The sequence below is a fragment of the Pezoporus flaviventris genome, unplaced genomic scaffold (assembly GCF_033815535.1).
Source record: "Pezoporus flaviventris isolate CSIRO_AGI_PZ_B2104156 unplaced genomic scaffold, CSIRO_AGI_Pfla_v1 ptg000025l, whole genome shotgun sequence".
NCBI lineage: Eukaryota > Metazoa > Chordata > Aves > Psittaciformes > Psittacidae > Pezoporus > Pezoporus flaviventris.
Window position 1 is genome coordinate 4,738,628 of NW_026892573.1, and position 72,089 is coordinate 4,810,716.

The window sequence follows — 72,089 nt, forward strand, 5'->3', positions numbered from 1 at the left end:
GTACACATTTATTTATATTAATCCAGTGATTAATATATATAGCATGTAGAGAAGGGAAAAGGTATGGTTAAGTTAATTTCATGACAGTTTTGGAGGTTGAAGAATTTCATTTCCTCCTAACGTGCATGGAGTTTCACTACAGGATTCTCTTTACATCCCCTGAACAGTCTGTTCTGTCCTTTGAAAACTTACTGTCCAAAACATGCTCAAAACTGATACATCTCAACTAAACATCTGTGCCAGGTCCAATCCAAACTTTTGTTCATGAAATAATTTTGCCAACAATATTCCAGCCAATAGTAATAGCAAAGAAGCTAGTTACAAACACTTCTCCACAGAATAAAATCTTGCTAGTGTAAGAATATAACACCAAAGCTTGTTAAAAAAAAACCCAAAGTGACGCAGTTGGTTGAATGCTCTTACTGCTTTACTGAAATGGAGTATTTCAGCTGCATAATCTCCTTTGAGTTAGCAAATGCTGCCTCATTTGAAGTGAAGGTTGGGTGAAGAACTTTTAGTGATTCTCCCTATTGTGAAGGAGAACAAACTAAAGTAAAACAAAAGGACTTTTTTTCTCATGTTTTACTTTGACCTGCAGGCTTGCTGCTCTTTGACATTTTCAGATTTTCAAGACTTTCAACTTTGCAATGAGAACCTACTTTCAACACAGTCTTTTATGCAAACACTATGTTTCCTGTTTTGCTTCAAAGCAAAATGATGAAAAAATCCTAGCAGTTACACAGTCTTATCACAACAGGTAGTACATTCATGGTCATCTCCTGCAACAAAAGGATTTTGCAGACAATAGCAAAGAGCTGTATTGTGCTCAGGGGCCAAAAATGCATTATAGAGCCAAGGCTTTGTTCGTAGGAACTGTTAGATAGGTCATTAGTCCTCACATAATCCAAAGGAAGCCATATGTTTTAGGAAGAGAATATCTTTCATTAGGCCAACAGTTGGGTAATGCAGGTATTAGATAAAGCAGATGTATTTTCAGATAGATAAACTATTCTTTGGGTCCAAAACATAGGGAGAATATGAAAGCAATCATAGTTAATGTCCTGGGTTCAGCAGTAGCAGTCATTTAGTCTGAATGGCACTTAACTGTTTAATCAGTCAGACATTTGAGAGACAAGTGTTTGCTATTTTGGGAGCAGAGGGTGATCCTGACCCTGCTGAGAGTGTAAGAGGTGATGGAAGCTAAATGATCAGAGGAAACAGTAATTCCCACCAAAGAGCAGCACAATTTGAGATATGGGGAAACGCTGAGGCCTGTCTCAAATCCTGTTGTTATGGTGTCTAGTATCTGATAGAGTTACACATTTTAGTTCCCTGGCCCATCTATGGTTTTGCAGTGTCAGGACTGCAAGGTCAGAGATGGAGTAGCTGTTTTGGGAATATAGTTTTCCCAATGGTAACCGGATGTCACTGTTCTTTCCTAACTTAGTAGCATATGGTGGTTCGTTGGTTTCACCCCCAGAGTTCCCTAAGAGCAGGGAATGCATCGTGTGATGCCTACAACACTCCAGGATACATGTGTGAAGGATCTGTGGATTCTGGTGCTTCTGGTGTTGCAGGTGTTTATCATGAGGGTTGTGGCAAGATTTTGATCTCATTTCTTGAGCTATGCTGGTCTGACAGAAACTTGTTTTCAGTGACAGAGCTAATGATGTTTTTTGAAGGGAAGAAGGGGTGTTTCTGGGAAAAATCATTTCAAGGTATGATTTTCTTCCAACATAAGTCGTAACTTGTTAATATTTTCCAGCATACATTTCCTGCATACTGTGATATGTGATACCCAGTAGGGGATTTTCTCTCTGTGTTGTAGTAAGTTTGTACAATGTTCAGGCGGCTTCTTCAAATATGCGATCCTAGAGGAGTGTCATCATCTGTAGCTTTGTGAGGGTGTGTCATGCATGCTCTCCTCAGAGCAAATGAGGTGATGTCTGTGGGCTGGTTCCATATCAGTTTTTCTAGTGTGTTTTGGGTAGCTGATGGTTTGTGGAAGGAGGTGCGTTGGTCTGTGGATTTTCTGCATATGGTAGTTTGAAGGTTGCTATTTTTTATGTTGACCTTGGTGTCTAGAAAGTTGATGATGATGTAAGTTTTCCAGAGATAGTCTGATGGACAATTCTGGTTGCTGAATTTGTGGTAGAAATCAATGACGGAATGCAAGTTTTCAGTACAGATGTTATCTATGTATCCTAGTGTATCCTATATTCTACTGCATCCCAGGATCCCATGCTAGTTTGGTGAGAAGGTTAAAGTCTTTTTCTTGAGGTGAATCCTCAAGAGCCTGATATCCACATGCAGATCAGGTGTAATCCTTCCCTGTTGTGCCATAGTGATGCTAGTAAGAAAGATGGTGACAGTGAGAAGATAGTTTACAGAGCAGTGACCCTGGGGGAAGCACATTTTATGCAAGAAAGTTGCTTTCTTGCATAAAAAAATATTTCAAGATGGTGTCTGCAGAGCCTCATAACTCTTCAGTGGAAGTCTCCTTGTGTTTTCTTCTGCAAGAATGTAGAAAAGAACATTGAAGAGTTTACACAATTTTTCTACATTAGGAAGAGATTTGAGCTCCAAGATGAGAAGTTTTTTCTTGAGTTCTCATACAAAAGCATCAAAAATCATCTCCTAGCATTGCTGATGTTATCCTAACTTCTCCTTTATCAACTGTTTCATAACTAATTGGTGACTGAATTTTAAAAACTATGTAGACCCTAAAAAAAAACAACAGTTGTACCACTGCAAAAAATTATTTCACTGTTATTCCTCTCCTGAAAAAGTTGTTATTGGAGGCCAATCCAAAACTCATTTGAGGAGCCCAGCTCAGTATAATATGAGATTATTTTCATGGTTATTTTGCAGGGCATAGTGGCTAGTTTAGCTTCATTTTGTTTTCAGAAAAGTTGAGGCACACTTAGAGAAACAATTCCTGCAATTCATTACGGATCACAATGCTACCAATAGTTTTTGAGTATAAAAGTAAGCAGTTGGAAAGAAGAGGTAGAGGTAGCCATTCAAGTCTGGGTTATTGCTTCATGACTTCCTGGTGGGTTATGTTGGAAAACAGGTGCTCTCACCATCATTTCTCAGATGTGTCTCATTGTTGGTGAAGTAATTGTTATTGCCCCATTTGGGTCCGGTGTTAAATGGTATCAGCTTATTTTGATAGTAACTTCTTGTGTGGTGGTTTGATGCATTTCAGACATTTTCCTTTAATTTGTTGGAGCATGTAATCATGTCTGGTTTGGTCAGCCTCTTTGGGAGGTAAGGTTTCTCAGTTTCTTAGCTTAGGCAGACCTAAATGGGATATTCTGTTGCATTTCAAGAGTCAAAAACTAGATTGATCTTCTACAGACAAATGACTGCCCAAAAATGGACCTGTGTTATTATCCCATACCTTTCAAAGCCTCGGCCAGACTTCAAATCACTTGCCTTTATGTCTGCACCATTACCCCACTGAATTTTACAGGCTTGCAGACCTGCGCTGCCTTCGTAACAAGCACTTTTGCGGGATTTAAGAGAAAGTTTTCTGCAAAGTGGGCTAGTCAGGCACACAAAATGGATCTTCCAAGGAGATAGTCACATCTCCAAAAGTGTAGATAAACTGATGAGCGAAAGTCCAGAGGGAGGGAACACTTCCTGGAGGCAGGAAAGATGCTAAATAAACTAAATGAGCAAGTATATGAAGGAGGTGCCTACAAACCATAGTAGGGTTTTACGAAGAAGAGGTTTCAGTACAGAATGCAAGCTGAGATGTGCAGGAAGGTATTCCTGAGTGTTTGGAAACGGCTCTGTAGCGGAGCAGCTGTGTGAGGGCAGATGCGGAAGTTTCAATCTGGTCACTGTGACAGCCGGGAGTCTGCACAACTTTCTGACATTTCCTCACCCCAGGCTCTGAACTGCATTGCCTGTTTCGGGCAGTTCAAGTCAACACCGTTTGTGCTCATTTTAGTCTGGCCTGAGTGAAGAGTGAGTTAAATCATGGAGGGGTTGACAGTCCTCTGAGGAAACCACCAAAGGGGCGAGGGGGTGACCGAGAGGATCCACCCAGCGTGCCGCTGCTTTCAGGGATCTGGGGAAAAGGACCCTCCAGACGTAACCCCACGCTCGAAGCTGCCTTGGCTGCCACGGGAGGCCCGGGTGGGTTGCACACCTGTGCGGGAACCAGGTGACGAGGGGCCGAGGGGCCCGAGCAGGGCAGCAGCCGGTCGAGGCGGGGCAGCTGTACTTCGCCATCTCACGGTAGACGGGAGGTGAAGAGTTTCGCTCCGCGAGGGGGAGCAGCGCCGACCGCGATCGCCGGGCGACCTGCGGGACGGTGGAGGCCGGGGCCCCGGGTGCAGGGGCGGGCCCGACCAGACCCGATCAGATCAGACCCGACCCGACCCGACCCTCCCGCCGCGGGCCGGTCTCTGCCTGGGGAGGGGAGGGCAGGCGAGGAAGGGCGGTGGTGATGTGTGGCGGCGGGGAGGGCAGGCAGAGGCACGCCGCGCGGGGCTGATTGGCTGCCCAGTTTATAAAAGGTGCCCGGCAGGGACGGCGGGGTGGTTTGCCGAGGTCGGGGAGCTCCGTCGAGACGCTGGCCGCCTGTGGAGCCGACCGAGCGGAGCGGTGCGGAGCTGCCCGTGGCGCGATGCGGCGCGCCAGCCGAGACTATACCAAGTACTTGCGCGGCTCCGAGGAGCTGGGCAGCGGCGCTGCACACGAGTGCGCCCCGCCGCCGCCGCCAGCGCCGCTGCCGCCGGCACACCCGCACCCGCCGCCCGCCTCCCGCTCCCTCCTCGCCGCCCTCGTCCTCCTGGGGCTGGGGCAGGTGGTCTGCAGCGTCGCCCTCTTCCTCTACTTCCGAGCGCAGGTAAGCGGCGCCTCTGCTGGCGGCGGGGTGAGGGTCGGAGGGTCGGCTTCACACCTTAGAGAACGGGGAAGGTCCTCGCGTTGATGGAACTGAGGCACTTAGTACAAAAGAAAGTCAGATAGCACCTTTAAATGGCTAGAAAGTTGGCCCAGCTTTGGGAGGAGATCGGGCTGGAGGGCTCCCAGTACCCAGCCCACCATGTGCTCTTATCCCCTGGTCACTGGAACTACTCAGCTTGCGTTCATTCTAGGTAGTGCTCCTGCCTGGGGGTGTGCATTGGTGTACTGGGTCTATTGGCGGAGTCGGTCACTAGGAGTCACAAACTTGGGAAGCAGCTTCATGCTCTTGCACGGCTGTGTTTTTTAATGATCAACTTTCAATCATTTACCTGACAGGGGATTGACATGGCTGAGGTCTTTGACTGCCGTAGGTGTTTCACCATTGGGAAAATGCCTTTAAGGAAAGAAAAGCCACCACACAACATTACTTGAAATTGTTTGTCCTTCAGACTGTGCAGGGGCACAGTGGAGCAGGGTCCCTGTGTGAGCGGGCATTGGCTGGGGGCTCATTCCTGAGGGAGAGCTGCCCCCTTGCCAGGCCCCAGGCTTGCCAAGGGATGCTTCAGAAGAGGCAGCCGTGCCTGTGGAAAGGAGCGCAGAGGCATCTCTGTGGGGGTAGATGAGGTGACGAGTGGTTAGGCTTTCGAAGAGAAGAGGAGCCTGCTTCTTGGAAATGGCTCGGCTGGCTGGCTGGATTCACTCACTGCTGCATCTCCTATCCCACATGGCTGAGCCCTCTCAGAGGAAGTGGGGGGCTGCTGACTGGCTTGCTTCTCAGGGTTAGTTGTTAGCTTTCTGCTCGGCTTTTTCGTTGCGTGCTAAGTATGTCTGTTAAGACAGGTCTCACTGCCTTCATGGAAATGGTACTTCTGCTGTGTGTACTTTTCATTTGAAGTCAGTGAGGAGTGGAAACCTATTTCTTTCGGTTTACTTTCTAGGTAGATGCACTTGATCTTGATGTACCAGACTGGATTTCTTAACAAAATACACTCTGAAAACAGACTATACCTGCACAAAAGTATACCCACTTAAAACAGATGAATGACTATCAATATACAGTAACGCTGCAGATTGTTTGTTATGTAGACCAATTCGTATTTTCTTACCAACAATGTCTTTGTGTTTGCCATTTTTAGAAAAATAAAATGGAACAGCAATACAGTGCTTAGTTAATTGTATCCTGTATGCTTCAGAAAAGTGACATTTAATTTCTGGGACTCATTGTAAAGTAGCTTAAAGCTACTTGTTTGCTTGACAGTGAAGTAAATTAATGCCTGCTTCAGCTTGTGGCAGAGAAATGTTTTTTGCTTCAGGTCTGCATGAACTTGAAGACATCTTTGTCAAAATATAGCTCATGGAAATGCACAGCTATACATTAATTAGTGGGTTAGAGAGCCATTGCAATCAAAACAATGAATCAAAGTATACTTTTTGAAAACCCTATTTTTCCATCCTCTTTACCTTTCTCTTCCCTTTTTAAGGACTCTTTCTGATAGGTTCGTGTCAGTGTTTCACACATGCCTAACATAAGCTAAAAAAGCTTTCTTACCATCATACATATTCTTCTTCTGCTTCCTTGATTTAAAAAATTACATAGCCTTGATGTAATTCTGCATTTGGCAGCTTAATACTCTTGCAAGTTTCTTGTTCATGTAGATTTGGAGTAATGCTGTTGGATGGAGTCCTTTGTAAACTTGAGCTTTCAAAAATCAAAAAGAGATGATGTAGCTAGATGTAGACTTGCCTGAAGTCATTGCCTGGAAAATTTCTAATATAGAAAATATCTTCTTTGCCATCCCTGAAAAATATAACAATAAATATACTTTTGAAGTAAGGACATAATTCACAATAAAAACATATGGTAATCTGTATTTATTCACCAATATCTTATTGTGAAATAAGATGGAAAAATACAGTAGGTCCTGCAGAAATTAGATCTTATTCAACTGTCTTGAAGATTGTTTTATTTATATGGGACATGATCCAACCTTTTGGAAAGATTGCTGTCAGATTTAGTTATGTTAAGCTATCTCAATTTGTACTTTTCAGTACAAATTTCAGGTACTTAAATTTGTCCTTTAATAACAGAATTTAGTATTGTGATGTATTTTGTTCAAATAATGTGAAGTCAGTAGTAGAAGCTGTGCATCAGAAGATTTCAATTGCTTGGCTGGTGAATTAACCAAATGTGTATTAGCAAGATTTGACTATATAGGCTAATATTAAGAAATTATACATTTTATAAGCTCTTTAAACTAAGAGGCTAAGTAAACTCTGACTCACTTTTACCATACACATTTTATGTGTATTTGCATAAAATCGTTTGAGCTGGATCATGACACAATATGAGCTGAGACAATGGTTGAGGCTTTGGTTTTTCCTTAGTTCTGTTTATTTTGTGGCTTGAGCATTTGAAATTTCACAAGACACGTAACTAAGACTGACACTAGATTTTCACGGGTAAACACATGTTTGTGGCCAAGAAATAATGCAGTGCAATGCAGATGAGACAATGAGCTGGTATTAACTAAAAAAGAAAGAAAAAAGCTAAGAACTGGATTTTACCAATATTCTCATAATAGTGTGCTGAAATGTAAAAACATTAAAATGCTCTCTCTAGCTTTTCTTTTTGGACCATCTTGTGCAGTGTACTGAATCCAGGAAATTGAACAATTCCAAAATGTAACGGTCTTAAGTGTTTATTTTGCTTGTACTTCATGAGGAATATTTGCTCATGACCAGTGAAAATGCCATGAAAATTTAGATAGATGGTCGCAGTAGCTGGAGATCATTATGTAACAGAGGCTCATGCACAGCATAAGGTGAGAGAGCAAAGTATTTTGTTTAACTGTCAATGGTAAATGCTAAAGCATAGTCTCCAGAAGCTTTGCTTTTAAACTTTTCCTTCTGGCCCATTTCTTTAATGTACTTAGATTATAAAGGAGTGGGAATTTGATTGAACACGGACTGAACTGGATGGCAGTGGTACAAGCTGCAAGTGCTCAAATCCAAATGGGGGGGGCTGTATCTCTAACTCCCATAACAAATCTTAAATATTCTGCCATACTGAAGAAGTCACACTTGGATAGGTGGGGACATGAAAGTCAGATTTTTATTGTCTTTTCATGCATCTGTGGAACTCTGACTTTCATTAGAGCTTGTTTTTAAACAACCACCTTTAAGACTCCATCTGAAGTTTTGTGAGCATTGTAGAGCACTGTCTAGCAGAAAACTGCTTGCTGGGGACCAGTAGCACTTTTGAAGGACTCCTTGGTGGTTAAGAAGGATTATGGAGTGCAAAGTTATATTTGATAACATGGAAATTGGTTTCAATTGGAAAATAAGTGGAAGTCTAAAAGTTAAACATTTATTTTAAAGAGTAAGTACAGAATGTGATACTGTAACACTGCGTAACTGCGGTAACCTTTAGGTAAAGGTGGCTGGAATGTATTGTGGCTTTTAAAACCAAACTGAATCTTTTTAACATTGGAAGGCAGGTTCCTCTGTAAATTCATTTTGTCTCACCCACAATGCTGGAGTTCATTGGCTGTTCATGGCTGGCTGAGTTAGGTAAAAAGAGTCCAGAGATGCAGTGAGAGTGATGAGAGATACTGAATATCAAGGGGCACAGAAAGATTTGATCTGATTCCAAGGTGAGACACAACGGGTGCATGCACAGTAGTAACATAGGAAAAATAAGCTAGGCAGTCCTCTCTTTAAATAGGTTAGTTCCTCTAGGGTATTTTGTTTACTTAATGCATTAGAAAGCTTTCTTCAGTACTTTTGATTGCATTTTGATGTTTCTTCAGGTATTAAATCTTTAGGACTTCCTGCTGAAGGTGTGCCTTGCAAGGTAGCAAGCTGCTGCTCGTAGACCATTCTGGTATTTCATGTGGCTCTTTGGGAGTTCTTCTCAAAACATGCCTTTGAAATTTTTTTTCTGTGCCTTACTTCTTGCCCACACTTTTGGTCTCTGTGTTTGGTGGTGTCTGTTTGCAGCCATGGCAGTTCAGTGCATGTTCTTTGTAAAGATAAAAGATGCAGGATTTCTGAGAATCCCTTTTCAGACAAGTGAGCTAATTTCCATGGTTAAATGTGGTGAAGAGCAGGTATTCTCTGAAAATGGTAAGAGCAATCTGGTAGGTTAGCTAGTCCGAAGATCAGAGCTTCACCTTATCAAACACTGGATCTCTAGAGACTTGCAGTTTGTCATGGCGGGCTGCACAGCTTCAAGTTGCTGAAGCTATCTATCAGTTACAGTGTTTCCATGAAGCCTTCAGTCTTTTAACTGTAGGTGCAGAGATGCTAGTGTTCTGTCTTCAGCAGATAAGAGTAAGTGCTTCTGCACAGTCTGCTGTTACTGTTCTGGCACAATGTTGTATGACACATTTGACCGATTGCTGACGGGTGATAGCTGTAAGTGTATGCTATACATGATTTGTTATGCTGGGTACTCAGGCCTTTACAAATTTCATGATCTTTGTATTGTAAAACCTACTTTTCTGGGATCTACTTCTCTGGGATTATAGTCTCTCTCTCGTAGAATTACTGATAAAAAATTAGTTTCTACTGGCAGTTATTTGCTGTGGTCTGTTGTCTCTAACAATATCACCAACATAAGAGGCTACATCTGAAATAATGGATCTTGAGTTCCTCAGGATAAGAGGAATACCAACAAACTAGAGAGAGCACAGCAGAAGACGGTGATACATAGGGCCCGTAGTGTATTGCAAATGGAGAACTGGATTTTTTGAACCTAACAAAGAACAGACTAAGGTCAGGGAAGCTAATCACTGGTTTTGGCTACCTGAGGATGAAGCCAGGCTCTTCAGAAGAGTGCTGCAAACCTGAGAGGCACAATCATAAATTGCAGTAAGGAGAACTCTTGCTGGATATCAAACCCAGTGTTTTTACACTGTAGAAGTGGTTAAATTGTAGGGCAGTTTGCAAAGAGGTTGAAAGTCTCCATCAATTAAGATTTCACAAAGCTTGTCTAGATGAGGACTTGACCAACATGATCTAAGTAACAAGTTGGCCCTGCTTCAGGCATGGGGCTGGACTAGAGACCTCCAGAGATACCTTCTGACCCAGGGCATTCTACATTAACTGCCTTTTAGCAGCTGTTGGTAAACATTTTGTGCTTCATTTTTTTCTTTCATTTTACAGTAATTTTAAATTCTGGGTGCTAGTGGAACATAGTGAGTGAGATGCTTTTAGGGTGCAGTCTTACAGTTGTTAAAGTTAGTGCTGTCATCTTGCTCATTCATTCATTCATTCATTCATTCATTCATTCATTCATTCATTCATTCATTCCTATGCTTGTTCCTGTACTGGCTGTGATGCTTCTCTTATACCTGCAGTTGTTTTCATGGTATAAAACTGTCAGGAAATTAGATCAGCAAAAATTTCTCCCAGATTATTTATTTAGAAGGGAAGATTGAGAATCAGGCATGAAGTTTTGTGGTGAAGAAGGTGAAAGCACAGAGGTGCTGATTTAGGTAATTTTAAACAGGTAATGGGGCTGTATTGCACTAGCTGACTTCAGAAATCATTAGTGTAGTTTTTAGTATTTAATTCACAGAGCTGTATTAGCTATATACAGATTTCCTTTTGTATTCAGCTGTGTCATCCCAGAATGCCTCTGAGCCATTCTGTAACTCATCTCAACTCATCCACTCAAAGCTGTGAGATCTTCAGGTGAACCATTTCTGACCCATTTCATTCCAAATCTGCAAATTAACTGAGACAGCTAAATCAGGTCATGGAGGCTGGCGTTGATCTGAATGAATTAGGCAAACGCTTCTCATCTGGAGAGTTCAGAAGGATGGTGATGGAGGAGGCAGCATTTGGTGTTGCCATCTGTGCAATAAATGTTTCTCTGCAGCGTGTGCAGGTTGGATGGTTGCCTGGCTGTTGTAGGTTTAAATTTGCCTCTGTAATCCCAACCTTATGCTTTCAAGTTCAGTTCTTTTTTGGGTTAGGGAGTTGAATTGGTGTTCATATGAACAAATGATGTAACATGTTTGATTCGCTCTGGCTCTTCTATATTCTGCAGAACTTCCTTTTGATGTTCTGTTTTGTACAGTGCTGTGTTAAAGGAAACTGGACACTGGAGAGGCACTATCCATAATGTCTTGGCATTCCTTCATTGGGATTATAAATAATGTATTACATTTTGTAATTCAGATAAAATTGTTCGTTCCACCTTATGCAGAAAGATAGAAGTAAATGCTCTTGATTAGACCAGCTGATAGAGAATTCAGACAAGGTTTTGAGTGCACAAGCCCTTCTCCAATCCTGAAGTAAAAGTGGAATAAATACAAGTTGAGAACAATTGCTGAGAGTCTTAGGCCATCTCTGAAAGGCAGTGGTTAATTTTGAGTGTGGGACGAGAGAGTGAAATGGTTTGAACGATATTTATGCAATTAAACTCTGCCAAAGCACAATCCTAATCTTTGGAATACCCTTCCAGTTTATCAAACTGATAGAGTTCAGGAGTATTCTAGACTTACAGTTTAAAAGTATACTTGATTCAATTGCAAAGACTGATAGCTAAAAATATCTCACAGATATTCTATATTTACCAGTCTTTGTCCCACGAAACAGGTGTTTTGTGGTACAGCTTTACCATCTTTCAGTCTTTCTGAATTTGTGCTGTCTTATTTGGTGACTGTTTCACACAGCAATCTCTCTTGCCCACTGGCATGGTTTAACCCCAGCCAGCAAGTAAGCACTTCTCAGCTGCTTGCTCACTAAGCACCACCTCCCAGTGGGACAGGGGAGAGAATTGGAAGAGTAAAAGTGAGAAAAATTGTGGGTTGAGACAAAGACAGTTTAACAGGTAAAGCAGAAGTCATGCACACAAGCAAAGCAAAACAAGGAAGTCATTCACCACTTCCCATGGTGAGGCAGGTGTTCAGCCATCCCCAGGAAAGCAGGGCTCCCTCATGCATAGCAGTTACTTGGGAAGACAAACACCATCACTCTTGACATCCCTACTTTCCTTCTTCCCCCAGCTTTACATGCTGAGTGTGGTGCCATATGGTATGTGATATCCCTCTGGTCAGCTGGGGTCCATTGTCCTGGCTGTGTCCTCTCCAACTCCTTGTGCACCCCCAGCCAAGTCGCTAGTGAAATGTTGTGAGGAGCAGAAAAGGCTTTGGCTCTGTGTAAGCACTGCTCAGCAATAACAAAAACACCCCTGTGTTATCAACACTGTTTTCAGCACATATCCAAAATGCAGCCCCATACCAGCTACTGTGAGGAAAATTAACTCTACAGCAGCCAAAACCAGCACGCCCACAAAATAGTTTCAGTGATAACTGACTTCCATTCTTCTGTTTCTCCTCTTGAAGATGATGTGCTAGATGTTGTACGTACTTTCCCCAAGTTGGTCTACTTGGCATTTGTGTGTCATCTTGCAAACTACAGTTTTGACAGATAGGATGGTTGTGCATGTTGCCTGCTAAAATGTGATATGGCCCTGAGTGGCTGAAAAATGGAATTCCGGCTTATTGATTTTACTGTAAGGCTGGGATTTATCTTTGACTTTTGAAAGGCACATATCTAGTAGTCTAAGGTAACGAACTAGGCAGCTCCAGAAGATAATTCATTCTTCTATCTCACATGCTTTTTGGATGAAATGAACCTTCATGTGGGGAACTTTTTCTCTCTTCAGTGTTCACAATGAAAATTTAGATAATAAACTTAAATAGGTTTCAAACTTTTAGATAGTTGAAAGTTCTCCCTGACTTAAATGCCCTTGATGTCTCTTGGACAGACACTTAAAACTGTGGTTGTACTTATATTTTTGTTTCAGATGGACCCTACTAGAATTTCCAAAGAACACGCACACTGTGTTAGAACACTTTTTGGTCATCTAGAAAATACAGATTTGCATGATACATCCTTTGAAAATCAAGAAGCAAAGTTAATACCAGAATCATGTAGAAGCATGGAACAAGCTCTCCAAAGAGTTGTGCAGAAGGTAAGTGGCAGACAGACTGTGTGTTCCTTTATTTCCTGCTCTTGCTGAACTTAAAACAGTTTTTCCAGCAACTCTATTTGGAGGTAAATTCTGTAAAGCATTTTCTGGTATTTGAATTATACTTGAAGCCACATGCAAGATTTTGCCTTTTTTTTTTCTTTTTTGTTTGGTTTTGTTGGGTTGTTTGTTTACTTGTTTGTTTTTTGTTTTAAGAAAGGAGGACTTGGAAGCTGCGCTGAGAAAACTGTGGTTGCAGTTAGTTGATTGGCCATTCTGACATTCGAATGAGCCTAAATGGTAGTCATTTATCCTAATATTTCTATGTATTTGTCAATACTTTACATGTTCATAAAAAAGGGCAGCTCCACACTTTTTTTAAAGCTGTCTTCCTGACCGTTTCTGACAAGATTCTCCCAAGTCAAGATCATTGACAAGCAAAATATTGCCTGAAAAACAGAGGATGTAACATTTGCTGTCATTTTCTCTTGTTACTTTTTCTGCAGCTCAAAATGAGTATCTCCTTTTTCTTTTTTTTTTCTCAGTTTGCCAGTTCTCTGTTCTGTGCAGGTCATTCCGACGCTGGCAGAAGAGCTACTTTGCAAAGAACAGTAACTGGGCTGTCTTTGCCCAGCAGTTGAAAATAACAGCTTGTTCCCAAACAAATAACAAAAGCAGACAGCTAAAGAAGTCACACATAATGATGAAGCCTTCCTAGGCAAGCTGTATGTATGTCACAATCGACTCTTACTGCAGTTGTTGCCTTTGATCTCTTTGCATGTTCCTAATAGGGTTTGGTGCTAATTATGGGCTATTTAGCAGCTAAATGTCTGCTATGGTATTTTGTCTTCCTGGCTTACCAGGCCCATTACAACTTCTTCACATCTGCATTCAGTGACACATCTGCATACAACTGTCAGATTTTTGTAGAGGATGATAGAATCATAGAATCAACCTAAGATCTTGAAATCCAACCATTAGCGCAAGACTGTCAAGTCCACCACTGACCCATGTCACTAAGGGCCTCATCTACATGGCTTTTTAACACTTCCAGGGATGGTGACTCCACCACTTCCCTTGGCAGCCTATTCCAATGCCTTATCACCCTCTCAGTGAAGAAATTTTTCCTAATACCCAATCTAAACCTCCCCTGGACCAACTTGAGGCCATTACCTTGAGCTGAACTCACAGCACTTTGCAGAGTGAATTGTACACGAGTTAATTATATAGTACTTCAATTGTGTTAATGCAGTGTTTGCTTTTACCAGATTACCTGGGGTGACAAACTTTTTGTGAATAAAAAGAAACCTAGGAGTCTATGTCTTATCCCTTTTGCTAGCCACCCCCTTTAAAAACTTAAGGGTGGGGATGGGGGGGGGAAGGGTTAACTCTGTAGGATTAGTTCTTTCCCCCAGCATTTTATGGAGACTCTCACAGTATACCTAATTCTGCTCTTCATGCTGTTTGCTCTTGAGGCTCCCATGATAGAGTAAGGAGCTCGTTACAGTGAGTAGATGGGAAGCCCTGTATTCTGACTGTTTGTTGCTGGTTACTCAACAAAAGCATTTGCTTTAGCTGAGGCTGCATATCCTGCCGTTCTGGATGGAGGTTAAATGCTGCAGTGTCCGTGGCCAAGATAAGTAGTGAGTAGGGATAACTTTTTGGCTGATGACCATTATTTTGAGAACAATAAAATTTCCCTTGCCAAAGTAATCAGACTCCAAATTTCCTTTGAATGCAGTAGAATGTATTAAGCAGTTGCATCAGTGTTCTGGGTGCTTTGTCATCAGATATTGATGACACAGAAGAAAATTAAGATAGGAAGATGCTTGCCTGGGCTACATTTGCATCTTTTTGGTACATAAAGGAACTGAAAGAAACAGTGTGAAAGCAAAATGCAAAGCTCTACTTTATAACGTTCTGTTAGCTCTCCTACAATGAAGGGCAGAGAAGCAGCCAAATCTTCCAGTTGCGGTAGTCCTTTATGTGTGGGAATGTGGCTAATGTGACTTGAAAGAGGTTCCCTATCTTCTGTGCTTTCTTCACATTCCTGAAGGCAAATCTAACCTGGGTGTGTTTTAAGAACCAGTATACTTATTTGAATTGGCAGCTTGTGAAGTGACTGAAATAGAACATTTGATGTGTTACGTTTTGTGATTTTTCAGTATTTTGTCTTTTGCAATTCAGGCTGTTCAGGAAATGAAAACAGACAACTTGCTTTTGCTCAGGTTTATGGTCTGGTTACAGCTTTAAGCTTACTACAGTGGTTCTCATCTCTTTTCTTTCCACACCTGTAGACCTAGTGCTTAAATCTAAAGCAGGGATTGTTGTTGAAAATGAAAGTGCTCTTATGAAAACCAGTGTAGTATGGCTGCAAGGCCCTGTCTAGAAATGTTTGTCTCATGAAAAATAATAAAGATTTTTTTCTTTCAGTAAACATCTAATGGTGAACTCCTTAACATATTCCAGGATAAAAATATTGCTTACGGAGCAGCTGACTCAGTAGAAAGCACATTTTCAATATTGCATATAAACTTTTAAACAGACGAATAATAAACTGCCCTAGTCTGTCTGTTTGCTTAATTTGTTTTGCATGTAACCCTAAAAACCTTTTAGCAGTCCAGATGCACTAACCACAGTTCTTACAAAGCCTGTTATGAGCCTGAATTAGAAAGGACTACAAACATATCTTGGGTCAATTCATAAGTAACTTTCCTTGGCAGTGCTCCCAGCTTCTAGCAGCTTGGGGAGTTCAAGCGTAAATTAGTCTCCCACATAGCAGCAGACTACTTTGCTAGACCTCCAGGGCAGCACTTCTAAAGAGATCTATATATTTAGCAGACGTTTAAAGTGCTTGTAGTTATGGACAAAGTCAGTTTCATGTGTGATTGCTCTAAGTTGTTAAAATTTCACAGTTTCCATCCTACAACCTTACATGCCTTTTTTTTTTTTTCATTTTTTCTCAGCAGGAAATAGACTACGCATTTGAATAGAGGTTGTAGTGCTGATCTCTAAACTATCTTCTCATGAATACTGGTTCATGTCCTTTCTATTTCACTTCCTTCCTGATTAGCATTCTTCATATTGCTGAATTTCTGGCAAGTTAATCAGATACTTCTCCCTGGTATTAGCTCAACTTAAAGCAGTCAGGTAGTAGAAGAAAGAATTGCATGAAGGAGCTTTGAGATCGCAGCTGAAGTAGGACATGAATTTCCAGAGGGGTTCTCTTCTGATTGGTCTCAAAAGGCTACTGTAGCCGCTCAAAGTAGATACTGAGATATTGTAAAAGCAAAAGAGAGGAAAAAACATTCACAAATGTCACGTTCAAATGTAGCCTTGTCTCTGCATCTTCCACATTGGACATAACTTAAAGAGCAAGAGATGTTTTTGGTTTGAAGATGCTGTGAGATGCTAAGGGTTAAAACCCGCACCCCATTGTGGATGAAGAAACAGCAGTTCCCAACGTTCCAGGCACTTAATGTATGATTCTAGTTTTTAAAATGTGAAAGTTTTGCAGCTTCCCAATGGCTTCTTAAAATTTTTGATTGAAGGATTTTCATTTCTGTGACTGGCTGCTTGTCTGGTGTTTAAACAGTGACTGTATGAAGGAGGTTGGAATGTGGGAAGCAGCCCAGCAGAGTTGACTTGGTGGACAGTAAGTAAGTGACGCAAAGGTGTGCAAGTGCAGCTTATCATAAGACTAACAAAGTGGTGTGATTTTTTTTTTTGTGTACAGTTTGCTAAAAATAACTCAACAGCTTCATAGCAAATATGCTTCTGTGGGTGGCAGTCTTAAGAGAAGTCACTGGCTGTTTTGTCAGCAGTTCTCATTCCATTATAGCAGTGTCTTAATGACAGGTTCTATTGAGCTGTTTCTGCTTTCTTAATGGTAGTGTGCATTGTGATTAAGTGTTCTTCAGGGTCAAAATCAAGTACATGCTGAAATGCTTTTCTAAGGTAGGTTGTATGTAAGCTATTTGGAACTGTAGGACCATTAAATAAAATATCAAGAGAAGTGCTGAACTACTGACTCCTCAGGAGGAAACCCGCAGCTCCATTTCTGTTATCTAGGGAATAGTTCATGTATTTCATCTTCCTTCTGGAAGCCTGGGCAACAGAACAGAAATGAATATGAAAATTCTGCGGGGCTGGTGAGAATAAAGTAAAGAACTTCACAATAGTACAGTGTTTGGAGAACTGATGGAGGATTTCTGTTTTCTGGTCACAGGCTGGCCGCTTCTAATCCAATGGCAAGCATACACAAGAGTCTATGAACATAAGCCAGCCTCCAGCTCTTCTCAACGTGTTAGTGTTGGGTTTATGCTTATAATCTGTCTTTTGTTGTAATGATGCTTCTTGCATTCCTAATTGCACAGTAGCATAACTACTACAGGAGAGTGTTCCTGGCAGAGGGAAATGCTCTCAGGGGATGGGAAAGTAGGCTCAAGACCATCAGGACAAAGGAGAGTTGTGGACTCAAATTTTTCCTGGTAGCTGTTCTGCTTACCAATGATGTTGCAGATGAACAACACCACCAGCAGTGAGAAAAAAAGCAGCTCAGGCTGCATTTCATGAGGACCACAGCCTTTCCATGTGAAAGATAAGCTGAGTCACACTGCTAGATCTCAGGTGAGGTACAAAGCTGCTTAAGCTAAAGCATCTTTGGAAATGTGCAGAAGCAGAACTCTATACTCCTAATAAAAATGTAGTGTCCTGGGTTCAGCAGTAGCAGTCATTTTTCTCCTTCTTGGTAGCTGGTGCAGTGCAGTGTTTTGACTTTCGGCCTGGGAACAGAACTGATAGCGATGTTTTGGTTTGGCCAAGGACTTTGTGAGCCTCATGCTCTGCCAGGGAGGAGGGGAAGCCGGGAGGAAGCAGAGACAGGACACCTGACCCAAACTGACCAAAGAGGTATTCCATACCACAGCACGTCATGCCCAGGATGTAACTGGGAGTGAGCCAGAAGGGCTGGGAGACTGCAGGGTTGGAGGAGGTATCGGTCGGTGCTTGGTCAGGCTGAGGGGGGCAAGTTATTGGTCGGCTGGTGCTGAGGTGTTGTACTCTCTTCCCTTGTTATTTCCTTTATCATTACTATCATTGGTGGTAGCAGTAGTGATCTGTGTTATACCTTAGTTACTAAACTGTTCTTATCTCAACCCGTGGGAGTTGCATTCTTTTCGATTCTCCTCTCCGTCCCTCCGGGAGTAGGAGGAGGGAAAGAAGGGGGGGGGAGTGAGTGAACGAGTTACCTGACTGGGTTTAAACCACGACATGTAGGTTAGGAGGAAGACAGTCATTGGCCAGTTCAGGAACTTCAAGGGCTGTGCAGTTACCAACCAGGAGATTTTTTTTTTTTTTTAGTACCAGTTTAGGTAGAAGAGATTAAAATGTACATAGCTCTTTTTGCATCTGCCCAGTAGGCTCTCCAGGCAAGGACATTATCACATCCCCCAGAAGTAAAGGATACAAAAGCAGACTCCACATCTTGAGATGTTTCCATTAAGTGAGAAAACAAAGGAGTCTTCCCTTTCTAGGGAAGGGATTGGGAATAGGCGTGGTGCAGTAATCTCTGAGAGTGTGGTTCATCTCCCCATCTCTTTTACTTTTTCCTATTCTTGTCAAAGGCTTTTGCCACTTTTTGCAGTACGTACATTTGCAATTTTTTGTCGTCTTCCTACATCTGATGAAGTGAAAGAGCTCTAGTGTGGCTAGAGGCTGATGCTGGTATGCAGCTCCGAGAACTGAGCTTCATTTTCATCCTCCTAGAACTGACATTGCAGTAGGAAGATCAGAGAGGGAAAGTGAATGTAAATGGGGTAGGTGGATGTGAGTTTTGCTTCTTTTGAAGTTGAGTTTCTTCTGCTTTTCTTCTCATCTCTACAGCAGAAAGCGTATTAATGATTCTTATCTATAAAATCAGCCCTCTCTGCTGAAATATTATGCTTTGATAGTCATAGTACAACTTCCATACTGCTGTGGCTTTTCATTTTGGTTTAACATTTAAACACCTACTGAAAGGGGAAAGTGAGAGTAATAAATGCACCGGTGAAGGCATTACAGGTTTCACTGTGGCTGCAAAATTACATAAAAGCAAGACTTTAGGTGTTTTCAGAGCAGGATTTCAAACTCTAAAACACAGCAGTGTTTGAGAGCGCAGTGGAACATTGCTGATCTGTCCAAATCTGAGGCATATTGCATACATATGGTATTGAATCAGACAAACAGCAATACGTTTGACATAAAGACAAAAACAAAGGACCATTTTTAGGTTTCAATAATATGATTTGCTATCTTCAGCAAAATGTTTCCTTTTACCGAACATCTTCTTGATGGCTCCATGGTATGAGGTATTCTGCATAGTAAGTATAATATTAGCACTGTTATTTAGAAAACAGAGATGAAGAGAATCATGAAGAAACAGGACAACTGAGGATTGAACTTAATATTACCAAGATTCAGTCTGTGCTTGTAACAACAGCATGCTTAGATTTTTGGGAAGTGCTGTTTGTTTTCTCAAGAGGAAACAGTTTTGGATTACTAAAAGCAAGGCTTTTTGTGGTGCCTGTTGTCTGTTACTTGTGCTGTTCTTGGTTTTGGGTAGCATGGGTTTCATTCATATTAAAACTCATCTGCAGTTTTGAAAAATGTACTCTGGCACCCTGTCTCTTTGTCCCATTAACAGATACAGACGATGCTTAATCCTTTGGTTCCTGCATACCTTTTTAGAAGTGCCATGACTATAAAGCCTTGTAGTCTTTGAACCATCCTTGCTAGTGGTCAAGTGTGAGGGTTGGAGGTTTTCATTTATCTCATCACAAATAAAATTCAGAGCTTAGCTTTCCGTAGTTGTGTGATTACACACCAGTCCCTATGCAGAAATGCCTCTTTCATGACATTTTTGATCCCAAGCATTTAAGTCAGTTCGTAAAGTCCGTTGTTTTATGTGTTGCATTCTTACCAGTCAGAGAAGTATCCTAAGTGCAATAAGTAAGAAAGGTTGTCAATGTCCTGTCAGTACTACTTCAATAAATACTGCAGTGATTATACACACCATCATTCCTATCCAGCTTTATCAGAAGTATGGAACAGAACAAGTAATTTGATTGTGGCAGCTAATCCGTGTGCTTATATTATACATCATGTAAAGATGAGAATGTGTATCCCTGGCATCTGAATACTGTTAGTAGAACATGCACAGAGAGTGTTGCAGTTGTGCAAGCTATCTGCAATATGCAGTATTACAAAACCAAGACAGTATCAAAGCTATGGTTCTTTCTCATTTTAGGAAGTCCTGCGTGTCAGGGGAAGAGCACCACTAAGACCAGAGAAAGGTATGTGCTGGTTTATGAATAAGAAATATTTTACTTCTACTTAACTTGTCTTTCTGAAGTAATGAAATTCTTTTATCTCTAGCTGCAATGGAGGCATTAGGAATGGATCTGTACAAGAGAAACAAACCTGAGAAGCAGCCATTTGCCCATCTCATTATTGATGATAAGAATATTCCCTCTGGTGAGTTCAGTTTTAAGTGAATATGCTTCAATGCTACCATATGCTTTAATGAAAAGCATGAATATGCTTTAAGTGAATATGCTTCCAATGCTACCATAAATGTATTGAACAGTGAAGTAATATGAAAACAATTCAGCAATACCTGCAACAAACTGGAATTTCACAAATTATTTTTGATAATGAGAATAAATTGATGTGCTAGACTTTTGGAGGTAGCAGGGGTAATGCTAACAGTAGGATAGCTCCCATTTGCCTTGGGTCTCTTGTATCAGTCTCTTGTGTGCTGAATGGCCTCTATTTCAAATGACCAGTTTTCATGATCAAGCTCTGAGGGCTTGGCCTGCCTCTTTGTGCTGTCTTCAGGTGAGGAATAAAAGTATGCACTGAATATTTTTCTCTGATATTTCTTATTTTCTTTGGTTAGTAGGGACCATCTGGAGTTCTTCACTCACACTGGACATCAGCTATAGGTATATATACACATGTATGTATGCATACATACACAGCACAAAGATCGGCCAGAATCCAGGTCTTGCAGCTTGGAAGGTGTTTCCCTTCCATTGAGTCCAAGATTTTTTTGGTCCTGTTGTCAGATAAAGAAACTTGTTGCCTTCTGTTGTGAAATTCCAGAATGTCTTATGTCCACCTATTCAGTCCTTCATAGCAACCCTCCTTTTGTGTGCTGAAGTGTAATCAGGTCTGTACTGAGTGATGCAACATTCGTCTTTAGGGTAGACCTGGAGGTTCAGAATCTTGTCTGAATGTACAACACATAGGCATGTCAGCTGCCTGTCACTGGAAAAACTTGCCATAAGGGAAGCACATCTCTTATTTTGAGGTGTTAAAAAGCCTAGAACTGCAGTCCCAATGTCATTATAGTAACTTGCCTGCAAGTTCCCTGCCCTCTGTGGGTACATTGGACTCACAGCATATGGCTGAATTTACAGCAAGTGTTAATGGCATATTGAAAAGGTTTGTTATATTCCATTCATTGTCACAGGGCTGCTATAGACTTTTTCCCATAAAGACTCCAAGGGCCTTCCTGATGTTCAGACATGCCAAAGCTTCACAAGGGTCTGTCTGCATCTGCCTAGTCTAGTAGCAAGAAGATCAAAGGTCCTAACCTTGTACTCTGAGCAACAGGGTTTCTTGTCAGTGTGTGGACTTGGATGCAGTATGTTTCTGAGCTATTGAGTAGGTGGAAATATGTTCCTGTGGCTTTTATCTGCCCCTATAGTAAGAGAATGGCATTCTTTTATCTTGCCAGAGCTTGTATTCTCTACCCATAGGTATCTTTGGATGGCTTTGGGAATATTTTTGCTAGTACAATATGAGGGAATGGGACATGAGTTTGCCTTAGAACACTCTCCAGAGGAAAAGATTCAATCCTACAATTTTAAGATATTTTAGTACAGTTTCCTCTTTTGCCCTGGGGCACTGTCAGTAGAGATTTTTCTCTCTGTATCTCAACACAACAGTCATCACTGGTGTGGTAGAAGTAAGCCAGGATATTTTTCTGAAGCTATCAGACAGAGGGCCTCAAGATATGAGGGGACATTGATCACCACTGTCTTCCTCTGAAGCTGTGTACATTCTGCAGAACTCCTTGCTAATTAAGCTCTGTGCTTTGCTTTTCTGTTTTATGTAACCAAAGTGAAGGGGAATGCTGTGTTGAGGCTTGAAATCTGAGATTTCAGCAGTGTGCACAGTAATACCTTGCTCTTGCGCTATTTAAAGACAAACCACTTCTTCACAGTTTCTTGCCTATAGGGGTAGGATTCTTTCTCTCTTTGAGTGTATTGCAATTGCCAAGATTGACAGGTTTATAAGCAGAGAGCTTGAGCAGCTTGTAAGATGGCAGTCACAACTTCTACAAGCTTTCTTATCAGCCCAAATGCTTGCTGACCAGCTTCTGTTTCGGTCAGATTTTGGTTTTTGGCATAAGTCAATAGTAGAAGATGCAGTATCAGTGAACTTATCTTAGCATTTTTGTCTTTGGAAGGATTCAATTAATTTGCTAATCATAGAGACAGATCACTTACATTTACAGATGTGGACTGTATCAGTGTCACACTTCATGAAATTCCTGTGGGGAATTTATTTGCTGTCTACCTGGATGTTGCTGTAAATTGTATTTTTATCAGGGATAGCAGCTGATAATTTTTACTGTTGTGCATCATTGCATTAACCTTCAAGGAAGTGATGTAGCACATCTGAGGGTAATCACAAGAGAGACATTGCTTTTTCTTTCTTCATTTACTGTTTTTTGATAGCACAGAAATACAGTGCCTATGACAACAAGGTGCTTTGTTTCTCCTTGGAGCAGTTCAGCTCCTTACCAATGTGATGAGTTGGACATACTTCCCATTGATCTGGCACATAATGGCTTCTGCCTCTTTTGGAAGAGCCCAGGATGTTACATGAGCACATCTTCTGCGGTCCTTGTGGGCATTGCAGCAGTGAGGGGCTGGATTCTTATGGATAGCTGGGCCCCTGAACCTACTGGTCATGAGACACATTAGTGTCATGCTCACTAGTATGAGGCACTACCCACTTGGGTGTGTGGCATAGGGGATAATGACAGGCATAAAGGATGAAGAATTTGCCTGAGGGTCACTGGGATTTTTTCTCTTTCATCCTGTTTCCTCTGACTGTACTTTGTGTTCTTCCCCTGATTCCTAAACCTACATGTCTGAAATCTTTCTAAAATATTTTAGGCCATCCATGAGTCTGGAAAGATCTGTTCTTAGTATTTTAAGGTTCTTTACTAAGCAATGTAAGGACAAAAAAAGTAATCAGTCTTTATCACTGTCAAACAGGTTTTTATTTTAAGACTTTGCCACTGAATGCCCTTCTTGAGAGGGCACTGAGCAGTGTCTGTGAGAGAACATGTTCCTTTTACCTGGTTCACAATATCATCAAGCCCCAAATAGACTATTGCAGCTGGGGGGGGGAGGGGGGGGTGGGGGGGTGGGTGCAAGAGAGGGGGAAAATAACCCTTCCCAGATCTTGATGTCCCCACCCATCATTTGGATGCAGAAGCCATAGTGGTTTGGCTCGCTTTGTGTATTTTTTTGGTTTGCTGTCTTAGGTTAAAGCTGTATGCTTGCTGGTTGGATTTTACCAGAGCTCACTATAAATGATACCTAGGTTTTAAATGAAAACGGTGAATTTTGGTTTATAAATTGATTACAGAAATTAGTCACAGTTTAAAGGAGAAAATCACAAACAGAAGTAAATGTTAAATATATCTTTGGGATGTGAATTGATACCTTTAGATGTCTAAAGAAACACTGTAGTATTCTGAGCTATTTACACCTTCAGGTTCAGCTTAACTGCCCTTTGCCTCCAAAGCAGTTTTTCAGAGCAAATAGTGCTTTGGTCCTTCCCTCAGGTTTTATTTATACCTGAAAGCTGCTGGGATGTACAGGGCTACTTTCTCCTCTGTTTCCCTACTATAATTTTCCTTCTTACTAATGAATTTTATAGATGCTCATTTGTATTACTCTTAGTTCATGCTCACAAACATACAAGACATCGTTTTGATTTGTCTTCAGTTACCAGAAAGCCTGTGTATTATCTCATCTTTTTTATAATGCTTTTTACCATACTTGGAAGGTTATTTTACTCATTATCTGCCTGACCTCTTCCTTCTCTGTTAATGTGACTTACCTTATGCTTTTTTTTTCATGGCTCCGTAGTAAATTTTATCACAGAAGATACTGTACTGCAGCATTTCTGACTGTCCCATGGCTTGGATTGTGTTTCAGAGTTTCTGATACATGGACAACTGACTTGGCACTTGTATGCTCTGCTTTTCTCCTCTGCCTGTGTTCTGGGGTACTAATTGTTTTGGTGCCTCTAAATTTAGGTGTATTAACCACCAGAACTGTTGAGAGCCTGCTCGCTCCTTCCATTGAAAGTTGCATGGCATAACTCCCACCAGTACATCTTTGTGCTGTGCTACTGGCTGTGGCATGCCTCTTCTGAAGCTGTGAATTGTGGCAAAATGCCCATCTGCCTCAGTTAATACAAACATAGCACTGTAATTTATGTTGGGACTTCCAGAAGTTACCTAGGCTGAAACCAAATAGGGTCAGAACAGTCAGCATCACATTCCATCATCTCTTGGCCTGTCCCTAGCACCTAACCATGGCTGAATGATGCATATTCCCCTTAACACCAAAGAAATGTGAACAAACTTCCCCCAGAGTCCCTCTCAGAATCTCAATTACAAGTGACTGTGTTACCTATTTTCTCTTTTCCCCCTTCTTCAACAGAAAATTGTGCATTCCCACTAAGGATTTCTTCAAAATTGCTACTTGATTAATACTGGCAACTTAAAAGTTTAAATAAAATCTGCCTAGCAGCTACTAGGTGTGCTACCAGTCAGTCATAACATACCAGTATTCCTTTCTGTTCCATCGTATATATATACATCCCTGTCCCATTTCTCTGATGTGCCCTTCATCTGATCCAGGTAGTGGTTTCTTGCCTGTCCTCCTCACCTTGAAGGTAGCACAACCTCCCTGGGGCAGTATTTCTGGCAGACTTAACACTGCACAAGAAGTTCTGTAAGTTCCTCAGGTGTTCCCAGTGCTTCAGAGGTGTACTCTTGCAGCCCTAGCTCAGCATCTCTTGCAAGTGAATAATTCTGGGCTAAGAGTTTTAAGTTCTTAGTGTCACTTCCAATTAATTGATGGTTTTCAGAGGCTTTTTTGAGGCACTGCATGGAAGAAGGCTTGTATTATTTCTACCTGGCTGCACTGGAGCCATGGGAGAGTAACTATTTATCATTTGCTTTTGACAGCTTGTGCTTTGCTCAAGTCTTTGTGTAAGAATGCCAGCAGCTTTTTGTTCTGGACTATTGAAGTATTCCTCTCACATGCAAAACTTGCTTCCCCTTGGTGGTGAGGGAGGACTCATAGCTCTGAAATTCTCCTGTCTCTAATTCCCCTCACTTATTTCTGCACAGATAAATCCAAGAGGCATCTTTTTAACTAATCAAACATATCTGGGGCATTTCCCCAGCATGCTTGTGAGCACTTGTGGTTCTGGAGTATGCCTTGATACATACCTGAAGGAGAGAGCACTGCTCCCTGACATGTGCCATGGAAGGTTTGGAAGGAATAGATAATTTTGGTTTAATATTGTGAGAATACAGTATTGAATATTCCAAACAAGCTTTTAGAGGCACTGAGAGTCAAAGGTGCAAGGTCCTCCTGTGCCTGTGTGTACACATTTTTGTGGGAAGGAGCAAATGGAGTTAGTCTTCTGTACTGAAAATTGCTATTTTATAGGAGGACAAGTTCGCCAACTCTCATCTGTTGTGTTACACCCAGTGTGTTACACCAAATAAATAGTAGTGTCAGTGCCTTGTGCGTACCAGGAAGGGTTAGGGCCTGCTTGGCTTTCTCATGACGGTGGTGTTTCCTCTGTATGAGCTTGCCCTTGGGCCTTGCCTGGATCTTCTTATCCCACTGTTGCTTATTCTCCTGGGGAGGTGGAAGGGACTGTGGAATTTGTGCTGTAGGGCATGCTCCTCAACAGAAAACATTGTGATGAACTTCTGCATAATGCATGTGCTGTACTAGTAATGGTATCTGGGCCGGTGTTGCAGGCTATTGCATAACTCTGTGCCACCAAAACCAATCTGAAGTGTCAAATGTGACCATGTTTGGGAGGAAGACTCATGCTCTCTTCCAGTACCTATCTAACTTGCTGCCAGACAGTTTTTTAGCACAGCCTCAATAGTAGAATCATAGAAAAGTTAGGGTTGGAAAGGACCTTAAGATCATCTAGTTCCAACCCCCCTGCTGTGGGTAGGGACACCTCACACTAAACCATATCACCCAAGGCTTTGTCCAACCTGGCCTTGAACACTGCCAGGGATGAAGCATTCACAGCTTCCCTGGACAACCCATTCCAGTGCCTCACCACCCTTACAGTAAAGAACGTCCTCCTTATATCCAATCTAAACTTTCCCTGTTTAAGTTTGAACCCATTACCCCTTGCCCTCCTACTACATGATGAGTCCCTCTCCATTACCCCCTCATCCCCTGATCATCCTTGTGGCCCTCCTCTGGACTTGTTCCAGCAGTCCCATATCCTTTTTATGTTGAGGACACCAGAACTGCACAGGATCTCTTTGAAATGACATCTGAGATTTGACCAGCTTCAAATCTCCAAGTGATGATACAAATGTGACTATTTGATGACAGTATCCAGGAAGTGCCTTTTAGGCCAGAGTTGTGGTGGACATTTGTACCTGTATGTGTGAAGTTAGCTTTCAGATACAGTGATAAGCTTCCAAACTAATCAAAACATCTCCTGTCTCTCAGCTCCTTTTTGTTGTCTTCACAAAGCATTCAATCAACAGATAAGGAACAGCTTCCTGTTTACCAGGCCACCGTCATGCAGGCAGAGCTAAAAAGGCTTAAGTGTACCTGTGTCCTGGTTTAAGCCCAGACGGCAACCCAGAACCACACAGCTGCTTGCTCACTCCCCCCCCTTTCCTCTCCTGCTCCCGGAGTGATGGGGAGGAGCATCGAAATAATGTAACTCCCACAGGTTGAGATAAGAACAGTCCAGTAACTAAGGTATAACACAAATCACTGCTGCTACCACCAATAATAATAATAAGGGAAATAACAAGGGAAGAGAATACAACAGCTCACCACCCGCCAATCGATACCTAGCCTGACCTGAGCAGTGATCTAACCCTTCCAGGTAACTGCCCCCAGTTTATATACTGAGCATGACGTGCTGTGGTATGGAATACCTCTTTGGCTAGTTTGGGTCAGGTGTCCTGTCTTTGCTTCCTCACGGCTTCCTCTCCTCCCTGGCAGAGCATGAGACTGAGAAAGGCCTTGGTCAGAGTAAACATTACTGAGCAACAACTAAAAACATCGGTGTTATCAGCGCTGTTCCCAGGCTGAAAGTCAAAAACACAGCACTGCACCAGCTACTAAGGAGGAAAATGGCTGCTACTGCTGAACCCAGGACAACTTGTTAGAAAGAATTCAATAATGCTTGTTTGAGTATATTAATTCTATTAATCTGCCTTTTTTGGTAGTTGGATTTGGTGACACTTGCGCATGTATTTTGATTCCCGCATGCATGATGCTCTATGGTGAGACAAAGAACATCATCATTTTCTTTCCTAATCTGTGGATCTTCAGTTTAAATCAACTGGAACCTGACTGTTCCCTTCCAAGCCTGGAACATCAGCTCACTGTTTGTAGTTTGAAAATTAAGATACTTCAGAACAAATAAAAATAAGAAAAGGAAAAAAAGTGCAATGCATCCAGAGGCTCATGTGTCTTCCTAAAGCTTTTTTTCGAAGACCTTCTACTACATGTTAGGCAAAGAATCTGAGTTTACCTCCCAAATAGCTGTAATTGACCAACTACTACTGTATTTGTACAATTATCAAAGAATTAAGATTATGCTAATTGTGGAGCCTTTTTCTGATACATGCAAGCACTAAGTTAAGTCTAAATACTGGCTTTGCATAAAAAGGTTTGTTATGTAATAAATTGTTGAAGTATTATCTGAAGTCTAGGTAGCTTATTGTGTAGTACTAAAAATGCACAATTGCACTGTTTTCTTTCCCCATTGTTTTTGGTGTTCTCAAATGAAATTACGTTTACCTTTGTGCCACTACAGTCACAAGAACATAGCGTATAGGAAGGTTTCATAAGTTTATGAAAGTAATTATCAGTTCAACATGGTTTCAGATTTTCTTTAGTTACTCCTTGCAAACACTTACAGGTTAAAGACTAATAATAAGATTTGCTGTTTTATCATGAGTAATTTTTCAGATTCCTCTCAAGTATTTGTTACTTGAATTAAAGTTTTAGGTGGAATGCAGTTTCTATACAGAGCTTGTTGCATGATTGCTTAGCATCATCGGACTATTGGCCAAACAAGTGCTTTGTATGATGGTCCAGCAATCGTTCTGGTGGGAGGACAGACAGTTATAAACGACAAACCAAATATGGCAGTACATGATGAAAAAATGAAATTAATGAATTATTATAATTGTCTAATATTAACTTTAGCCTATGTAACTGTAGTTGCTATTGATTCTAGAACCCCAGAGGTTGCTTTCTGAAATATTGGGGTTTGTTAAATAACTTCTTTTTTTCTCCCCTCTTTAGGAACTCGCAAAGTGAACCTCACGTCCTGGCATCATGACAAAGGCCAGGCAAACTTATCAAATATGACATTCAAAGATGGAAAGCTGACTGTAAATCAAGATGGCTTTTACTACCTTTATGCCAACATTTGTTTTAGACATCATGAAACTTCAGGAAACCTGACTAAAAGAGGGCTCCAGCTGATGGTATATATGACGAAGACAAACCTTAAAATAAGGCGCTCTGATGTTTTGATGAAGGGAGGAAGCACCAAATACTGGTCAGGGAATTCAGAATTTCATTTTTATTCTGTAAATATAGGAGGGTTTTTTAAATTAAAATCTGGTGAAATGATAAGTATCCAGGTATCGAATCCATTGCTACTGGATTCATCACAAGAAGCAACTTATTTTGGGGCATTTAAAGTTAGGGATTTAGACTAAATCTTTTCTCAGTGTGCTGAAAATTGAGTTTTCGGTCGTCCAGAAACAACCTGAAGACAGAACTGAAAATCTTTTGCAACCCAGTTCCATCTCTATAAGCCATATCTATCTAAAGACATGTTTTGCCCTATGCTGACTCCACCAGGAGTCCCACAAATGCATAGAAGGACAAAATCACATAATTCTCCTGATTCGCTCTTACAGCCATTTTACTTCATATGTCTCCACTGGCTTCAGTAGAGTCATTATGACTTTTGCATTTGTGTAGTTGAAATCAGAGCAATTGTTATTGAACTTCTGCTTCCAAGTTCTGCCCTAACTCTTTAACCTGTGCTACTCTTATTCATTTTGGCACAAACGCAGGAGAGGACAGAACTTGGCTCCCAACTTGCCTTGTGGTTGAGCATTCTGACCCTGGAATGGCAAAGATTATGAAAGTGTGACTAATCCCATTGCATTTGATGTGGCTTTTCACATGCTTAGTTAAGCCTGTTCTTTGCTGGATTAGGGTTGGAGGGCTCAGGCTGTGGCAGAAATGAGTTGCAGAACACCTAAACAGTTCAGCCTAAGTCTTTACCTGATTAAAAGGTTAATTACAGGTCATTTTTATTATTGATGCACAGTTAATTGCAAATATAGATTGCCAAAATACAGTGTGCCTTTAAAGTATTACATTGTGCCAGAATCTGCAAAGACATTTTTTTAAACGAAAAGTATGTATTTTTATATTCTGTAATATCTAAAGTTATATTTCAGGTGTAATGTTTTGTATAAAAAAAAATTGTAAATTATATTGTCCTATAGTATTTGATACAAAATATTTAAAATCTCTTGCTGTTTGTATATTTAATGTTTTAAACTGTTTTTAATGTACAGACATGTTAAACTGGTGCACTTTTTAATCCCAATGGGAAAAATTGCAGCTAAAAGAGGTTGTTTGCAATTAGCAAATGTAATATATACCTTTGTTCTTTTTAACTTAATAGATTTCTGTTAAACTTGTCAGTATTACTGGGAGGGGGAGAATCACACCAATGTCATGAATAATTACACCAAAATGCTGGTCACTGGGCACCTTTCAAACCTGCAGGGTAATTGACATAACAAAGCTGGCATTGCCTACAAAAAATAAGAAATTAATACATATTAAGCCACATAAATGCATTAGGGGTATTTATAGTTACTGAACAGGCATATTTTCCTACAAGAAAATTTGCAAGTTGTAAATTCTGCAGTTGAGTAATGACATTTTTAGCTTATTTTGAACCTTATGTCATTGCTTTGCCTGTCCTTGTCTCCCCTTCTAGCTTTTAAAACTCTGCACGCCTTTGCCAGGTTTGGCAGGTGAACAGCGGTGTGAAGAGGTGTTCTTACAGGTTTTATGAGAACAGACAGCTGAGAACAACTCGGCCGTTACACAGTATTTGTCAGTGGCTGGCCACTGTTCATATTAGCCAACAAATTAATAGAGGGAGACTCCTAGCTAGCTGCAATATGTGGTGTCGCTTGCGTAGTTGCTTGGCCAAAAGAGGTAGGTGGATGGAATCTGAGGGTGGGTGTGGGGGACACAGCAGAGAGCTGCAAATACTACAGGTGATGTTTAGAACACATCTGGGTAGGGATCATTAACTTAATGGGAAAGGAATGGGTGAGGTTTTTAGGAGCATTTGTGTGCTCTAAGAATGATGTGAGGATAACATGCTCTTTAATGTGGTAGAAATCAGAGAAGGCAAAAGACACAAATCTGTGGGAATTGAGGCTTCATACAAATCCTCAGGCTTTTGTTTATTTTGTTGCTGTAAGGAACTGAGTTGAATTCAAGCAATTATTTTATACTGTATAATAAACATTTCTGTTTAATATTAATGTTTTCTTACAAAATATATTTCTAAGAAAAAAAAACCAACCTTTGTGATTTTTTTTTTTTTTTAATTTTCCTGTGTCCCTGTATTTCTTGTGCAGCTTCCATCATTTTGTTCAGATTTCAGAACATGCAGGCTGGGAAAGGTATAACTTCCTCAAGAAAAGTGAGGCACCAATTGCCTGACTTGAGACAATGGCAATGAATTTTAATTTGACTCCAAATATGCATCCACCACTTTCAAGTAGGGTTTAAATCATCAGGGGTCAGAAATTTAGCTGAAGGACTTCCTATTTAATCTTTTACACCAAACAGCTGTCATTCAAACCCATAAAGAGCTGAAGAATTTGGGGCCTTTGAAATTTCAAGAGCTACGGGTCACACTCAATTGAGTTTTTTCCACTATAGAGATGTCCAGTAGCTGTCTGTTCTGGGAGTTAAGTCACCCCTGGGCGAGGCAGAGATGGCGGTTCGAATGGTTTGAAAGTCAAGTTAGACTTTGCACTTAGTAGCTGACCTTAGCAAATGCTCTAAGTATTGTGTTCTGTGAAGAAGGGGAACCATGAGCACCGTGTCTGCATGACTGTGGCTGTGGGGTCTGAGTGTGTGCTAGAGAAGTTACAGCACCTGTAGTTTATGCTGAGCCCCTGGGAAGGCACTTGTTGGTTACCTGGGCATCTGAAGCCACCAGAGGTTAGAAGAAGGCTTCGGAGGCTCAGCTCAGTACAGCCATGCTCATTAGGAATGCTTTGAGCATCTGAATTTCACAATGCAGTATGGGGCTTGAAATTTCCCTTGTGTGATGACTTTGAGGCCAAAATAATTTTGGGGTTGAGGGGTTTTGGTTGTTGATTTATTTTTTTTTTTTTCCCCCCCCCTTAGCACCCTCTGGGTGCAGATTGACCAGTGATATGATGAACTAGGTGGAAGGGATATGATAAAATAGTCCTCATGGGGCTAAATAAGCTGCCATGGGGAGCATAATGAGAAGCAAAGCTCTGGCTATACTCTCTACAAATTAGGAAGCAGATGGGTCCTGTCCTGCCTGCCTCACTCTGGCCCTTGCTCTTTCTTACCCTCACAAGCATTTAAAAGGAAGCAGGGAAGAGCTGTTATTACAGTTTGATTTTGCTCTTGTCACTGGAGGGAGTCTGGGCACTTAGAATCACCTGCTCTAGTACCCACCTTCCTGAAACCAAGTAATCTTTTCTGTCTGCTTCATTTATTTGATTGCTTCTTTGGGACACAATTAATGAAAAAGAGTAGACTAATCAATTAATGAGGAGAGTTACCTTGAGAAGAAGATAATGCACTTCTGACTGAGAAAGGTATGTGCGATTCCTGTTTTTTAATCTTCAGAAGATAATTTTGTGCTTTGGTCTGTGGATACAGGATGATTATTTGCTGAAACTTGAAGTTAAAAAAATCTGATTTAGAAATAGTTAATTTGGAATTCAGCATATTTTCAGGCATGTAAACATCTGTATATTCATCCTGTGCTCTTGCTAAAAAAGTAACTTTTCATACATGGGGTTACCACTGCATATTTTGGCACCTGAGTGCTCCTCCTCCACCCTGCCTTCCCAAGCTCTTTCCAGCCAGTGAGTGTTTCTTTTTCTGTCTATCCCACTTCCTTTTCTCTGGCTCCTTCCAGCTGCCAGTGTCTCCTGACCACCCCACTCTCACTGACTTACAGCTCTTTTTTCCTGGTGGTAGCAGCAGCCTTGGGGCAGATCCAGGCATACTTCCCTTTATTCAGATCACTTTCAGGTGGCTTTGCTGTATCTTTGGGTGGAAAACAACAAGAATTGTGCCTTCAAAAAGAATTTTGAAACATTGATGCGAGGGCTGAGCTACGTAGGAGCAAAGAAGAATAGTTGGGGAATAAGGAACCAACATATTGGACACACAAAGCAGTTAGTACTACCCTTTAGTTTGAGGTGCCAGCTTCAGAGGGCTTCAAAAAATTATCACATGCTTCTACTTTAGCTGTTACAAAATCAGTTGCTAGCAAAACATCACAAACATGACTGTATGCAGCAGTTTGCTTGAATGATTTGGGAAGCATTAACCTAAACCAGAAATATGCATCTTATATGTATACATTGGCAATTTCTTGCTCTATCTTCCTCTGTATTAGTGTCTTGTCTAGTGTTTCCTGGTTGCTGGTATCTGGGATCACAACCTGTGGACTTTGCCAACTGTTGTTTTTTTTTTGTGTGTAACTCACTGGGGTCCGACATGTAGATTCTATACCTTTGTGATTCCAGGCAAAGCAAAGCTTGGTCATAAAAAGCTGGGAAAACTGTCAGCTTGGGGTTGTTTAAATCAGATTTCACAATTTTCTAGGCAACTTCAGATGTTTCCTTTTCTTTCTGCTTTTTTTAGCCTTAAGTCTGAATGTGTTTGGGTTTTTAGCAGGGTTTCCAAGGAGATATTTGTGCTGGGGTGGTGGTGAGGGGATGGGTATCTCTGATTTAATACTCTGTTCACAATCCATTTGATGAAGTTTAGGGAGGGCCTGTTTCATGACATTTGTTCACCATTTGAGCCATGTGCTCCCTACCACCTGCCCTCTTGTGTGAGACATTGCTTTTCCCCAAACCACACATCACCCAACTCCAATCAATTTATGCTTGGCTGTGGCAGAAGACAAGCAGGAACTCCAATTGCTTTCAGCTCCTTACATGCTGCAAGTCACAAAATGATAGATTCATTTTTCCAACCTTCTGGTTCTTGATTTATTCACTGCGTGAGCGGTCCCTGGTTGCTCTTTTAGTGGAGGGTGGCAGAATCCTTCTTTGACTGCCAAGCTCATATTTTAGGTGCTGTCATGTGTCTTTGTAACCATGATGTAGCTGCTGCCTCATCCTGTAGGTCTCAAACTCTCTCAGTCCCTAAGCCTCCTACCAGGTGTAAGTCTGCCCGGTGGGGGGTTTTGGGGACCCCCAACTCCATACGTGGAGGATTCCCCTTGTCCTCTTCACAGCAGGTCATGGGTTTGGAGCACTGAAAAATGACTGTTTGGGAAATTGAAATACTCTCTCATACACAATGTTTTCACCTGCTGTCCCTCCAGTCTGAAGGATTTTAACCTACTCTTCACTATTAATTGTCCTGAGTGAAAAGCTTGGAATGAGATGGTTTAGTGTGAGGTGTCCCTGCCCATGGCAGAGGGGTTGGAACTAGATGATCTTAAGGTCCTTTCCAACCCTAACTATTCTATGATTCTATGATTATTTCCTTACTGTCTCACAAAAACTCCACTAGATGCCAGAATCGCACTTTTGCGTGGACACAGATAAAGTCAGTTCACCACAGATACTGGATATGAATGCATACAGTGGAGCTAACCTTCATGGCTCGTCCTGGCCCGGCACATGTTTGAGTGAGTACTGAACCCTGCTGACATCCTGGGGAGTTGATGTGTGGCAAATCACATAACCTGTGCATGCTTATTTTTCCTTCTGGGAACTAGTAACTAATGACACTGGCATAGTTAGCAATTTGCAAATTGTCTACCTTTTTTTTTTTATTTTTATCTAAAATCTCCCAAATACTATGTTTCCTTTGTTACATAGAAATTTGACCAGCTCCCTGGCTACCTGTGGCATTTGCAATGTTAGCATCACTAAATATTTTTTCTGCAGTACAATATCACATGCAGTAATACAGCATAAACAAAGCAAGATCTATCTGGTTTAGTGTTTTATCACTCATCATGGATCCCGATCTTTGCTCTGGAAAAACAGCTGCAGTTCTGGAAATTGATAGTTAGGTTATTTCTGTCCTGCTAACTGGAAGAGGGCTGGAGTTACAAGGCACTTGCAGCTTAAACCAGCCTCCCTTTAAGCAGAAGATCCTACCAAGTTGCAACCCACTAAGTTGTGTTTCTATCACATGAAACTGAGTGTACGTGCTGCATGCCCTGGGGCTCGACAGAGAGGGCTCCTGCAAGCAGGTCAAAACAGAGCCAGCAAGAGAGCTAAAATAAATCCATGTGGGCAACAAAGGTGAAGGCCTGAGCTTCTGCCTTTTAATTTGATCTATCATTGTTGATAGAGATTAATAAATTAGAGAATAAAGTGGTAGCACAAAGCATTTTTAATTTGTTTAGTATTTCCTGAAAGCAGCTGTTGATTTCACCACCTACTGTCAACTGTAAATGTATAGTTGAAATTCTACTTATGTGAATCTGCATTTTTTCTCTAACAGTCCCAAACAAGATGAGATAATTTATTTGAATTTCATTAGCCTTATTATAAATGTAAAAAGTAATAATACAGATTAGTATTAAGTGTGTTGGACTACTGCCTGTGGATTAATAGCACTTTATTCTATTTCTACTTTGTCATCTGGGTATTCTTGCTGTTTGCGATTTGTCTGAAAAATAGATTTTAAAAAACTTTTTTTTTTTTTTTTACTTTCAAAAATACAAGCCAAATAGAAATGCTCCCATGATTTATTTGAAAATATCTAAACACATTTCCTCAAATTTGCTTCTCGTCTCTGGTACGTGCCATCTGTACATGTGCAGAATTTTGCTGATATGTGAGATTGTGAAACAGAGCAGCTCACATAAATAAAAAGATAATTGAGAACACTATTGGCCCAGCTGTGCTCTGAGACTTGCTGAATGGGAAAAATTCCCCCCAAATACATAAATGCCTTGTTACAATACACTCAGTTTTATTAATCTTGGTTAATATTGTACTGGTAAGAAAGAGCTTAGCTTCTCACTTTGAAATCAGTGGACATTTTCCTGCTGACATCAATAAGATCAGTATTATAAATGGTTTTATATGAGACAGTTTCTTTTTAAGCCCGTTTTAGGAGGTGGCTATATTAATGTATGCTGGTATTTGTCACTCTGCAGTGTAAAGTGCTTTAAAACTTAGCAACAATACAATTAATGTTTCTTCTATGGAAGACACACCAGTTGCATCTATTTCAATTATAGTGCATATAGTTTACATGTAACTGAGAATAATATAGCCCTGGGAATAATATTTGTTCTTTGGTGACATTTCTTCTCTTTTGAGATCTGTGTCTCTTTTGAGATCTGCCGCAAAGGAAGATTATAACTTGTTTTGGCATTTCTGTGCCTGACTTAAAAAAATGGTACCAAGTGACATTGGCAGTATCAATACCTAATGAATAGGTGATGCAAATGGTGTCTTTGATCACCAAATGCCCAGAAGTACCCATCTCTTGTCAGCATCCCGTCCAGGAACGGGAACAAGGGCTCATACTTTCTTGATCTTGACTAGAGGCCAATAATCTAGTGATGGAGAAGAGCAATGACACACTTGACTTTCATATTTCCTTATTAAATGAACTTGTGCAATGTGTGTAAAATATGACCCAAGAGGAAATTCTGCCTTAGTGGTAGGAGAGGCTATTTTTGTTTTGATTTTTGTTGGGTTTGCCTAGGTGTTGAAGACACTCATGAAACTGAAAGGTGGACAGCAGAGGAGGCTCCAGTCAGCATGCGCTGTCCTCTGCTTGTAAGCCAAATGCCTGGGAGCACAGATGGCCTTTATGACCATTATGGGCTGGAGACACATTCAATGAAAAGCAATTTCAGTTCTTACAGAAAAAAAAAGAAGGAAAAAGTATATGAATGTGGGTTTGCTCCCAACACGAGACAGTCTGAATCAACAATGGGAATGGGCCAGTTACCAAAGAGTCTGCTGGAGCAAGTTCCCGCTGCCAGGGCAGGATCTCCTCTCCCTCTTGGCCATTAGAGGGAGGAAAAAATAACAGACTGTAAGAGCCACTAAAATAAAGACCAACACCAAGAATGTACCATGGGTTTAATACCAGCTCCTCCTCCTGAAGTAATTATAGCTGATGTTGCCCAATGGTTACTGATGAACTATCTTTCATTATGGTCTTTCTTTTGGAGTCAGTAGTTCGGGTTGAACATCAAGACCAAAACATGCCAGTCGGCTTCTCATGGACAGTAAAATAGGACTGAAGGTGACAGTGAGCATGGTGCTGCTTCAGCCATGAAAACAGACAGATGAGTTTGGACTAGATCAAAGCCCTTCCTATGGGTTTGTTTCACATTATATAACCCTTACCCAGAAGTTCACCATAGCACTAATTTTAAAGTGAGAAAAGGCCAGGGTAAACGAAATACTGGTATTTCTCATATTATCAACTCCTGCTTACTCGGAAATGTGGTACTTGCTAAAAATGTATCGGTAAACTCTGAAGTTTTTCTTTGAATTTCTTGATGTGACCTAGATTTGGGTGGTGCAAATAACCCTTGCAGTACCATGTTCCCCTAACCCATTCCTATTTATATGCAAAGGAGGTGGCATATAATCATCACCATGGCTCCTCCATAATCATGTTTGTTGGGCAATTATTTTTTATGAAGAGAAAGTTTAACTCAAGACTTGCCTCTGAAGGCTCAAGTTCTGCATCTCTCCTAAATTCCAGTGCCATATCGTTTGGTGGTTTTCCTGCTATTGAAGTGAGCTGTTTGTTCGATGCATGGCTTGTTGCTCCGAAGTCACTGATGTGATGGGTGTGATCATGTGTAGCTTTCCACATGGAGGACCCTCGATTTTAATTGCAGCAGTGCTTCCCTGTTAATCACCACAAACTTTTCTCTCTAATATTATTCCAATTCTTGTTCATCTGTTTGGGTATGGCAACAAACAGTGCTCTCAGTTATTTCCAGAACCTTATTTAATGCAGTGAAAAGTTTCAAAAAGTAGTAGGAGACCACAGGGAGATCCCTACAAACAGTAGTTAGTAGTTAGGATATACTCATTAAGGATTTGATACCTTTGCTAGAGCTGTAGCTAATCAAAGCATTTAAAAGGAAAACTGCTTCCAGAAAGCCTGCCAGACCATTTCTGTATAGAAAGACCTGTCATCACCATCTGTCTTTGCTTTCAAGGCTGCATTTTTTCCTGATTTACACATGGTCATAACTACTTCATCAGAGCAACTCCTGCCTAATCCAGGTAGAGATGTAGAGAAAGTGCACTGGTGCTCTCTGCTCCAGAGGAAATAAGCCAGCTTCTGTACTAAAATAACATTGAAGTAATGAATAAGTCCAGGCTCTTTAAAACAATAGTGTATTTGCTCCATATTTAGCGATGCGATTCAACCATAAAGTAGGGAGATCAGAAAAGCAAGGAGTGTTTTCCTCCATAATTACATACTGTTTTGTGTGTAAAGGAAAAAAACTCACAGCTGCTCTCACCTCATATCTTTCCATGTTTCCCCGAGGCTGTTCTTATCTCATCAGTGTCGGCCATTCACTGTGCCTGTGCTTCCCAGCCACTGGGCATCCCAGACATGTCTTCAGTGATGAAGTGTTTTTAAACTGTAGACTTCAGGTGACCATCCTTTTCAGGGATTTAGGGAAGAGCCCCCAGGCCTTTTTGATCACTGGGGCTGGGCAGCAAAGTATTTCTTAGGATCTAAATCTAGGAGATCAAGTACTTATAAATTATTTTTGTCCTGACTTTTCTAAATTAGGCAATATTCTTAACTTTTCAGGGGACAGAAAAAAAGGAGCAGTGATTGAAGATGGTATTTCATGAGATTTCCAAATTTTACAATACTGAGTTGAGCAGAATGGGTGTAGGCTACCTGTAAAACTAGGTCACGTCTTCAAGCTGTAACTTAAACTAGGTCATACTTTCTGACTAGTGAAGAGGGGGAGTATGAGTTTCAAAAGCTTGTAAATTATCATTTCCTGGAAAAGACCCAACATGATTAAGTGCTATCCAAAAAATCAACCAAGACAGCATGACACCATGCCAAGTGCAAGGTCCTACACCTGGGTCGGAGCAATCCCAGGCACAGCTACAGGTTGGGCAGAAAAGAGATAGAGAGCAGCCCTATGGAGAAGGACTTGGGGGTGTTGGTTGATGAGAAAATGAACATGAGCCGGCTTCAGTGTGCGCTCGCAGCCCAGAAAGCCAACCGTATCCTGGGCTGCATCAAAAGGAGCGTGACCAGCAGGTCGAAGGAGGTGATCCTGCCCCTCTACTCTGCTCTTGTGAGACCTCACTTTGGAGTATTGTGTGCAGTTCTGGTGTCCTCAACATAAAAAGGACATGGAAGTGTTGGAACAAGTCCAGAGGAGGGCCACAAGGATGATCAGGGGACTGGAGCACCTCCCATATGAAGACAGGCTGAGAAAGTTGGGGCTGTTCAGCCTGGAGAAGAGAAGGCTGCGTGGAGACCTCATAGCAGCCTTCCAGTATCTGAAGGGGGCCTGTAAGGATGCTGGGGGATGTACTATTCATTAGGGATGGAAGTGATAGGACAAGGGGTAATGGGTTAAAACTTAAACAGGGGAAGTTTAGATTGGATATAAGGAGGACTTTCTTTACCATGAGGGTGGTGAGGCACTGGGATGGGTTGCCCGGGGAAGCTGTGAATGCTGCATCCCTGGCTGTGTTCAAGGCCAGGTTGGACAGAGACTTGGGTGACATGGTTTAGTGTGAGGTGTCCCTGCCCATGGCAGGGGGGTTGGAGCTAGATGATCTTTCCAACCCTAACTATTCTATGATTTTATGACACATAAGAGGAAGTTCAGAAAACATCACTTTATCTTCCTCCGCTTCATGAAAATGGAAATGTATTTCCCTTTCAGAATAATTGGCGGTGCAAACATTGATGCTGCCCATGGTTTAAGCTGCTACTGAGTCATTTAAAGTTTTGTGAGCAGGAACATTTGACACAGGCTTTTCTGGATCCATTCTTGTAAGTTGCGGAAGTCAGGAGGAGGTTTGCTCTGCCAAACTTGCGTTTGCAGGGGTCAGAGAAGAAATTTAGACCTTCACTTTCTAAATTAATCAATAAATCATTTTAACATTAATTAACCTCACAATACCATGCAACATAGTTAACTCTTGGAAATTATATCTCAAAACCTAGAATACTCAATAGGTTCTTTAGACTTACTGATGGGAAAATCAGCCTCAGATGCCCACCATGTCTGCAGAATCAATTGACCAAAACTAACTCTTCTGACAATTTGACATCTCTGTGCTGATTCCTGCAAGCATTGGTTTCTGTGCAAGAAATGGTTGGTATCTGTAGGTTCTTCTTAACATTCCCCTTGTGTCGTAACTTGATGTCATAGCAAACATTAACTGGGATATTGTTTAAGATTATAAATAATAAACCTGGCCAAAAGTATCTGAATACAGAAAAGCAACAGCAGTGACTGATCTGGATTATTTTTGCAGCTAAACTCAGGGGTATAGCTACTAATTTTGCTGAGAGCTGAGCACTGAAATTCCTTACTGGCTGAGAAAAAACCAGGCTAAGCTATTCTCCTATGAATATTGCTGTCCACTGTGTGGGAAGAGAAGTGTCCAGAATATTGTCTGTAAGGAAGGATAATCAGTGCTGGGATGCCTGTTGGGGAGAAAAAACTGGGCCATGTTTTCCCAAAGTGGTACCTTTCCTCTGGCCCCAGGCTGGTAGGGGGAGACCCCTCTTGACACTAAATCCTCTCTGACTTACATGACAACACGTTTTGCCTCTGCTTAGGGCCCTAGGGAAATCCTGTAGCTAGGAGGCTCAAGAAAGCATGTCAGGGACTTTTGCCACCTTCATTTTCTCTCCCTGTGCTGACAGTCAGCTTGCTCACATCCTGTTTCTTGCAGCACCTCAGTCACCCTGTCACTTCATCTCTGCTCAGCTCAGGTTCTCTCCCCCATACCCTCTCCTTCTCCCTCACTCTTTCTTAGCTCGCCTGTCCCACAGTAACTCCTTTGCCATCCTGCAGAAGCCCTGCATCCATTTGGCACTGATACGGTCTTTGCCCCGATGACTTGTTTTTTCACCTGCTGTGAGTCCTAGCTGACCCCAACAATGCCCATTTTGGGTGCAGGCGTTAAGGACAGAGACTACTTCTTTGTGTCTGTGCAGGCCCTAGTTTGGTGGGGTCCTGGAGTAATCCTTCAGCATCACTGCAATAATTGTGATTAAGGCTATGTTTTGCATGCAGTTGAAGTTACATTCCCCAGTTGGTCAACAGATGAAACAAGTGCAGGTCTTTTTGACTCCTATACCTATGCACTGGAAAGCTTTCCCTCTTTGCAGCACAGACAGAACAGCACACATCCTTCCAGGGGAGGTGAGGGTGTATTTGTCCTCCTCTCTTTTGCCCCGGTATTAGTGTGTTGGCTTAGATGACTAAGAACATGTGTCCTCCCAGGGCCCCTCTATTTCCTCTGGTTAGGGAGATGTTAGCCCCACTCTTCCAGTGACTGTCCTGGGAAGACCCTGCCCCCTTCTGTTGTTTTGTGTCCAAAATCTGAATACTTCCCAGACCCAAAGAGTTTCCTATTTCCTACCAATATCTCCTCCTCACCTTAAAACACACATAGTTCCTCAGATGTGATGTGCCACAAAGGGCCCAGATTTAGTGACCTTCTTTTGTGTAGTGCAATGGCAGCTGCTTCATAGCAAGCAAGATGCTGAGATATGTGCAGTATCTGATTAGGCCTCTGTTGCAGAACCAAAGGAAGTATCTGCATTAACCAGGAGCTATACTGCTTCTCGTACTCCGAGCCAGCATCCACAGTGCTAGAACTACACCAACAGTCAGCCACTGGCAGACTGAAGTTGAGTAACCCAGCAAGGTAGCTGCACTACCTAGAATTTCCTCTTCACTTGAAATACAAAATAAAAATCTGAAGCAGGAAATGGCTTATCTGGTGAAATTTCAAATGATGTTGTTATCTGGCATAACCTCAGCAAATGCTAGAATTCATCACCTGCCTTCCAGTCCTTGAAATCAGTTCAATTGTGATGAGCTGTTACTCAGTTAAATTGTCAGACATGTGTGCACACACACTCTGCTCTATTATCTGGGTTATTTCTCCAAAATGAAACTTCCAGCTTTCATCTAGGAGCTGAAATTCACAGGTGTCAATGCAAATTAGGCAATAGGGTTATTACGAAATACATATATATACACGTGTATTCTTGCATATTTTCTAGATATTCACTCACAGATGAGAACTTTCACTTCTGAACTAATTTAATTTTGTTTTCCTGCAACCACAGCAGCATGAATGGGTCTAAAGGGTTTCTGACCTCTGATAAAACATATCTCTTAATAAATGTTTAAACATTATAGATGTCAGAGAAACACTGCCATTAACTAACTAGGTAAAATTGTGCCATCAGTAACGCACAATGGCCCTTGGCCTTTCAAGTGCCAGTCATGTGAGGATTAGGCCTGAGACATTTTTTAAATCCCATGTAAAGGCACAAACGAGACCACAAGATACAAGAAGAGTTGTGGTATTTGAAGAGGTAAATAGGCCTTGGCCTGTCCCTCTAAAAGGAGATGAATTTAAACAAATATCAGAGTAAAAAGCTTTATGTGATGCCAACTTATTGTTGAAACCACCTCAGTTTCAGCCGTCTAAGTGAGGTCTGTATCCAGGCTCTTCAGACAGTCAGTGGAGACAGCAGGTGCCCTCGATGAGGTGAAATCTGTTATAAAAGAGAAGGTAGAAGAGGTGGGAGGATACTCCTCATGAAGGTGTTCATCTCACTGGCTCATGGAGGCTCCATATACAAAAGTTTTATACACTTCCAGGAGACGTTTTTATCCCACCAGAGCTGTCTAGATTGACTTGTTTGTTTGCATTGAGTACAGCTTTTGGTTTCAGTGGCAAACCCAAATTTCTGGGACCACCCCATAGAAGCCTTCCAGCACAGCCAAATGTTTCTCTGAGCAGGAGGACAAGTGACTGAGGGCAGAGGAAAATGGGCTGCTCTTGAACTCTCCAGAATATGAGAGACTGGAGTGAGAGATTACCTCTTCCAGTGGCAAATAGCTTAAGGAGGGCTCAAAAGATGCTGTAAGTTCTCCCTAGCTGTGCAATAGCACATATGTTGGAACGGTGTGCATCAAGATACTGGTCTGTGCCAAAGAGTATGGCTGTGCTGCTAAATAAATAGAGGAGGAGCAGGAAGCAAGCTGGAGCAGAGGCTCCCTTGTGTGCTGCGCAGCTGTGGCTCTGGTGTTTGCTGCTGCAGGTACCACTTCTCATCAAGCAGGACATGGAGCTCTCTGCAGGGTGGCTGGGAGCCCACCTGAGAGCTTGGCCTGAGACTTACTAAGTAGAAGTGAAAATTGCAAAAGGTATGTCAAGAACCAAAGCAACCTCAGGGGGAAGGTTTCTCGCTGCTCACTTGAAGGTTGTTGGTAGTGAGTGCCACGTGAAATCAGCTGGCGGTTTCCACAGGGCTTGAGTGTAGGAGGAGGAAAGACTCGGTCCCCACAGCTTCAGCAGCCACAGCACCGGCTGCCTACCTTCCCTGCCTGCCTTGATGGTTGGATATGTGCTGAGCAGAAGCCAGTGAGGCAGAGAGCTGAGGACCTCAGCTTTCCTGCTGGGCACTCGTAGACAAAGGAGATGAGAAGACTGTAAACCAAAGAGGATGAACATGGGCTTTATCTTCCCCCTTGGCAGGCTTTGGTTGATTTGACTTTCTGCCACCATGAAACACAGTTGAAAGAGCTTTCCAAATTCAGCAGCTGGGCTGCTGTCTGCTCAATTTGCTTGACAGAAAATTAAAACTGTTTTGAGCAAAATTGAAAATTTTCTCATGGATAATTGCCTTTTTGTGAAGGAAGTGTTATTTTCCCACTAAAATAATTCCAGCTATTTCTGCATTATTGGTGCAAGGCTATGACTCTGTGTGGAGTCAGTCTCTCAAGGATGTGGAAGTTCAGAGTGTCATGACTGTCCAAGCTGTTTTGCTCCTTTTTGCCTTTCACGCCAGTTTCAACCATACTCTTCATCCCTCCGGCATGCTCTGGTAATGTCTTTATGTCCTTTCCTGATAGGCTGTCTGTGCTCCCCTCTTCCCTAATGTATGTTTTTGGCATTTGAGTTCACCTGGCATTTCCCTATTCAACCAGGCTGGCTTCCTGCTGTACCAATGTATACCACCAATACATTGGGGTGGGCTATTCTTGCGCAATGAGGAGGTTGTTCAGGCAGCTCTCCCAGGCTTTTTGAACAGCCTCCAATGGGATCCTACCTCCTACTGCCCTGAAAAAATGAATTCCACCCTCCTGAAATTCCTAATGATTTCTGCACTAGCTGCCTTCCTCCGTTCTCTCGGGAGCTGAGGCTCCACCATCTCGTGGTCCCCACAGCCAAGGCTTCTATCAGCTATCACATTCTTGATTGTCGTTCATCATCTGTGAGCAGGTGAATTGGCCAAGCTGCTCCCAAGTTGTCCTGTTCAGTACCTGTGTAAAAAATTTGCCCTCAGCACATGCCAGAAATCTCCTGGTTTGCCTGAGCCACACATGCTGGAGTATGTAAACCCCCACCTTGAGAACCAGGGCCTGAGATTGGGAGACACCATTCAGTTGTTTAAAGAAGGTGTCACCTACTCTCGCTTCTTGACCAGGCAATCTGTAGCAGATGCCTATTGTGGCAACTTTCTTGCTGATCCTGTGCCTTCAGCAGAAAACAATACAGATGAGAACAACCTGAAAATGTATCCAAGCCATACAGTGTCAAACGTGTTCTTGTCACCAGGAAGTCACTGGATACAGCAAGTATTATTGAGGACCACTCTGAATAAAACTGCACACAGAAGCAATGCATGTAAGACAGTGAGGAGCTGCATATGAAAAAGGTAATGATTTATTCTTGAGTGTACACTTCAGTTCTAATGAGATTTTGATTCCAACAGCTATGACCTCAAGCCAGGTTGGCAAACACACAAAACCCAAATTTAATCAAGCCTTTCACTGTTTGCAAAGTAGCAAACGATATGCTTGGTAAGCAGAGTAGGCATATCTGTATGCTGATCTCTCTGCAATCTGCAATGTGTGCCATGCACAACTGAGCTGTGGCTACTGCTGCCAAACTCCTCTGAGTAAATGAACGGAGCATATCAATTTGCAGAAATAAAGAGAGCACATCAGACTTCAAACTCCTCTTCTTGGGGAAATATTAGCAAATTCAGTCTCTGGGGATGGTAAGAAGAAAAATGCAGAGCAGAACAGTGTTAGCTGGAGAAAGTTGGGGCTGTTCAGCCTGGAGAAGAGAAGGCTATGTGAAAACCTCATAGCAGCCTTCCAGTATCTGAAGGGGGCCTTTAGGGATGCTGGAGAGGGACTCTTCATTAGGGACTGTAGTGACAGGACAAGGGGTAATGGGTTAAAACTGAAACAGGGGAAGTTGAGATTGGATATAAGGAGGAAATTCTTTCCTGTTAGGGTGGTGAGGCACTGGAATGGGTTGCCCAGGGAGGTTGTGAATGCTCCATCCCTGGCAGTGTTCAAGACCAGATTGGACGAGGCCTTGGATGACATGGTTTAGTGTGAGGTGTCCCTTCCCATGGCAGCAAGGTTGGAACTTGATGATCTTAGGGTCCTTTCCAACCCTAACTATTCTATGATTCTATGAAAGCTAATCTGAAGAGAGGACCACCACACAGATCACAGCTCAGGTAAAGAGTTACAGTGGGAATCTGTAAATGTCAAAATTCAGTAGGTTAGTTTTGGACCACTGTCCAGGACATGGTGCTAAGCCTAATTCTCCTTACTCCAAATATCAACTTCTGTGTAGGTCTTCCCAAGACAGATGTTAAGGAATAGCACCTTTAGCTAAAAATGTAACAGTAAAACTGCCTTTCCTTCACAATTCTGTGCAGGAGGAAGAAAGGAGAGGGAGCACAGAGACAGGAGATGAATAGGAACATGTCTGTAAAAGAAACCTACGTGGTGTGCAGCCTCAGTGATAGCTAACTCCCACAGATTCCTCAAGATTTAGGAGCCTAGGCATCTTTAAAAATCTGTGCCACAAAAGCAGTTATTTTGTTTCCCCCTAAATCTTGGGCTCAGGCTTTGTCTGCCTGTCTGCATATTGGCAGTTCCTAACTACAACATTTACTGTTTCAAGTGTCAAGAGTTCTTCTGCCTCTGAATATTCTTCCTTATTTTCTATAGTTACTCTGGTGGAGCCAGGTGCAGGACTCCAGTGAATCCCAATGCCTGCAAGACACTGTGGGACTTAGTGCTGTGTCTCCAGGGAGTGAGGTCAGGGAAAGAGCTATGGGGGTTTTACCTTCTGGTCTTCATAGTTTACTCAATTCATGCATAATCACTGAATATTAAGCCTTTGAAGGTTATGTTATTCAGTACTAAACACAACCTTTATCAAAGATGTATACACTACCCAAGTCAGGTAAAAATTAGTATTTTGCATTTACCCAGGAGCAGGTTGACCAGTGTTCTCTCTCATTATACAGTCTTTTCTTGACCAAAGTGCTCCTCGATGTTTCAGAAACAGCTTCATCCCTTGTTATGGTCCAGGGAGTTGATTGCTTGCTTACAACCAGCCATGGTCCTGTCTGCCATAATGGTGATGACTGATGTAATGCACATATCACTGGTAAGACCAACGCTTTTCTAGCATCCTGTCATTAGCCCTTAACCTTGTATAACTTTCTTATGGGTACCTTTTCAGTAAAGTGTGGCTGAACATCCAGACTCCTTTCAAGGTAGGATTAGATTCTCAGAGGAGTTTTTAGAAACTAGCTCCTATTTTAAACAAACATTGGCTATATAAATACACCTGAAAACCTGTGTTTACCTTTGGCATTATTTGTACAAGCTGTTCCTAAGTAGTGGAATTTGTTGTGGCATTCAGAAAGTGTTAAGGCAGTGCCTGGGGCACAGGGATTGTGGAGCTTATGGTTTGGGAGACTTGTTTTGATGGGGCTGGAGCTCATTCAAGGTCCCCCTTCTGCACATGGTTGCAGTGTGTTGTTATGATCTATCCCAACAGTGGTGAAAGTGTGAGTCACAGTGGGAAGCCCTGTATCAGTCAGGGGGACAGTTACCCACACAACTTCAGCTGGTAAACCTATCCCAGAGATTTCCAGAGGGTCCGGTCCCAGAGGATCCCTATTTGATTTGCATGTCATACATTGGAACTTCATGATAGTAAAAACATGAAGCTGCTACCTTATGCATGTTCATCCATATAGAAATGAAAACAGTGGATTTCCACCTTACTCTCATATTCCTTGTGTTTCGAAATGCAAAAATTCTCAAGGGATACTAAATCATCCATGTGCTTCTTGAGAGGACTTATATCCACAGTATGATGCCATAGGCTGCCCCAGGATCAGGCATTTCTCTGCACCCCACACTGCAGAAGCCTGGGATGCTACAGCAGAAAGTGGTCAGCTGCAGAAACCTGGATGGGGACTTTCAGGTTTTGGGTCCCTATCACTACTTCTCAAGAGAAAATAAAGCTAATACCCTAAAGCTAATACCCTAATCACCTGCCACACAAATAAGTGAGCATGTGCATTACTGTATAGCATTCATATGTATATTGAATTTAAAAAATGTGGAGTTTAAGCGGTGCCCAAAAGATGGCACTGTTTGTTTGTGCTTTTTTTCATTCTTAATTGCATACCCTCTTCTTGGCTGGCATATCATTGACAGAATTAAGAGAGGACTTACAAAAGCTATAGAGAAAAGTGGTGCAAATGAAACTGTTGCTGCAGCCTGGCCTTTCCTGTAACTTTTAATATGAGATATTTTAATGGAAATGGGCATATTGATGCTGCTTAATACTATAACTACAAAGCAGTTCCCCTTTTGTTTCCATCTAATATTTTCATTGTAGATGTTTCAATCTCACACATTTCATTTAATGCCTGGTGATTGAAGACTGTGCTTCAGTTATTCAAAAGGAGAAAGAATTATTGACAAGAGATGGATCAGAACTGGAGTTCTGCCTTGAGGGTCCCTAAAAGTTAGCAAAAGCACCTCTGTCTATGCAGTAATCATTATCCATACGTGCTGAAAAAAAAAGCAGCTAACACTGAATATCATGACAGTCAAATTACAATGAACCTGTTGCCCACATTTCTGTTTGAACAGCAAAATCTTGAGTCCTACCTTAACAGCTTGCTGCAGCCATAGAACAAGAAATGTGGAAATACAGTTTACTTTGCAGCAATGAAGTTAATGAAAGGTTTGCTAGTAACCACAGCAAATGACAGTGTTAACCCCTGTATCAGCTGTCAGGTTTCTCCAGGCCTTTTAAGCTAGAAGGTGTGCTAAACAAACAAACATAATAATAGTAATAATAATAATAACAACAACAATGACAATCCTTTATTTTATTAAATCAAAGCTCTCTACAATCTCAACATAGGAATCACTTCATCTAGCACTGGCATCCAGCTATTTCTGAGGTAACAAGCTTCAGATATCAAAATACCTTACAGATGGCTATGGTGGATTTTCATTCCACATTTTCTCTATCCATTTCTACATTAGATTACTTGAGGCCACCACATGCAATCAGAGGGTACCGAGGAAGGGTCCACTGGGAAGACAACCTCTGTTGCTTCAACCACTTGCCAGAGCCTCCCGTGGGCCTAGTACCTCCTACACTGGATATACCTGGTCAATGAAGGTGTAGACAGAGAAAATCTGTGTTGCAGTTGCTCTTCTGGCTGCACAGCACTAGTTTAGGAAGCAGTTGAACAAATACCCTTCAGACATACAACTTGAGACTTGACAGATTTAAGTGGGTAATAGCTACAATTGCACAGACATCTTTCTGTGTCAATGAAACCCCATGTCAGACCTCCATGGGGTTTCATTGCTAGCAGCAACCTCCCTGCCCTAAATATTTCTCTTTCATCTGCCATCCTCTTCTGCCCTCCTCCTGTTCATAATATTTCCTACTTGCTTTCCCTCTTGACCCCACTCTTGATCAGCATTGCCTGGATGTGGATCTGAAATGATAGCGGTGGGTTCAAATGTGCAGGACTGTGCCACTCTGCTCCTTAAAACCAGCCACCTCTGAAGCAGTGTGTGAACAGTGCTGGGGTTGTTCTCTGATGGTTGCTTCGTTGGGGTGGGCCTTGCTTTTCAATGGGAGGTGCCCATGAGGCTGTGTGTGAAGGGAAGTTGGACAGGGAAGCAAACCAGCCAGGCAGGGAATAGATAAAGGTGACTTAAACCCCACCTTCCTTCTGTCTAGGATACTGGTTGGTAGCTCTGAGACAATGGAAATGGGGATTCAGTTTGACTGCCTGAAGGAGACTTGCTTCTGGGTCCATCCTTAGCACGATGAAGCTTGAGGTGATCCTTCCCCAGGAAGAGTCCTAACCAGTAGGCAAGGGGGTAGAGACAGCCACCCTCTTGAAAAGCCTTTAATAAAAGAACACTCAAGTCTCAGGCTTTTAAGTTCTCATGCCCAGTGAACTGTGAACTCTCTTTAGCAGCTTATAGCTCAATGAGTACCAAATCACCAAACTCTGGGTCCTAGATGCCACGTCAGGAACCAGGACATACAAGTCAGCTGCTTCAGGCTTTAGTTCCTGGGGTCCTTGTATTGCATGGATTTGTCTTTGAAAAACCTGTTTTTGTTTTATTTTGTTTTGCTTTGGGTTTTTTTATTCCTTTTAGCCAGGTCTTTTTAACCAGATATTAACTATGCTGTCCCACATAGCTTATACCCATTGTGGGGGTGCCTGGCTTTAGTAAAAGGCAGTTGTGGTCATGTTTATTTGTACTTTCAATTAAATACATAGAGGATGCCTAAAGAGATGAAGTATGGGTTACATCAGGATGTTCAGTTATTAACTCCTACAATCATGGATGCCAAAATTTCTGCTCACAGTATGGACAGTTGTTCTTGAAAATTTAGTTCTGCATGGAGTTAAAGTAAAAAAAAAACCTATTAGTTCTTCCTTATCTAATTTGTTGTTGTTTAGATGCTCATTTACTGTTCAGGAAAAGCATGTTCCTTTTTGTGAGTGATGGAGGTGGGTATTTTTTGTTTCAATAAGAGTTTCAAGAATCAGGTGGATATCTGGAAATGAAATGATTTGCTCCATACATCTCAATTGCAATAGTAAGGCATCAGAAATCAAAACTTAGCAGCTGGGTATTTTGATGATGCTGCAAAATGTATGTATAGCTTGCTGTTCAGCTCTGCAGCGCCGAAAGCAGTTAGCATTTGATTGTGTCAGTATGCTGAGCTGATAGATCTTGGAAGGCAAATACAGGCACATTTTCAAAGTGGTGCACAGAGCTGGAGCCACAAGATTCAGTACTAACAGGAAATATATGACAGTAATGAAAACTTCAGCCACAGAGAGCAAATCTGTGCAGCACTGCAGTGGCATTTCAATATCACCCAAATCACCACTATTTAAGGTGTTTTTCTTAGAATGATTCTTTTAAGGGTTCCTGTAGCTGGGTTGCTGTGAGCTGGTTGTGTACAGAGCAGGATGTGCAAATGTGATGGGTGTTCTGGCACTTCTACCATCCCTGTGCCTGCAAGAAGTTAAGTAAGTCGTCCTCTTTCCTGGTGGCAGCCTTCAGAGCTGGGAGATCAGTATGGGAAAAACCTCTGGAGGCAGCTGATTCTGTATCTATGTACATGCACGAGCAGACTGGCTCACTGGTGGTGGGTAGCAGCAGAGGAAAAACAGGGCAGGATTTTGGCTTCAGGAAGTAAAAGCCCCAGGAGATGGCACCTCACCTACCTGCTCCCACCCTTGCAGCAGGGCTCCTTTAGCTCTCCCAGCTGCTGCCTTCTCCTCTCTGAGAGTCCTCTCTTGTCACCCCAGGGCCTAGAGCTGGAGCAGTGGTGGTGGTGGGGTGTGTGTGTGTGTGTCTTTGACCTTGCTGTTTCATGACAAGTGCCTCAGTTCCTGTCTAAACACCCCCAACCGAGGAGCGCTCTTGCTTGAAAGGCAAAATTACATTTAAACGCAGATTCTCAGCTGGTCTCACTCAACTGACAAACACACAGAGTGTAAATAGCTTGATATATATTAACTGAGCATAAGCTAAAGTCTTGTCAAAGGCATCAAGAAATCTGAGGGAAGTGTTAGCTTGCTCTGGGGTAGGTTTGGTACACAGTCTGGACCCAGGAGCATGGCCAGCATGAATGAATTGAGGCAGGACTAGTGTGTGGTTTGCCACATGTAGTCAGTTTTTACTGGGCACTGCCGCCATTTAGAATATGTGCTTCACTGACTCACCTTGTAAACCAGCTGTGGTTATAAACTGCTTTCCAATGAAACACATCTTTTATTTAGGTTACCACACCATAGGGGCATGTAAGGTGCCCTCTGTTAAATCTATGCTTTGCTTTCAGACAAGTCTTTTCTGATGCTTTCTTTCTAGACTATCTTTCTCTGTTGATACCAGACACTAAAAGGATTATTTTATGCCGTATCTACCCCTTCCAAGTGAACAGCAGTACTCGCAGGGCTGCTCAGTTCAAGCCAGATAGCACAACCCTTCCCTCCTGAAAGCATGCCCTCACAGCGAAGGGAAGAGCAAAGTGTAAGACCTGTGTCAAGACCTCCACCAAAATCCTAGAGGCTGTCTGGCAATAAGTTACAAAACTCCCTCACCTGACCCCGTTCCTGTTGAGGAAATTAATGTTGTGAAAATGCTTCCAATTTTCACACACCAGGGCATCAGACGTTGGAAAATTGCTGCTAAATATGGATTACAAAGAAAAAGGGGAATAAAAAAAAAAAAAAGTAGAAAAAAAGAGGCACTGTTTAAAATCATTCTCCTTTCTTTTTTAGTTTCAGGTTCCCATTTAAGCTACTTTCTTTAATTACTTGGGTAACTGTAATCTGTTGCATATCTTAGATGCATGAGAGGGCAAGCCCTTATGATGAGGCTGACTTCTTGCGAAAGAAAAGCTACTCACTGCAGGATATTTTGCTAAGTTTTATTCAGCAGTTGAGGCTTAAATGACTTTAGCTAGGAAGCTTTTGCCATTTCCTTTGAGGTATTAGACCACAGTAGAATAGAAGCCAGTGCCAGGAAAATTTTCTATGAATATTTGCAAGATTGGTGTTTGTATCTTCACTGCATTTACTGTTTGAAGGTAGTCCCAGCTCTTGGCCTGTATGCATCAGCTCCTAAACCTGAGAACAATCCCCATCACCAGTGACACCTCATACATTCCCGTTGCGTCATCCCTTGGCTGGGCAATAGACAAATACTCCAGGAAGGAACAAACCATTGTCCTGGAAGCATGGAAGCAGAGAGGAAACTGACAGCAGCCAGCAGAATACTGGTGATGCTGCTGGCTCAATTTATAATAATTGATGCTGGTCCTCTTAGGTGATGTAGTCTCTGATTTGTAAAAGCTTTGGATAATACTCACTCTAGTGGTGTGAGGAGTAAGAACTCCACTGTGTGCCAGCATAAAATATTATATTCAGCATCTGCTGAGGGAACTATAATTTGTTGGTTTGTTTACTGGCTTTCTTTAAATGATGCTTTGGATAGTCTTCATGGGATGCAGCTGTGTCTGTCATTGCAAAGTCGTGGGCAGGAGTAGGCAGTCCATTTCTGTAAAACCAGAACAGAAATGAGCCTAATAACCACAAAATACTTCCTGACTCAAACAGCTCACAGAAGTTTCCATTCCAGAATAATATTTTGAAGTAACTGGAGATCATTTCCTATAATGTTCATCACCTTTTCTGATGCTCAGAATGACTCAGAATCAGCTGCAAGGCTTCTGTAGTCCTGGAAACTCTTGAAAATGTATGCTTTGCACCAGCAGCCACTGCACAGTCTTAAAATGACTTGGACCCTTTCAGCATCTCTTTCTGTGTTCAAGCATTTATGGCTCAGACGATATTTGCTCCTAAGGATCAGCATTTGTCAGTCCAGGAGGTGTAGGGCTTCTGTTTGCATACTTGTGTCCTGTCTAACACTCATGCTCAGATCCAAAAAAACCACCCAGGTACTTCAGATGCTATGTAGATGGAACTGAGGCACAAGTAATGTGCCTAACCCCTGAGCAGAAGTGAATATTCAAGTGCTTGCACTTTCATCTGGCCATGACAGTCCTGCTACTGTCCATTTTCAGAGTTGCTACTTTCTCAGCCGAGTGTGGGTTTAGTCTTAACCCGCTGTGGGAGCCACAAAGCATGCCTAGGCCTAAACCCCTGAGCATTGAGGTTTGGTAGGTTTGTTCTTAGCACACCTAGTGCACACTGGGGGCTGGTCACAGTTGGAAACAGAGAAACCACTGCTACATTTTCATTTACTGAGCTCACAGGATGATGAGGCATTAAAGATGTTTTCCTTTAAAAGAAAGAGAAGGAGACACCCATCTTCTGTAAAATAGTTGGTGTCTGGATAATTGGCTCAGGTGGTAAAACCAAGCTTATGGTGCTCTCAGCTGAAAAGGCGTTGTGCTTTCTTCTCTCACAATCTAGGGTACTATGGGAGGTTTCTGGTTGGGAGGGAAACAGGAGGAAGATGAAAACTGGATCGTTGTACAGCTGAAATGGAAAGATTTGTGAGACTGGAGGGACCCCTTGCAAAATCGTCTTCTGATAAGGACATTCACTAGCAAGTGGTGTTTCCCCTGTTCCCACAATAGTTTATATATTTTTATTGCAACATAAAATTAATGCCCAGGAACCTAGCTGCTCCTTTATCAAGCAAACTCCATAAGCATTAGGCTTCAGAGTGTTTTTCATTCCATAAATCTCCCATTCCTGCCTGGATGGTAGTTGCTTCTGAAGAAAGGAGAGAGCATTGCTGTGATGGTTATGGCCTTTCCCTGCAGTCAGTGTGAGCTCCTGCTGGATGCAATTCCTTGGTCTGTAATACTCTTGGTGTGCTATGTGATGCTTCAGGCACGTCTTTCATGTGCAATGAAGTGCAGCAGAGTGGCACAGCGGAGCAGAGGCACAGAGGCTGATGGAGCAATAGCTGGTCCCAGCACAGTACTGTGCCTGGCTGAGAGGGAGAACTCCACTTTGGTGAAGTCCCCATGGATGCACAGTGTTAATGCACCAGGTAACAGAGCAGCTAGCTCTGGTGTAGATCCATACTGCACCATTAATGGCTGCTTTAGTTTTGTATCTGCCATGTATCTACCTAGCAGTCAGCTACTATCCCCCAGTTTCCCCCTATGCTTGGCATCCCCATCTCTTAACTTTGGTTGATGTGCTACTGCAGTTTGAGCCTGTTCCTTCTCATTTGTAGATGCCTTACTCATTTGTGGATGCCTTAATTCCTGTGAGCTCCAGGGAGAACAAAACAGAAAAGGCCCTTCATTAGTCAATGTTTGTACAATATCTTGAAAATGTAAAATGCTGCACAAATGATGAATGCTATTTACCTCAGAGCTAATTTGGTGACCTTTCCTTTATTGTGGGACCCTTTGGTTTTAGCTGTTCATTTGCTTAATTGCATCTCAAGTTTCCAGTTAAAAATGCCTACATATACAGCAGTTATACGGTACCCCAGGAAGAAAACATTACAGATGATGTTACTAACTCACCGGTCACAACCCTATTTCCACTCACATTCTGTATCCCTCCCTCCCTCTAGCCACCTGATTGTCCTCAGTTCTTCCTACCATGTCTCTTACTTTCAGCTGATATATCCATTGAAATCTCAGATTTACACTGAGCCTAATAATACCTTCTCCTCTTGTGACTTCTACCTGCGCATCACTTGGCTGCTTGGTGCTTCTTATGATTATCTCTGTACCATCCTTGAATATACTGTTGCCTCATTTAAAGTATGCTGTAAATGATATGATTTTGATAAATTAAGCAATAATGTGAAAACATTTCAAAATTCTGTAGATTTCCATTAAGTTATAGTTATAGTGACACAATTTGCTCTGCTACAGTTCACACTGAGTTAGCCTTGTTTTCATTAAAACCCTCATTATTTAGAGATTTATAACTCATCCATAGAAATTTTCTCCAAGGTGAAACATGACTATGCTTTTAGCTCAAAAGAGAACTACAAAAAAATAATTTGGTTAGTGTTTTGTGATTTTTAAAGAAGACCATTCCACCTGTTTCAAGCTTTTTGTGAGCAGGTAGAAGATCTGCTTAGCCTGGTGGCAAGGCTTAAGGAGGAGGTTGAGACGCTGAGGACTATCAGGGAGTGTGAAAGGGAGATCGGTTCCAGGGAGATACCCCCCAAAAGGGGAAGGACCCCCTGCCCTCTCACACAGAGGGGGATGGCCCGAGGCAGCCCCTGCCCTGTAGCTGTTGCGCAGAGGTAGGGGACCAAAAAGACAACGAGGGTTGGAAGCGAGTTCCAGTTCGACGTCGTGGGAAACCCTCCCCCCTTCCTGCCCTGCTTCCCCAGGTGTCCCTCCGTAATAGGTTCAAGGCCCTGGATCTTGAAGTAGAGGTAGGTGAGAATGTGGGGCAAGGCCAGCCTACAAGGCCACATAGGAAAAGGGAGTCGACTTTGCACCTCAAGACTGCCTCTGATAAGAAAGAAAGAAGGGTCATTGTAGTAGGCGATTCCCTTCTGAGAGGAGCAGAGGGCCTGATATGCAGAGTTGACCCTCATCATAGGGAAGTGTGTAGTCTGCCTGGAGCCTGGATCAGGGATATCACTAGGACGCTCCCCAACCTGGTGCACCCGACAGACTACTGCCCGCTGCTGGTCTTCCAGACAGGTGGGGAGGAAGCTGCTTCCCGCAGTCTGAGGGGGATAAAGAAAGACTACAGGGCCTTGGGGCGGATGGTGAAAGAGTCTGGGGCTCAAGTGATCTTCTCCTCACTCCTTCCATCTTCCACTGATGATGTGGGAAGGAATGGGAAGATTCAGTTCATAAACGATTGGCTTCGAGACTGGTGCTACAGGCAGGGCTTTGGATTCTTTGATAACAGCTGGTTTTATAGGGCACCAGTCTGGACAATGACAAGTGGGAAAGGTTTATCTCACAGAGGCAAAAGGATGCTGGGGCACGAATTAGCAGGGCTCATTTGGAGAGCTTTAAACTAGATTCGAAGGGGGATGGGGTTGTAGCTGGGCTTGCCCCAGTGGGGCAGCACTCCAGAATTAATGAAGACTGGGAGGCCTCCTATAATCCTAGGGTGAAATCGGTGTGCTCAGCTCGCTCCCTGGAATGTCTGTACACCAATGCGCGCAGCATGGGAAATAAGCAGGAGGAGTTGGAAACCTGTGTTAAGTCAGGAGACTATGATCTGGTGGCAATTACAGAGACGTGGTGGGACAGCTCACATGACTGGAATGTAGTCATGGAGGGCTATGTCCTTTTCAGGAAGGACAGGCCAGCCAGGCGGGGTGGTGGGGTTGCTCTTTATGTATGGGAGCAACTACAATGCACCGTGTTCTGTCCAGGGACAGATGACGAGCGAGTTGAGAGTCTGTGGGTGAGAATTAAGGGGCAGGCTGGCAGGGGCGGTACTGTTGTGGGTGTCTGTTACAGACCCCCAGATCAGGGTGAGGAAGTTGACGAGGCCTTCTACAGGCAGCTGAGAGCGGCCTCACAGTCACAGGCCGTGGTCGTCGTGGGGGATTTTAACTTCCCTGATGTTTGCTGGAAGGACCACTCGGCAACCCAGCCACAGTCCAGGAGGTTCCTCCAGTGTATGGATGATAACTTCCTCCTGCAAATGGTGGATGAGCCAACCAGGAGAGGAGCGCTGCTGGATCTCATCCTCACTAACAAGGAGGATCTGGTCGAAGCAGTAAGGGTTGAGGGCTGCCTTGGTTGCAGCGACCACGAGATGGTGGAGTTCAGGATCTTGTGTGGTAGGACCAGTAGAATAGCAAGTAGAATTGCAACCCTGGACTTTAGCAGGGCAAACTTTGGCCTTTTCAAGCAATTGCTAGGGGAAATCCCATGGGCAAGGCTGCTTGAAGGTAAAGGGGCCCAAGATAGTTGGTTGGCATTCAAGGATTGCTTTTTCCGTGCTCAAGATCAGAGCATCCCGACATGAGGGAAGTCAAGGAAGAGGGCCAGGAGATCTGCGTGGCTAAATAGGGAATTGCTGGGTATGCTCAAGTGGAAAAGGAGAGTTTACAGGTCATGGAAGGAGGGGCTGGCCACTTGGGAGGAATATAAGGCTGCTGCTAGAGGATGTAGGAAGGCAGCTAGGAGGACTAAGGCATCCTTAGAATTAAACCTGGCGAGAAGGGTCAAGGACAGCAAAAAGAGCTTTTTCAAATACATAGCAGACAAAACTAACACCAGAGGCAATGTAGGCCCACTGATGAACGGGATGGGTGCCCTGGTGACAGAAGATACAGAGATGGCAGAGTTACCGAATGCCTTCTTTGTCTCTGTCTACTCTGCTGCAGGCAGTCCTGAAGAGCCCTGTACCCCTGAGACCTTAGATGAAGTCAGGTCGACGGAGCGGTTTGCCTTAGTCGATGAGGAATGGGTTAGACCAGTTGAGCAATCTGGACATCCATAAATCCATGGGTCCAGATGGGATGCACCTGCGGGTGCTGAGGAAGCTGGCGGAAGTCATTGCTAGACCACTCTCCATCATCTTTACCAAGTCTTGGGAAACGGGAGAGGTGCCTGAGGACTGGAGGAAAGCAAATGTCACTCCAGTCTTCAAAAAGGGCAAGAAGGACGACCCGGGTAACTATAGACCGGTCAGCCTCACCTTGGTCCCTGGGAAAGTGATGGAACATCTTATCCTTGGTGCCATCTTAAGGCATATCAAGGATAAGAGGGTTATGAGGGGCAGTCAACATGGCTTCACCAAGGGGAAATCATGTTTGACCAATCTCAGCCTTTTATGAGGAAATAACACGGTGGATGGATGATGGCAGAGCGGTGGATGTGGTCTACCTTGACTTCAGCAAAGCATTTGACACAGTCTCCCACAGCATCCTCACAGCTAAATTGAGGAAGTGTGGTCTGGATGATCAGGTAGTGAGGTGGACTGTGAACTGGCTGAAGGAGAGAAGCCAGAGAGTTGTAGTCTATGGGGCTGAGTCTAGTTGGAGGCCTGTAACTAGTGGAGTGCCTCAAGGGTCAGTACTGGGACCGGTATTATTTAATATATTTATCAACGATTTAGATGAGGGAATTGAGTGTACTATCAGCAAGTTTGCTGATGACACTAAGCTGGGAGGAGTGGCTGACACGCCAGAAGGCTGTGCTGCCATCCAGCGAGACCTGGACAGGCTGGAGATTTGGGCAGGGAATAACTTGATGAAATATAACAAGGGAAAGTGTAGAGTCCTGCATCTGGGCAGGAACAACCCCAGGTTCCAGTATAGGTTGGGAAACGACCTGTTAGAGAGCAGTGTAGGGGAGAGGGACCTGGGGGTTCTAGTGGACGACAGGATGACCATGAGCCAGCACTGTGCCCTTGTGGCCAAGAAGGCCAATGGCATCCTGGGGTGTATTAGAAGGGGGGTGATTAGTAGGTCGAGGGAGGTCCTCCTTCCCCTCTACTCTGCCCTGGTGAGTCCCCATCTGGAATATTGTGTCCAGTTCTGGGCCCCTCAGTTCAAGAAGGACAGGGAGCTGCTGGAGAGAGTCCAGCGCAGGGCAACTAAGATGATTAAGGGGGTGGAGCATCTCCCTTATGAGGAAAGACTGAGGGAGCTGGGTCTCTATAGTTTGGAGAAGAGGAGACTGAGGGGTGACCTTATAAGTGTCTATAAATATATAAAGGGGGAGTGTCACGAGGATGGAGCCAGGCTCTACTCAGTGGCAAACAATGATAGGACAAGGGGTAATGGGTACAAACTGGAACACAAGAGGTTCCACTTAAACTTGAGAAGAAACTTCTTCTCAGTGAGGGTGACGGAACACTGGAGCAGGCTGCCCAGGGAGGTTGTGGAGTCTCCTTCCCTGGAGACATTCAAAACCCGCCTGGACACATTCCTGTGTAACATTATCTAGGTGTTCCTGCTCCGGCAGGGGGATTGGACTAGATGATCTTTTGAGGTCCCTTCCAATCTCTAGCATACTGTGATACTGTGATACTGTGATACTGTTGTATAACTCAAGATACCCTCAATTTTAAAAATGCGCTATTAATTATAATAATTATAATTTCTATTATTAAAAATTCTACTTAGAAAGTGGAGATAGCACTATTCTTGTGGACAACAATAAAATCAAGATACCTACTCAGAAAGGTGTATAACACACCCTCCTCCCTGCATTTGGTAGGTGAATAAGATTGATTGCTCCTACTGCAATATGCTTCCCTATAGGATACTGCAAGAAACATGTGGGATCAAGCCATGGTGGTATTCACACATGATTTGCCAGAATGATTTCTCATAGTTTTTCCTAAAGATTTGGACTAATCTGTACTAATTAGTGCTTTTGCCACTGTTCATTCTTTTACTTGTATTTGGTTAATTTAATATAAGAGAGAAGTTTTGAAACAGGAATGGACAATTGTTAAAGAATGATCAGGCCAAAAGCTGTGAGCTGTACTGTAAGCAGCTTGTAAAACAGTAACAGGCATGGTATGAAAACCAAGACTATAAATACCAGTGCAGAATATGTGTGGTGCCAGTGTATTTTGGGACTGTGAATGGAATTATCAGTGGTCTATTCTGTCTGGTGTTTTATAGAGTCCCTGGTTCACAGGGGTTTATAGACCTCCTTCATGCATGGCCTCAAGATGATCCTGACAAACAAAGTCCAGCAATAGAGCTCTAGATCCTGGTAGGCTGAAGCAATGATGCAATCATGGTACCATATGTTATCACCCTCACAGAGCAACACATTGACATTGCAAAATCTTCTGAGTGCTCACAAGTCTCTTGGGAGAATTTGCTCACATTTGGCAGATCTGGACAGGAACCAGTTTGGGGAAGTCTAAGTTTTCATTTTGGCCTGTTTTCTAGCCTCACCTGTTTTGCACCAAGACTAATTTTAGAGTGTTTCATGTTAGTTTGTTGTTTGTAGTTTCAGAGCATGCCATGCTTAATATTATGTATGCAGCAACTCACAGTACATTTGTTTGAGGACACACATTCAACCAATTTGAGTTCACAAATATGAGTTTTGTGTTCCTACTTGGGTGGGTAAAGTCATTTGTGAACGACAAAATTAGACCACTAATTATAGAGCCCATCTTAAAACTGCCTGAAAATTTGGTACTAAGCACGTATCCCTTTAGCAAAAAAGTGGCTGGGCTTGTCAGTTTGTGAACATGCAACCTGCAGGAGAAAACTGATCCTACACAACTTAAGACCTTACTGCTTTGTTATATCAAGTATAAAATAGAAGCTGCAGTTTCACTGTCTACCGTATTTCCAGGTCTAGAAGAACAGAAATAAAAAGACTTAACATTTTGCATACATGCAGTGACTAATCCTAAGGGTAGTGTGTTTATATTCCTAATAAACTCTTGCCAACTTTTTGGGTTGGAGTTGCTGGAAAAGAACCTTGTCAGCAGAAATTGAGGACCTAGTTCTCTTAATGAACAATCTATGTAGTGGGTTGATGCTACCCAAGTGGAATGGACTTGGTGATTGTGAGGAAAAGTAATACTGACTAAAATTTCAGTAATGAACCTCTTAGAAAAGGCAGTTCACCAAGAAATTTGTTCTATGTACATGTGTGATATAAAAGAAGCACTGATAGCATTGGGATATAAACTTGATTTCAGTGCTATATAAACAGTAGTAAACCAGCTTTTTCTGAAAAAGGAGTAGATTGCTTTCAAGTAGTGTTTGGGATTGATGCTAGGGAAAAGAAATACCCAAATGAAAATTATTGATGCAATAAAAAGAAATTCAGATATTATTCTCTATCTCAGGCTATTTTCTAGGCAGAGTTAGAAGGCAGGATTCTCTGGGCAAGCTAAGAATACCTGTTTGTGTGTTTGAGATTCAGTTTTCAAATGGGCATTTTCTGGCTCTGCCACTCTTTCTTTACTTCAGTCATCGACTGAAGTCAATGCTTTTGCTTTTACTGGCTACCACTGACTTAATGGTAACACTTCTGCAATCTTGAATTCACTTGCAAACACCACTTTTCAGGGATGGAAGTTCAGTTTTTAAAGGTACATACAAATATAATTCTTCCTATTCACCTGCCTATTTCTGAGGATCTGGACCTGATCTACTTATCTGCACATATAAATTATTCATCACAGATGTTGTGGCATCTGAAACAAGGGAGCAATGTCTGCTTGTTTTCAAGGACTATCCCAAGGGGAGAAAAGAAGCTTCAATATCTAAAGTAGGCAAGTATAAGAAAACTGTCTGACTATGTCTCCAGCAGCCCAATTCCTAGGATCAATATAAAATCAACAAAGTCACAGGGAGGTAATACTGGACATTAATGCAACATAAAGAAAGCAAAGAAGAAAGAAAACAGTTTAGCTTGTTTCAGTGTTGTCTTTTAAGTGTTTCAAAAGATATTTTAAGTAGCTATTTCTTAGATCTTCACTGTTTCAGTGAACCTGTAGGGACTTGGGAGACTGCATTAGTAACATCTCTGGCCTATGGGCTTTGTAATACAGTGACTCAGTTCTTGATTAGAAGAAAATAAAGAGTGTTGTCTTGGGAAGATAGCTTTGGAAACGCAAACCACTGCAAGGCAAATGCTGTAATTAAGATGGATGCATAGCTGTGCTCTGTTTCTGCAGGCAAAGACAAGAAGGGACCAAAGGATTCCTCCAGACACCCACACTTCTCATGCAAGATAAATCACCAGAGCATAGGATATAAGGTTCCTGGTGAATCCGCTGGATAAGACTTCTCCCTCACATGAATTGTTATCCAGTTTCGTCCATAGCTGCCTCTTATAACAGTGTGGCCTGATAGCCTAGGCAGTCTGTTCCTTTCTGCAGTCTCACAGTCACAGACAAGAAAGGATTACATTTTTAGAAGCTGCTACAAGTCTCCTTAATGTGTATAAATCCATCTGTGGATACACTGTGTTCACTATACATACCAACAAGAAATAATGTGCAGGAATTCCTATAGTTATGTTCTCAACAGCATGTTTTTAGGGAGAGAAAATTAGACCATTGCAGAAACTCTGAATCCCCCTGCTATTTCGGATGCTTCAGGCGCATACAAGAGGGCAACTGTGGTTTTGGTGTCTTCTTTCCCCATGATGGGACCCATACTGATCATACAAATGGGTACATGTCTAGCTCTTGGGGTCACATGGAAGAGTGGTGCAGTTGGATGGGCTCCCATCCACTGGGAATGGTTGGTTCCCTTGCTGCAGCAGCAATGTTGCTCTCTTTGCTCTCCCTGTACTGTATGGGGCTGGCTTACCCGCCAGGCTTGCCAGCTCCATGCAGAAACCAGAGCTTGTCTTTAACTGTCTTTGTTCTTCTAAGCAAGGAAAGTCTTCTTCCAGGCCACTCACCTCTCGGGGCAGCTCTACTCACATCGATATACAAGAGGGGGATGACAGTGGATGGATTGATGCATCTGGGAGTCAGACAATACAGGACTGAAGAAGGGTTGCATTTTTTCCTAACTAGGCAGGAAATAGATGATTTAAAAAAAATCATTTATTGATCTGGATCAAGAAGTAAAGGAAAATATAATATCAGGCAGAAGTTGCATGATTTGCTGACAAAGAAGAACATTTTCTGATAGAGGCCTAGTTAAAAGTTTGGCAGCAAATTTTTTATTACATGAGAAAAGAGATGCTTCAGATGGAAGGCAAAGCACCTTCTCATATTTATCTGAAGTGTCAAAATTCAGATCAGTGACTGGGTCGATAAGCCCTGCTGTGCAGTTGATCACAGTTTATTGCAGAGACAAGATTTTCCTTGTCATGGAAGAATCAGTTCAAAGGCAAAATCTTCAAAGTGAGGGGACCAACATAGCATTTCCTTGAAGTGTATGCCTTGCAATATCTGCCATAGAGTGAATCTCCTGCAGCGAATATGCAACACCATTTTTGGCAGTGATATACGCAGCAGTGACATCTCTGTTCCAGGATTTGTCTGTGCTAGAGAAGTTCATTAAGTGTGAATGAGAGTTCCAGAATTGCCTTGCTGAGTTACCACTCTTCAGCTATAGCCAAATGGACATGCCTTGCCCTCTACTTCTACCTCATGAAGTTGCTTCCCAGTGAGTGCTAATGTAATAGGGAACTGAATTTCTGTTTGCAAAGCATAATGTAATATATTATATTCACTTATCGTTTACAAAAGGAAATGGGAAGTTGCTTCCTGAGGACTGCTCTATCAGTTGAAGAAATGGTAAGATACAAGGTTGGAAATTAAAACTTGGCAAATTTTAGTAAGAAGCAGCATAACAAGGCTAGTGGTGAATTCATCACTGGGTTTTTTTTTTTTTTTTTTTTAAGTGAAAATAGTATTTTTACTTTAAAAATCACATTTTAGTCCACAGAGAAATTGAAGCTGGCCATGCATAACAGAGGGAACAACTGGTGTGCCTTCCAGAACGAACACAAGGAGATAGAAATGGAGAAAGAGAAATGGAATGGGTTTTTATTAAAGTGAAGGTCACTGCTTCAGTACTATTAATACTATTTTTTTTGTGTAAAATGGAGCTCATTGGTTAGAAATGAAGAAAATCTGACTGAATAGAGCCCCGGACAGCCTGTACTGCTCTAATAGCTCGAGTAGTACAAAGTAGAGTCTACTTTGGACAGAAGGTTGGACAAACAATCTCCCAAGGTCCCTTCCAGCTTGAATTATTCTCTAATTTGTGCAATTCTGTGAATCTATGAATGAAATGAGGAATATAGTTTCTCTCTCAAAATACTTCAGGAGTTAAAACCATGATGAAAATCAAGGGAACAGTAATGCCAAAAGATGATTTAACTATCAGATTTGTTTGAGATTAGATAAAACTAAATTACCACTCAATATTTTTGCTATAGTCAATTCTGCTCAGGCTTCAAAATCATTGCAAACTCAGCTTATGCAAGCAGAGATTAAAAGTTAAAATTCTTTAACACTAATATAGACAAAGACACTCTTACAAATCAAAATCTTGGTTGTAATTTGCTACACATTTCTTGGCCTGGAGAAGGAAGGAAATCAGCAGATTTCAAAGGTATCATCCCAAGAAAGACTATAAAGTATTTATGATAGGTGCCTTAATGCCCCAGCTGATACAGTTATTATTCATTACATACATATTGGAATATGTTTGGATATCATCTACTATTCATCAAACATAATTTCCATGTTTTCAGCATAGTTAGTGGAGAGTGAACTTATTGGTATCTTAAAAAAATCGCTTTGTGCTATTATTTCCAACCTTCATAGAATCACAGAATCCTAAGGGTTGGAAGGGACCTCAAAAGATCATCTAGTCCAACCCTCCTGCAAGAGCAGGGTAACCTAGAGTACATCACACAGGAACTTGTCCAGGCAGGCCTTGAATATCTCCAACATAGGAGACTCCACAACCCCCCTGGGCTTGTAAGTATCTTAATAGAAATTTACTATCAGCCAGCCTCCTCAGCTTCTAAACTCATTCCAGTATAATGAATTAATACATTTCAGGGATTCTTTTATTATTTTTTAAATAATCCTTTATATGAATAGCAAAAAAATAAATGTCACCCTCTGTGACAAAAAAAATCCAAAAATAAATAAAGTAAAATGCGGTGGCTGTTGCGTTCTTCCAATCTAGGCACTTTCATATTTTTTTACAGTTAATAATCACAGCTTCCTGGTTATTCCTACACTGGTTTTGCTCTGCACAGGAATGTTCTTTTTGGCTGTTCTTCATTCTGCATAATTAACCAAAATTCTTCCCATTTGTTTCTCTGGTCATTGCCTTGCTCTTAACCACTGGTAAGTACTGTTCCTCAACTGTAAGCCATGTCCATATCTACAAACATTTTAGGACTGTGTTAAGCCTTCCAAATCGTGTATTAGAGTTCAGATGTTTACATCTTCATGATATATTAGAGGTGGCACTGCACTTGTACACATTTTATGTAGGTTCTGTTTTTAGCAAGACCACGAAATAAACAGTTACTAGTTACATAAAAATACCTGTACTTGGGCCAAACTTTGGTAAAGGCATTCTGAATGACGCATGTAGGGCTTTTTAGTTCAAACAACAACAATCTTTGTTGGGATGGGGTGTAACAGTTCCCAAAACCCCAAAAGTTCTTCAAAATGTTTTTGTTATAATGGTATGTATTTAATTTATCACTCTTTTTATTATATATGTATTTAATTGTTATGTTTACTAACTCATTACCCTGATTTTATATTTCATGTTTCATTAAGGTGATGAACTATTTAATACATAATTAAACTATGAAATGTTGATTTTTTTGTCCACCCAAGTTACACCCTTCCTTTAGTTCACTCTTTCATTTAGATAGCCTAAACTGTTTACCTCCTAATGCAAAATTTTAATTGCAGGTTTAGTTCTGGATGAAATTGCACAAACCAATGCAATGCTGTTCTCCTTGGCCAAACATGTATTTTAAGGTTTCCTATACAAAATTTTGGAATACTTTAATGAGGGAGATAAATAGCTTTTCCCACTTTCAGCTATGGGAATATGGGAAGATAGCAAAGTTAGCAAAATCAGACCTGTGAAAAATGCAATGTAAGTTTTTGTGGCTTGGCCCCAAGCTTTTGAAAGTCTGAACTGTAAGTAGAGCCTGACCTCTGAGGAAGCTCTCACAATAAGCTATCTTTCCTAATTTGGAAACTTAGAGTCAGTCTTAAAATGTATGGTCATAGATAGGACATGAATAAATTTGAGTTGGAAATTTTGTTAACAGCAGAGCTATGTGGTGCTGGAACAGATTTCCGTAAGAAATGGTAAGGAAAGACAAAGTTTAAAATGAAGATATTTGGTCCAATTGTCTACAAAACCAAAACAGACTCAGCAGCTTAATGTGTCTCACCTGTTCTATGTCCTCGATTCCTAATTCAGAAAAATCCCTTTAGTTCAGTTCTATAAAAATCAGGCTTACACACAGTAGCCCCTTTGGACTTAGAGATTATAAATTTTGCTAAATAGCAAAATCTTTCACTGTCATGTTACTTCTAAACTTCTTTGGTTTGCTCTCTAGTATGAACAGATGTGTCTATGAAAACAGTCATTTACAAGCAGTGGAAAAATCCACAGTGCAAAACAAGTGCTGAAGGTGGTCTAACAATCTTTACACTGACATTATGCAAGAAAGTCAAGGAAATGAGAAAACTGCTTGAATATTAGAAAAAGTTTTTCCTGCAACTCGATTTTATTAGATTGTGGAAGATACTACAGATGTTAATTATACCTAGGCTTCACACTAATTCTTGTGGCAGCCCACTAAATGCCTTCCCACAATTTGATGAGTGTCTGATTATCATTACCCTTTGTTTATAGCCTTCCACATGAAGGAGGATGTTTCTAGAGAAGAAAAGCTTTATTCTATTCCTGGCCCTAAGAGAAACTACAACAGTGACAGCTGCTCTCAAAGAAGGAAATTGTTTGTGGCAATTATAGCCAGTCAGGAAGGAAGCCAGCTAAAACCTCTTATAAACACCAACAAGACTAAGTATAACTGGTTTATTCTGCTTACTATAGTGAGGTCAGCTTTTCCTGTCCAGTTTTTGAAGAATTCCATGTCTATTGGGCAGAATGGCAAGATTTCTTCAAACTGCACTGCAAAATGAGAATTGAACATATATTAACAGGCTTCATCTGTTGCATTTTGTTCAATGAAAGGAATTTGCCCTATAGAAAGGTCCACAAGGATTACAAAGACTTCAAATCCTCCTTTGTTCTAATGTTGAGAGCCCACATGGCTCCTGCTTCAAACAGTTTTCCATCAGGACTGTGAAGTGTTTTTCACTCAGGTCTTTATCATGTAATGGAAAACTGCTTAGTTATAAATAGCAAATAATGACTGAATATCTAAGTAGATGGGTAGGATGGCAGAAGAAAGTCTGCCTCTACTCCAGAATTCCTACAGCACATCCCTTTACTGCAGGGGTGACTCAGGTGTCTGAGTGAGTAATTGGGTTTTGTTTCAGAACCGAAATCAAGAGAGCTAACTGATTTAGATAATGCTGAAAAGAAAATAGTCAGGCTTTATTGTTAAACGGAATGAAACAAAACAAAACAAAAACAAAAAAGGCAAAAGGGAAAAATAAAGCTTTGTTTGGTACAGACCGAATAATTTAATTTTATTTTTAATAAAGAAAAAGTGATTCAAAGCCTGATCTACAAAAGCAGCACAGAGGTAGCTATCACCACCCTCCTTGGTCAGTGGTGAGGGAGCTTACCTGGCTGCGGGGTGTCCGAATATAAATACTTTTGTTGTCTCATAGATTTAAATCTGAGTATCCCATCTCCAAGGACAGTGCCTTGAACAGTGCCTTAAACATTACATGACAGACACACTGGGGCAGGTACTGTTTGTATAAGCAAGAGCACTTTCTTGGTAACCAGGCTTGAAGCCCTATTTATTTCTTTGCACAGCAGGTTATAGGTTCATTCATGCATGTAGAATGTTTTTTTTTTCTTTCCCCCTCCAACCTGGTGAATAAGTACTTGAGCCAAGACCCAGCAATTTTCACAGGAGAAAGTAGGAAATAGTTCATTGTGGAATACAAGACAGCAGGGCATTCACTTAGCAAGATGCAAGGGCTCTGGCCTCTTTGAGCAAAAAAGCAATCCAAATCCAGTTTTGCATACTAAATGAATTCATAGTAAATGGGAGAGGAAGAGGTTTGTATCCCAATGGACTGGAATGTTCTACTTATCCACAGTTTTGATCCATCCCAAATTTACACATATTTTCAGGTTGCATACATTTTTGTATTAATGTTCCTAATGATACCTGACACCTATTTGTGGGGACTAACAAAATACTCTTTTTTCCTCATGAAGGTGCTTTCATCAATTTGTTTGTTCATTGAACTGCATGATTCTATTCCTGCACTTTTACAACTGCTTTTCTCCATTCTAAAAGCGGTAAGAAGACACAGATGTGATTTTACAATCAAAGGCCCAAACAGAGCATTACAATATAATATAATCAACAGCATCAAACACAAGGTTGTTATTTAGAAGAGAAAATATGAGAAGTGCTGTCCTGAATAAGGACAGCTGAGATACAGTAATACTAGTGGCATAGAGACTATGAGACTGAGAGGAAGACAAGCCTTGGTAAGAGTGAGTGTGACTGAGAGGAAGACAAGCCTTGGTAAGAGTGAGTGTAAGGCATTTGTTTAATTGATGAATTTATGGTACTATACTATGATTTGGATAAGTCTTCCCTCCAAAAGTTGCTGTTGTGTTCTTACTCCAGGATTTGGACCATAACCTTTTTTTTTTTTTTTTCTCTAGAAAGCAATTCCCACACACTTTTAATGCAGAATGGTTAAAAGTCAACTGTTTCCTTGAATTAGAGAGCTCACTCCTTTTCCCAGCAAGACCATAGCTCTTGGGGTCAAAAAAAGATTTTGCTCTGTTATTTTTACCAGTATTTTGCGCCATCAGGCTCTCAACCCTGCTTAGTGCCTTTGTATGTTACTGGAATAAAAGCAATTGTTTATAACATATAATTTGCTGAAGTCACCTGGGAAATTACTTGCAGGGTCAATGCTTGTAAGCATTTCAAGGATAATTCATTATGTTCCTTTACTTTCCATCATTCCACTCAGAGCCTGCTGTCACCATCCAAAGGAAGGTTCGCATGGGAAAAGATTCAGATCCTTGGAAATGACTGAGATAAGACAGAGAAAGTATGAACAGCTGGAAAAGAAACTCAAAAAACAAAGCCCACTCCTTCCCAGTCAATAAAACTGCAGCTGAATATGTATTTTAAGGAAGCAATTTTTGAAAATACTTTCAACGACACAGACAGAAACACAGAATGCAAATATTTAGCAATTTTTCTATAAATTTTTTTTTTTTTTGAGTATCCAAATCCTGGATGAGCCACTGGATGTGTTGTTCCACTCTTAATTGTCATCTAACTTTGACTAAGATACAGAAGAGTTTAGAGTAAAAGCAACGAAGTCATTTGCTGAATCATGGCAGAGAGGGAAACAGTAAAATTTCTTATTCCCATGTTTTAAACCATTGTTCTCTTTCTGTTGTTGTTGTTTTGTTGTTTTTTTTTTATTATTTTTTTCTTTGTCTTTTAAAGATGTCAGAAGTTTACCACCAGATCAAATGGTGTGCTCATCTGGAGAACTGTGATCATTCAGGGAACAAGGTTGTTTCGTTCTATTCAAATGCTTTTCAGAAAGTCAAAAGGGTAATGCACAAAGGCAAGGCAGGCAGAATGAGGAAAGTTTGAAGACATCAGGCTCTCAGCGAAGGGAGCATTTGCATGCATTTTAAGTACCCATGGGTGGAGAACTCAAACCCCTCGATCAGGGAATCTTCACCTCAGACAACTAAAGCTTGCATGGTTGTTGCATTCCCTTTCCACCCTTCCGAAGCAAAATACACCCTGTTTCTTTACTGCCTGTGTATCTACAAAATGATGTTAAGCACAAAGTATGCACTGCCATATGGGGGGTGAAATCAATGAACATCTTTTGAGAGTGAAGTACATTTCTTCTTTGGCCATTAAAATGGCAACCCTGGGGAAAATAAAAGAACATGAAAGATGAGATGCTGCAGTACTGAATTATAAAACTTGATTTCATTTCATTATCTTTTAGATGTAGCCAGGCTTTTAGCAACAGCTGGTTTCATCAGCTCCTTTAGGCCATTGTAAAGAATTGACTGAAGTTACCCACAGGTGCCCACACAGAGAGCTGCTGTGCGAGTAGTTGTCTAAACATAGAGACTGGATGTCATGGTAGGGCACTGTGCTTGTCCTCCAGCTGTGAGTCCAGAAAAGTACAGAAGCCCCATAATTTTTGTGACATATCTGCTAGCCCTGTACAGATGTGTTAGGTGCTGCAGGGAGTCTAGAATATCACTGGACATCTGTGTTTAGGCAATGGAATCCATCTTCATGCTTAGGTGTTGTTTTTAAAATTTGTACTTTGAAATACTGTATTTAACCATCCAGTAAAAGATGCACTTTTACTGGTTTAACAAAAAAATTGTATTTACTATGCGGAGGATGCAAAATAAACAACCAACCCCAAACACATTTTGTTGCTCATATTTCCTCAAGACAAAAAAAAATCTCTGTTTTCCAGGGGTTGTTTGCACTCCCACAACCTACAAGAAGCCAGATTTCCTCTAGGATGTGACTGCCAGTCTTCTCATAATTTGAGTGAACAGTGACTTTGGCATCTCTTGAAGAAACTTGTGCTGAAGCTTACACTCAAAGACCAAAGTTTTCCATGGTCTCAGCACAAAGTCCCTGTCGTATTTGATTCCCAAGATCAAGGTAGTGCCTGGGAAGCTGTGGGAATACTTGGGCGTCACTGTCATGGTCAAAAAAACACGAGGCAGGGGCAGGTTCAGGGTCTCAATGACTTGAGAAGCATGCTGAGAGGAAGGTGCCTGCTCCCTTCTTTTTTTCCCTAGTGGTGCTTTCTGTAGTCTGCTGAAATTCATATGGCAAAAAGCTTAACACAAATTCTCTTCTCTTTCTCAGTTTATTTTTGTTTTCTGAACCAAGAGCTCTGCTGAACTGCCCACTGCATTCTTGAGTGGCTCTGTGTGCAAGTTCTGGCTGTTATCCTATTTTCTTTTAACTTCCACATGAAGATTCAATTGCAGTTAGAAAAGGTGAGTGGTTTTTTTTTTTCCTCCCATACACATAACTATTATCTAGTCAGGGAACAATCTTGCATTTGTGTCAAAATGAATATTTTTAGTTTCTTTAAATTGTCCTCTTGTGCTGCAATTACAGCATTGCATAATGAACCTTTCATGTTTCAATATCCAGAGGGAGGTGCTTCCATAAATATTTTTAATTGCCCTTTTTGTGTTTCACGGAGGTGAGATTCTCAGTATGAAAAATGTCCAGAATGTCTTATACTCAGTTCTTTCTCTCATATTATCTTCTGTGGTACCATCCCTAACGGGACATTACAATTTTCCAGGTGAATACAGATCTTCTGTACATACAGGCAATATTAGAAGCACCATACAAGGATTTCAGAGATGGACACTTGGACCTATTATTTGATGCCAGTAAAAAATCAAACAGTTTTCAGCTATAACATCCTCTGACTCAGTAATGTTCTCTTTATCTGCTTCAAGAGGCCACTTGGTAAATGTTTATCTTTTACTTTTAGAAGCATGAACTGTTTTCATGTACAATTATAATTTTCAATTGCTTGCTTTCCACAGAAATTCTTTCTCTTTTGTCAGGTTGAGTCAGATGCACAAAGTGAGTTTTTTGTACAGTGTACACACAGTGTAGTGGATAAACGGAAAAAACCTGAGCAATAGACACTAACTGAAAGACCATCTATGTCCTTCCCTTCCATGTTGGTTGTTTGGTTTTTTTTTTATTCCCAATGTTTCATTTTTAATTTATTTATTGTGAAAGAATCTGTACTGTGACCCCTTGTAAACTGGAAGATCAAAACTGAAAGATGCTGCCACAGGCCTTAGTGCTGAAGATGACGAGGGAAACCCCTTGGCATCAACAAAGAAGAAAGGCCACCCAGAAGACACACATGGAGGAGGTCAGCAAGTTAGTTCCCGCTCATATAGAATTAAGGGGAATTTTTCAGTTGAGTTTAAAGGGAGCAAAAAAGGTCAAAAAGCAGCCAAAATGCTTTTTGTGTAAGAGTCCAAGCAGCTATCTACAGCTTGTACATGTGTTCATAGCTCGAAGGGAAGGATTGTGTGTATGGAGGAAAGGGTGGGACAACTGCCCCAAGGAAGCCATAGCTCTCAGAAGCACATCGTCTTTTATCTGTCATCAGAGGGGAAATGTCAAGCCACGTAATCATCTTAAAGCTCCAACATTTAAGAAAAGAGAGACTGATAGCAAAACAAGAAAAGTTGCCTCCATCTCCTGATTTGTGCCCTGTTTATGCATGTCTGCACAGTTCTGTAAAGGGTAACTTGTAATGCTTTTTCTGGATATCCAAATGTTATTGCCTCAGGAGCAGCTATTTTCCTCAAGGGAGACAGAGGGCAGAAGGGCAAGCTGTTTAATGTTGAAATGACCTGCATGGATTTCTTTTCTTTTTCTGTTTATAATCTGGTTTCTTACTCACTGGTTGTGCTGTGGTAAGAAAAAAAAACAAACAACATTGGATTGACAATGCATCCAATGTTATGTTTCTTCCATTTAAAAATAATACTTGGAGTTCTACTGCTTCTTTATCATGCTTAAATCATCTGGGTTTGTGTAACTTGTGTGTTTGTATCAAATTATTAATTTTATGCAAAGGGAAAAATACTTCCTACATAAATCCAGAACAAAATTCCGAAAGACTCAATATGTTGAATAGAATTTTTCATTTTACAGTGCAGGGCTCACTGAATGAAGCTGTGCTGAGATACCTGCCTGTTTGCCAGCCAGACAGCTTTTCTGAACATTTAGATC

The 72,089-nt window shown here is 41.7% G+C and overlaps 1 protein-coding gene across 1 annotated transcript; it reads left to right on the forward strand.

Annotated features, from left to right (window-relative positions):
- Nucleotides 1–4,410: 4,410 nt before the first annotated feature.
- Nucleotides 4,411–30,909, forward strand: TNFSF11 (TNF superfamily member 11). Its single transcript, XM_061457327.1, has 5 exons — nt 4,411–4,864; nt 12,743–12,910; nt 20,193–20,238; nt 20,321–20,419; nt 28,582–30,909. The coding sequence occupies exons 1-5, from the start codon at nt 4,643–4,645 to the stop codon at nt 29,001–29,003; spliced, it is 957 nt and encodes a 318-aa protein (XP_061313311.1). The 5' UTR covers nt 4,411–4,642; the 3' UTR covers nt 29,004–30,909.
- Nucleotides 30,910–72,089: the final 41,180 nt, after the last annotated feature.

Excerpts from the sequence above, each read along its gene's own strand:
- TNFSF11 (XM_061457327.1), top strand. The coding sequence starts at position 4,643 with ATGCGGCGCGCCAGCCGAGACTATACCAAGTACTTGCGCGGCTCCGAG. Across the intron at positions 12,911-20,192 it reads TCCAAAGAGTTGTGCAGAAG|GAAGTCCTGCGTGTCAGGGG; the intron begins GTAAGTGGCAGA and ends TTCTCATTTTAG. Across the intron at positions 20,239-20,320 it reads ACCACTAAGACCAGAGAAAG|CTGCAATGGAGGCATTAGGA; the intron begins GTATGTGCTGGT and ends TTTTATCTCTAG.